This window comes from Panicum virgatum, chromosome 1N (assembly GCF_016808335.1).
Source record: "Panicum virgatum strain AP13 chromosome 1N, P.virgatum_v5, whole genome shotgun sequence".
In the NCBI taxonomy this organism is placed as follows: domain Eukaryota; kingdom Viridiplantae; phylum Streptophyta; class Magnoliopsida; order Poales; family Poaceae; genus Panicum; species Panicum virgatum.
In genome coordinates this window covers 65483587-65549635 of record NC_053145.1, presented here as the reverse complement: position 1 = coordinate 65549635, position 66049 = coordinate 65483587, and the positions used below count along the sequence as shown (strand labels likewise).

The 66049-nt window shown below is 46.9% G+C and overlaps 7 protein-coding genes across 12 annotated transcripts; 2 read left to right on the top strand and 5 right to left on the bottom strand.

Annotated features, from left to right (window-relative positions):
• Positions 1–7643: 7643 nt before the first annotated feature.
• On the top strand, positions 7644–15844 carry LOC120657580 (transcriptional corepressor LEUNIG_HOMOLOG-like). 2 transcript variants are annotated; one of them, XM_039935929.1, is made up of 18 exons: positions 7644–7899; positions 8073–8105; positions 8194–8291; positions 9422–9531; positions 9612–9907; positions 10024–10099; positions 10196–10307; positions 10888–10937; positions 11041–11343; positions 11457–11549; positions 12493–12711; positions 12805–12946; positions 13011–13120; positions 13221–13370; positions 13773–13928; positions 14029–14145; positions 14367–14564; positions 15307–15830. In XM_039935929.1, exons 2-18 carry the CDS (start codon positions 8074–8076, stop codon positions 15448–15450), a joined length of 2406 nt encoding a protein of 801 aa, XP_039791863.1. In that variant the 5' UTR covers positions 7644–7899; position 8073; the 3' UTR covers positions 15451–15830. The 2 variants fall into 2 exon arrangements, with proteins under 2 accessions (XP_039791863.1, XP_039791862.1); XM_039935928.1 differs by having other exon boundaries at positions 7665–7899; positions 11454–11549; positions 15307–15844.
• Positions 15845–33039: 17195 nt separating this feature from the next.
• Positions 33040–34967, top strand: LOC120657578 (3-ketoacyl-CoA synthase 12-like). Its single transcript, XM_039935927.1, has one exon. It carries the CDS (start codon positions 33253–33255, stop codon positions 34642–34644), a length of 1392 nt encoding a protein of 463 aa, XP_039791861.1. The 5' UTR covers positions 33040–33252; the 3' UTR covers positions 34645–34967.
• A 3206-nt stretch (positions 34968–38173) lies between these two features.
• On the bottom strand, positions 38174–43484 carry LOC120657577 (glutathione reductase, cytosolic-like). 2 transcript variants are annotated; one of them, XM_039935925.1, is made up of 17 exons: positions 43336–43484; positions 43052–43213; positions 42455–42519; positions 42260–42329; positions 42036–42107; positions 41733–41936; positions 41341–41414; positions 41167–41250; positions 40568–40655; positions 40408–40489; positions 40013–40086; positions 39756–39863; positions 39595–39659; positions 39011–39124; positions 38711–38810; positions 38551–38622; positions 38174–38468 (listed from the first exon to the last, which is right to left on the bottom strand). In XM_039935925.1, exons 2-17 carry the CDS (start codon positions 43184–43186, stop codon positions 38376–38378), a joined length of 1500 nt encoding a protein of 499 aa, XP_039791859.1. In that variant the 5' UTR covers positions 43187–43213; positions 43336–43484; the 3' UTR covers positions 38174–38375. The 2 variants fall into 2 exon arrangements, with proteins under 2 accessions (XP_039791859.1, XP_039791860.1); XM_039935926.1 differs by having other exon boundaries at positions 38551–38604.
• A 4410-nt stretch (positions 43485–47894) lies between these two features.
• LOC120657575 (F-box protein PP2-B10-like) lies at positions 47895–50326 on the bottom strand. The gene is made up of 3 exons (XM_039935921.1): positions 49912–50326; positions 49698–49816; positions 47895–48666 (listed from the first exon to the last, which is right to left on the bottom strand). The coding sequence occupies exons 1-3, from the start codon at positions 50194–50196 to the stop codon at positions 48177–48179; spliced, it is 894 nt and encodes a 297-aa protein (XP_039791855.1). The 5' UTR covers positions 50197–50326; the 3' UTR covers positions 47895–48176.
• Positions 50327–51024: 698 nt separating this feature from the next.
• Positions 51025–52580, bottom strand: LOC120657576 (F-box protein VBF-like). Of its 3 annotated transcripts, none has more exons than XM_039935924.1 (4): positions 52331–52580; positions 52180–52237; positions 51715–52007; positions 51033–51466 (listed from the first exon to the last, which is right to left on the bottom strand). In XM_039935924.1, exons 2-4 carry the CDS (start codon positions 52227–52229, stop codon positions 51267–51269), a joined length of 543 nt encoding a protein of 180 aa, XP_039791858.1. In that variant the 5' UTR covers positions 52230–52237; positions 52331–52580; the 3' UTR covers positions 51033–51266. The 3 variants fall into 3 exon arrangements, with proteins under 3 accessions (XP_039791856.1, XP_039791858.1, XP_039791857.1); XM_039935923.1 differs by having other exon boundaries at positions 52343–52580; XM_039935922.1 differs by lacking the exon at positions 52331–52580 and having other exon boundaries at positions 51025–51466; positions 51715–52201.
• On the bottom strand, positions 52580–56367 carry LOC120657574 (F-box protein PP2-B1-like). The gene is made up of 5 exons (XM_039935920.1): positions 55994–56367; positions 55749–55870; positions 53907–54576; positions 53688–53806; positions 52580–53184 (listed from the first exon to the last, which is right to left on the bottom strand). The coding sequence occupies exons 1-5, from the start codon at positions 56279–56281 to the stop codon at positions 52698–52700; spliced, it is 1686 nt and encodes a 561-aa protein (XP_039791854.1). The 5' UTR covers positions 56282–56367; the 3' UTR covers positions 52580–52697.
• A 1281-nt stretch (positions 56368–57648) lies between these two features.
• LOC120657573 (translation initiation factor eIF-2B subunit epsilon-like) lies at positions 57649–64913 on the bottom strand. 2 transcript variants are annotated; one of them, XM_039935917.1, is made up of 15 exons: positions 64658–64913; positions 64321–64560; positions 63486–63800; positions 63258–63365; positions 62970–63162; positions 62013–62275; positions 61763–61892; positions 61590–61663; positions 61205–61441; positions 61046–61122; positions 60410–60501; positions 59451–59533; positions 58738–58809; positions 58466–58591; positions 57649–57979 (listed from the first exon to the last, which is right to left on the bottom strand). In XM_039935917.1, the coding sequence occupies exons 1-15, from the start codon at positions 64799–64801 to the stop codon at positions 57935–57937; spliced, it is 2199 nt and encodes a 732-aa protein (XP_039791851.1). In that variant the 5' UTR covers positions 64802–64913; the 3' UTR covers positions 57649–57934. The 2 variants fall into 2 exon arrangements, with proteins under 2 accessions (XP_039791851.1, XP_039791852.1); XM_039935918.1 differs by having other exon boundaries at positions 64316–64560; positions 64658–64905.
• Between the last annotated feature and the right edge of the window lie 1136 nt (positions 64914–66049).

The following is a 66049-nucleotide window of genomic DNA, read 5'->3' as shown; positions in this document are numbered from 1 at the left end:
CCGGTGTGAGCATGGAGCAGAGGATAACAGAGAGGGAGATGGCGTGGGGAGGGAGGAACCCTGACCCCTAGCTGTGTTCGATTCAATTCAGAATTCAAGTCTAAGTTCTCCTGTTACATGGCATGGGTATACATATCCCCCAGAGGCCAGTACTGCCCAGTGGGCCCACATGACTCTCATCTACGCCAACCGACTACACCACACGCTAGTTCAAATACATATTCAAGTGTATGTGGCATCGCACGTGACACCTCCCCCCGCCGGAGAAGCTGCTTGCCCACAAGCAGAACAGCCGGGAAAGCGCTGACACAACACGTAGAGATCTTCCCATGTAGCGGAGTCCTATGGTAGATGCGCCCACTTGACACGCACCTGAGGGATAGCAGAATTGCCCTTCTTCACCAGACGACGCTCCAAGATTGCTTCAGGCGTCAACGTCTCTGTGTCCAAGTTAATGATCTTGGTAAGATCAGAATAGACTGGAGAATAGTCAGCTGTGAAAGGCTTTAACTGAGAAACATGGAACACATCATGAATTTTACTGTCAGAAGGTAAATTCAGACAATAAGCAGCAACCCCTATCTTAGCAAGAATAGAATACGAGCCAAAATACTTGAATGCGAGTTTGGGAAAGGGACGGTTGGCCACTGCATGTTGAGCATAGGGCTGAAGTTTCAGTAACACCTGCTCACCCTCTTGATACTGACGCTCGGTGCGATGGCGATCAGCATAAGTTTTCATGCGATTCTGGGCTTTGGCCAATTGCTCTTTCAATGCCACCAACTGGTCATGTCTGTCTGAAAGTAGCTCAGCGACAGGACTGTTAGTATATGGTGACAGTACTGGAACATTGGGCAGGATAGGTTCATGACCATAAAGTTCCTTGAAGGGTGAACAACCCAGGGCGGAGTGATGAGATGAATTGTACCACAACTCTGCCAAAGGCAACCAGGCCTTCCATTGGCGAGGTTTACCATGAACTGAACATCTCAGATACATTTCGAGGCATTGATTTACTCGCTCCGTTTGGCCGTCCGTTTGGGGATGGTAAGCCGTGCTCATCAGCAAGTGTGTACCATGCAATTTGAATAACTCTTTCCAGAATTGGCTGAGAAAGATCTTGTCCCGGTCACTGACTATGAATTTAGGGAATCCATGGAGCTTAATCACTTGGTCTAACAGTAATTTAGCAATGGACTGAGCAGTATAGGGATGTTTAACCGGTGAGAAGTGTGCATATTTGGTCAACCTGTCCACAACCACCAGAATCACAGAGAAACCCTCGACTACTGGTAGCCCTTCTATAAAGTCCATAGACCAATCCTGCCAAGCACCTTCAGGAATTGGCAGTGGTTGAAGTAATCCGGCTCGGTGATCATGAGAATGCTTAGCATGCTGGCAGATGTCACATTGTTTCACAGAAGTTTCTATATCTTGCTTAAGCCCTTTCCAAAAGAAATGGTTCTTGACTCTGTAATAGGTAGCCTGAATTCCAGAATGGCCTCCAATAGGACTAGCACGAAGTGAAGCAATAATCTTGGTTTGGAGAGCAGAATTGTTGCCAACCCAAATTTTACCTTTGTATCTAATAAGGCCATTGTGTAAAGAGTAACAAGAAGAATCAGGACTGTGCACAGAGAGTTGTGCAAGTAATTGCTGAGACATCAGATCAGTCATGTAAGAATTGTAGACTTCCCGAAGCCACACTGGTTGAGAAGAAGACACAGCTTGCAATGCCATGAAATGACCCACTCGAGATAGAGCATCTGCCACTACATTCTCTTTGCCTTGCCTATAAACCACCTTGAATTTAAGACCCATTAACCGAGTCATTGCTTTTCTCTGCATTTCAGAATGCAAGTTCTGCTCAGTTAGGTATGCCAGGCTTTTGTGATCAGTTCTAATCACAAATTCTTGCAACTGCAGATATGAACACCACTTTTCCACTGCCATTATCAATGCAAGAAATTCCTTTTCATAAATGGATAAGTGCTTATGAGTTGGACCTAAAGCTTTGCTAAGAAAAGCCAAAGGTTTATCATGTTGGATCAGGACTGCTCCTATACCTGTGTCACAAGCATCAGTCTCAACAAGAAAATGTGCAGAGAAATCTAGGAGCCCCAAGATAGGAGTAGTAACCATGGCTTCCTTCAACTGAATAAAAGCCTTTTGAGCATCCTCAGTTCATAAGAATTGTTTCTTCTTCAGCAAATTGGCCAGAGGGCGAGCCAGCACCCCATAATTCTTGACAAATCTTCTGTAATGGCCAGTGAGACCCAAAAAACCACGCAGCTCTGTAATGGTTGTTGGAATAGGCCACTTGTACATTGCACTGGTCTTAGAAGGGTCAGTAGCTACACCCTGATCAGAGATAATATGACCCAAATATTCCACTTGATGTTGTGCAAAAGAGCATTTGCTTCTTTTCAGATATAACTGATGTTCCCTGAACTTCTCCAACACTTGAGTGAGATGAGTGACATGAGATTCCAAAGTGGGACTATAAATCAAGATATCATCCAAGAATACCAATACAAATTGTCTCAAGAAAGGGGACATAATGTCATTCATGAGACATTGAAATGTAGCAGGTGCATTAGTAAGGCCAAAAGGCATCACTATAAACTGATAATGCCCATGATGGGTTTTGAAAACAGTTTTATACTCATCAGCCACCAGCATCCTAATTTGATGATATTCAGCTCTCATATCCAATTTAGTGAAAAATTTGGCTCCAAACAGCTCATCCAATATCTCCTCAATAACAGGCATAGGAAATCTATTCTTAATGGTAAGAGCATTAAGTTTTCTATAATCAACACAAAATCTCCAGCTACCATCTTTTTTTTGTACTAACAACACAGGTGATGCAAAAGGACTAGAGCTATGAGTTATCAATCCTGCTGATAGTAGGGCTTTCACTTGATTCTCAATTTCAGTTTTGTGTGTTGGAGAATATTTGTAGGGCCTAGAATTTACAGGAATAGCATCAGGAAGTAGAGGAATAGTATGATCATGTACCCTTGGTGGAGACAGTGTCTTGGGCTCCTGGAATAAATCCTCATATTGTGCCAGCACTGTCTGAACACAGTCAGGAACAGGAACACAGTCAGGAGAAGGTGCAGCTTCAATAGGAATGTCCACCAAAGCAAAAGCCCATACATCATTGCCCTTGTAGCACTTGAGTGATTGGTCTGATGTCATTGCAGATAACTGCAGAGGTGGGGGGTGAGTACCTTGCAAAGTAATGACCTGACCACTATTATCAAAAGTGAGAGTTTTAGCTGCCCAGTCACAAGTCATAGGACTATGAGCTTGCAGCCAATCATAGCCAAGGATAGCATCATAAACATCCAAATCCAACACTCTCATATATGAAGAAATAGTATGTCACTGGCACCACCAAGTAAATTAGGGTATCATTCTGTCAGACATAAGTACTTCACCATTAGGTAACTTCACTGAGCTGGGAGAAATTGGCACTGAAGAAAGACCCAACTGCTGCACAAAACTGGAGCTCACAAAGCTGTGGGAACTACCACTATCAATCAATATCAACATCACCTTGTTGTGAACCAGAGCTCGAAGCTTGATGAAATTTGAATTCTCAGCAACTGACAATGCTTTGAGAGACAAATGAACAAACTGTTCTGCCATACTGTCCTCAACAGCCAACTGGTGGAGAATCTCATCTGTAAGTTGGACATCTAGATCATTGATAGCCAAAGCATTCAACTGTGCTTTAGGTCTTTTAGCACATTTATCAGCATGACCAGGCTCAAACTTCTCAGCACAGTAGAAACATAACCCATGGGCCTTTCGAAAATCCCTTTCCTGTCTCTCTTTCCACAAGGAACTGGATGCAGTCTGTAAACACAATTTGGGTTTAGATCCCAATTGTTGAGGTTTCCCTTGATTATATGACCAAGGGCCTTGAACTTTCCTCTGTCTAGCATTTTCTGCTAGATTTTGGCCAGTAAGACAGCTTTAGTGACCTTGTCTGGTAATTGAAGCTGAACTGCAGGTTGGATATCCTCTTTCAGTCCCTTGATAAACTAAGTTACAAAGAACAATTCACCATAGCCAGAATTATGCATCGAAATATGAAATTGCAAGGACTCAAATTCAGCAGCATACTCCTCCACTGTTCCTTTCTGTTTCAGCATCAACAATTCATTCAACACAATTTTGTAATCATTTGCACCAAACTGGTCCTCTAGAGTCTGCACAAACTGAAGCCATGTACCTACTCCCCCATTCTGTAATTTGTACATCTAAAACCATTGTGCAACATTATCATCAAGGTGTAGTGAAGCAGTAGTCACCCACATGTATTCAGGCACGTTGCAGATGTGAAAATAATCCATACACTTATCCCTCCAAATCTTAGGGTGATGACCATCAAATCGAGGAAATGAAAGCTTAGAGATATAATTCCGCCCACTAGAATGATCATGATGTGTACGACCAGACTGAAACTGGGTGCGGGGATGGTCGTTCTCACCTGAAGGACCATGCTGTGGAGATGGGGGTGGTCGAGTAGTACCTGAACCCATGAAATCCGAAGTCAATTTGGCGACAACTTGACTTGTAACATCGACCTTGTGCGTGAGAACCTCTTGTGCTTGACCATATCCCTCCAATACCTTCATATGATGGCCCAACTAAGCACAGATCTGCTGTTGGTCGCGACCAATGTCGGTGACGCGCGTGAAGAGGAGATCCAAGCTTTCCATAACCTGATCCCAGTGAGTATCCTCTGCCTGAACGTGTTCCTCCATTCGTCCGAGGATGATTTGGGTCTGCACGGAGGGCTTAGGGGGCACCGTGGTGCCTGCACCGTAAGCAGAGCAACCTCTGCTCGAATTGAGGCACCTCCACGAGGCTCGAGCAGAGTCACTAAGCCGCCGGAGTTCAGCAGGCACGCTGCGGATCCCACACACAGCACCGAATCGTTCGATGCCGCGCCCGTGATGCAAACCACTTCGCTTCGTCGCCGCGGTGCTCGAATCCACTACAGACCTAAGAGGCGCGAAATCGGGTGGTCGACGGCGCCGGAACGGCTAACCGGCGATTTGCGGTGGCCGCTAACGACGGTCGTCGGAGAGCGGGGCGGGGGACGCCGGAATCACTCGATTCGCGGCGGAGCGGGTCAAGCGCCGAAGAGACGGGCTGATCTGAACAGAATCGAGCGGCGGAATGGTAGCGGCGGCGAGGAACGCCCGAATCTGATACCAACTGTCGTGTCCCGTGGTCGTCGGCGAGTCACCGCCGGCGTGAGCACGGAGCAGAGGATAACAAAAAGGGAGATGGCGTGGGGAGGGAGGAACCCTGACCCCAGCTGTGTTCGATTCAATTTAGAATTCAAGTCTAAGTTTTCCTGTTACATGGCATGGGTATACATATCCCCCAGAGGCCGGTACTGCCCAGTGGGCCCACATGACTCTCGTTTACGCCAACCGACTACACCACACGCTAGTTCAAATACGTATTCAAGTGTTCGTGGCATCGCACGTGACAGGTCTGTAGGAGATGAGCGAAAATAGTGATCACGCCCTGAATCCGGCGAGCTACGGCGGTAGGGACTAGCCGTGTGCCCACACACGCAGTCCAAAATTTTTTTGGAACAGGCTGAGCCTGCTGCCGTGGAGGTGGGCAGGAGATGAGCAAAAATAATGATCGCGTGCGTGACGATGAAACATAAGCAACTCCACTGTTAGTAGAATAAAGTAATCAACGGTCCGATGAAGACGGCTAGGATTGTTCCTGAGGGAAAACCTCCAGACAGTTAGGATTGATCGACCGGATTTTTTTTTGAAAAAGTAAAGCAAGCACCTAGGTTATAGCATCTCTTTGAATTTTCCTATTCCTAGTTGATGCCCCTAGATAGTGATGGGATATTGCTAACCTAGGCAAGGCAGGCCGTTAACATCACCAATCAGCAGGGCCATAAAAACTACCGGTACCTACCCGATCAACCGTGACAGCTTGCCTAGAGAAAATTAGTCGCTGACCAGTGTTCAACCAATCACCCACCGAAAAGGAGTGGAAACGGGAACAAGACGGTCGTCATGGAGATTTGCATCATCAATTTTTCTGATACAGTGAGAAGGGAGAAGAAAGGAGTTTCGAGAGAAGTTTTATCTCTATAAAACTCATCCGACATAGTTATCTAATTATCAATTTTGGTAATTGTACCACAAAATTGTGCACCAAGATCGGTCTAAATATATCATACAACCACACATTAACAACAAGAAAGTAAGGACATGTTCTCTATTCGTTGGAAAAAATAAAAAATATGGACCGGTGTGTATCGTTAAAAGTTTCCCCACCCGTGAACTATGCCGCAAGGTAACTGCCGAGGCAACATCGCTAAAGAACGGTATGAATAAATCTAAAGAAATACATTAAATTCTTAATAATGTTAGAATTTCCAAATATGCAATAGTTGTGATATTATTTGCTAGGTTACTCTTTAAACGTATTTTCTTAATTTTTACAAAAATGATAATTAGATCTAATTTTTCACCATATATATACATCTCCATCCATAAAGCTAGTGCACTTCTTTAATTTGCTCTAGCTTCACCACTAACGATATCATGTTATCTGATGTCAAAGTTAAGTTGTATAATTGTATTGTATGCTCGATTAAAAATGCTTACCAGTTTAAGCGCGTACACGGTAATACAAAAGCACACGGTAAAAGTAACAATGCGCTGGGCATAGAGGAGTACAAAACGTGCGAGACATCGTCACTGTGAAAGGTCGCCATCTCACCCTTTTTCTTTCACGAATTCCATGGCAAACAGCAACCGTTCCACCACCCTAGCCACTCGCAGACACGTCATCCCCTTCCTTCACGTGACTGGTCAGACTCCGTGCTTGCTGTTTTGCTTGTGCACCTGCAGTTTCGGTAATCCAAACCTAATCAAACACTCCGATCCCCATGCCTCCGAGCCTACTCCTTCGGCTCCGAACCTCGACATGGCAAATCGCAGTTTGGCCCTTGTGTTTTTAGAGTATCACGAGCACTCATAAATATTTTGTTCCCAACTTACTCCCCTCGTCCCTAAATAAATACACATCTATCAATAAGATAACTTAGCTCTAGTTATCTTTTCTTATTTCACTCCTCCTAAAATACAATGATTACATCATTACAGGAGTATATACATTATTAGCATTAATCTCCACACATAAACTTTAGAAAATATTTATTTTAAAACGGAGTGAGTACTTTTTCCAAAATATTATCACATAAGCAAATCACCCTATAGACGCTGATTGTTACTTATATCTAAGTTCCAAAACTATTACATTTGTTTTAGAGACCTCAACTTTGTAGCAAATAAAATGTTATAAAAGAATAAGAGATAACATGTCTTCTTTTAGGCACCTCCATGCTGGTAGTAAGTAATATTTTTCGGATGCGTCTTTTCCGTAGCGTTGGCAAGTTATTATTCTATGGACTCGAGCACTTTTTTTTGAGTTAGAAAATATATTGATCTTAGCACATTACATCGGCTTTTTCACAAATAAAATCTTAAAGAAAAAAATTAAAAAAAATCCAAAACTCCTGTCCATCTTCGTCGAAGCCTTCAAAATCCCCCAACCCCCATCTACGATCGTCTAGTTCGAGCTTCGTTGCAGGCTCGGCGGGATCGAGCTCGGCTCGAGATGCAATTGTACTCGATCTTGGAGTGACAGGCTCGCTCGAGCTCGGCTCGGTTACGGCCCCTCCTCCCCCTCAGGCTCATCTCTGTTTCTTCCCCCTTTCGGCCTTTCCCTCCCCCCTGTCTCTCGTCTTCCTTTCCGGGCGGCGACGACTGGGCGAGCGGCTGCGCCACTCGTCACGCTTCGCCCGGCCCCTTGCCGGCGACGAGCATCCACCAGGTATGCCCGCCCCTTCTTTTCCCTTCCGCTGTGCGAAACGGAGCCCCCCAAACCCTAACAAAGCTATTTGTATTCGGATCTGACTCAGTTACCGTATATTGCCTACTAACTTGAATTTTTTGCAAAAACTGTCGGGTGTACGCCCATGTCCTATGCTGGATCCAACAATGCAGAATGGCGCAGAGCAACTGGGAAGCGGATAAGATGTGAGCGATTTTGAAGTGTGTTCCCGTTGGTTTATTCGACCTTTTCCCGTCCGATTGTGATTGATCGATTCTCGTGCTTGTGGTGCAGGCTTGACGTGTATATTTATGACTATTTGCTGAAGAGGAACCTGCAGACGACGGCGAAGGCCTTCATGGCAGAGGGGAAGGTTGCTGCTGATCCAGTCGGTAATCATCATCTCCTCCGCTTCTGTTACTTTGCCCTTTCGCATTTTGTTCCGGTTTACGTTTTGATTGCGACAAGAGTTTACTTATTGGCTGGGGTGTGAATTCCATTCGAATTTTGAAGTATAGTGGCAGTTTTTGAGCTTAACTAGGTGCTTCAGTATGGAAGTTTATTTTTTATTTTATTTTTTGGCTGAAGTAGGGCACGTGATACTCTTCTGAACTGATCGGTAGATTGGTTTTCGGCCGAATAGGGTAATATATTGTAAAATTCGAAGGGGGCTGGATAGTTTTGAGACTGAAGAGGAGTTGTTGAAGACTGAGATGGGTGCATAACATCGGGAGAAACCACTTGATTTTATTTTCCTATGTAGGCACATAATGGTTGTAGTTTAGTTGTTGCACATAATGGTCATGCACATGAATTTGATGGATTCAGGAATTGATGCATCTGCTGATGTAATTAACTTTCTATTATGTTGCCAACAGTGCTCTAGTTGAAATTTAATAATTTTAGAATTCCAAATGCAATATAAATTTAGATAATAGCTCACATTTGTACTTGTGAAGTGCATGGGGTTATTGTACGGATGGATCACAGATGCATGCAAAGCAGAAGCTTGCATGAGTAGCGTTCATATATCAAACATGATGCATCTGTATAGTTCCTATTCACCAATAAGCTATTAGTGATGATTTGCTAAATGCTGCTGCTATTTTATCCAGTGCCATACAATCGGATTATCTCAAACATGCTATGTTTTGCTCAAGTGTTTTTTCAGAAGGTTCAAATAGTTCAATAATTACTTTGTCGCTTGCTCTTTGAGTGGATGAAACCTTACATGGTAAGAGGCAATACAGAGAGATCCAAGAGAATGTAATATGATATACCCAAATAACTATCTTTGAAGTTTGGATAAGAGAGCCTGCAAATAAGCAATCCATGTGCCCGAACGATGAGCTATAGGCTATCAGTTATTACTGCTACTCTTTCTGTTACCTATTTTTTATGCTCTTTCATGGCCTTTGTTGGGTTTCATCTCCAGCTTACCTATCTTGCTTTGGGTCTAAAAGACTTTGTAGCCTACTCAAAGTATCATTATGCTATACTTGACTTGTGAAGTGCAATGCAGCAATTGATGCTCCTGGAGGGTTTCTCTTTGAGTGGTGGTCTGTATTTTGGGATATATTCATAGCAAGGACGAATGAGAAGCATTCCGAAGTTGCAGCGGCATACCTAGAGGTAGCTTGGGATCGCTTAAGTTACAATGCATCTGTTATTGTTTTGATCTCACTGATTGTAAATCTCTGTTGGATATATAGGCACAACAAATTAAAGCAAGAGAGCACCAGCAGCAGATGCAGATGCAGCAATTGCAACTTATGCAGCAAAGACATGCTCAACTTCAGCGTACTAATGCAAGGCATCCTTCACTTAATGGTCCAATAAATGCTTTAAACTCTGATGGCATTTTGGGGCCATCAACAGCTAGTGTTTTAGCTGCCAAGATGTATGAGGAGCGCTTGAAGCACCCACATTCAATGGACTCTGAGGGATCACAGCTTCTTGATGCTAGTAGAATGGCTCTTCTGAAGTCAGCTGCAACAAACCATGCAGGGTGATCCACCAACCCCCATTTTTCTCTTATGCACTTGTACTAAAGGGGAAAAAAAAGGATAAGCTAAAACTGATATGTTTACGGTACTCACACAACTTACCATGTTGTGGAATTAGGCAATTAGTTCCGGGGACTCCTGGAAATGTGTCTACAACTCTGCAGCAAATCCAGGCTCGGAATCAGCAAACAATTGTGGGTTATTGGTTACACCTTGTTTATTCAGTTTACAAGTTCTTCCACTAGTTCACTAAATGTATGCGCTGATAACTTGAGTGTTCTTTCTAACAGGATATTAAGAGTGAAGGTAACATGGGAGTTCCTCAGAGATCTTTGCCCATGGATCCATCATCCTTATATGGACAGGGAATAATTCAGCCTAAACCTGGATTGAGTGGTGCAGGTGAGCCCTTTCCCCTGTTTGTTGCGAATTCCATCTTTGTTGCTAAAGCAAGCACTCTGATATACAGGCACCGTATTTAGAACACCTGGCCTTTAACGCTGCAGTCACAAATGATGGAATAAGTGACGTTTTGGACATCAACATGGTCCCCCAAATGTAGCTTTGAGCACTAGTTTCTATTCCCCAAATCAGCAATCTACATGCCCCTCTTACTATCTTACTATCACTGATATATCGTTTTTTTTTTCCTTTTTACCTTTCCTTTATCCTCTCTTCTTGCTTTTGTTGTGTTTCGTCTCTAGCCTACCCCAACTTCCTTGGGAGTTGGGACTGAAAGTTTTTGTTGTTGTGTTATTTACTTTTGACAGCTTAAATTATGTCATACCAGTATAAAGTTGTCACATATGTATATTTTTTGGCAAGTAAGTGGTAGATAACTACAATGTATTTTCTTTTGATTGATTGGGGACTCTCTTGTGTATAGAATTTTTCAGGTTTTTTTAGGGAGTCTTGTGTATATAATGTGAAGCATTCATTTCAAATTATCATAAATTTCTGAGATACCTTCTGTTTTCAACAGGACTGAACCAAGGTGTGAGCGGTTTGCCATTGAAAGGCTGGCCATTAACTGTAAGCTCTGTAGCAGCAGAAACAAAAACAAAAAAAACCTTATGCACCCATGTCTCTATTTGGAATTTGACCACCTATGAATATCCATGCGACCATCTTACAGGGAATTGATCAATTGCGGCCGAATCTAGGAGCTCAAATGCAGAAGCCATTTCTCTCGACACAGTCACAGTTCCAACTTATGTCACCACAGCAGCAGCAGCAATACTTAGCACAAGCCCAAGCACAAGGGAACCTTGGCAGCTCAACTAATTATGGGGATATTGATCCCCGTAGACTTACAGCGCTAACCAGGAGTGGGTTGAGTGGTAAAGATGGACAACCTTCTGGAACTGATGTGTGTATTAGTTCCCCTATGCAATCCAGTTCACCCAAAGTCAGACCAGACCAAGAGTATCTCATGAAGGTCAGATTGCTTTAGATGTGTGCTTTCATGAGTTTGTCTTTTGAATCTATACATTTTCTGGCTCTAGTTTGTCAGGATCTCACAATATCTGAACAAGTACCCACATGCAGCAGACATCTTCACAGCAACCACAGGAACAGCTTCAGCAGCAGCAGCAGCAGAACCAGCAGCAGCAGCAGCAGAGCCAGCAGCAACAAATGCAGCAGGTACTAACCATGACAGTATGCCCAACCTATGTATTTCATGTTCTATTCTTGGTTGTTAATTCACATGTGGTCTTTTCCCCTTGTGCATCTACTGCTGCACTTCTATCAACAAATTCAAACTTATTGTGAAACACTTGGGTATAGAATGCCAGTGGAATTAAGATGTTTATCTGATGGTGCTGTGATGTGCATTTTACTATTCTTCTCAAAAGGGGGTGGTTCCATGAGTGTACTATGGTCTTCTTCGGAAATTCCATGGTTCTTACTCTAACAACTCTGCAAGCTGCATAGCAAAAGGCAAAAAAAAAACGAGGGAACAATAAAACATAAGTAGAAGAAAAGGAGCATTTGTTCTGATTTCCAAAGGCTCCAGATTGGTCGATCCTAATTTAAGGCACCATGCTAGAATGGTATGTCAGGGTCCATGTAGTCATGGGCCTGATTGATTCAATTATCCTTCTGTGCCATTTGCTCCTTCAAGCAATCGCATAATGCATGACAGCCTGCCTAGCTCGAAATTTGTCCCAGCCCCACCAACTAGTATGTGCGAAATATATAGAATGGCGCTCTTTGTCAGCTTCCATTAATTAAGTGGTATATTGTAGAATTATGGGTATAGCAGACAATATCCCTTTGATGTAACAGCATGAACATGCAGGCACCATTGGTTTCTTTTTATACATGAGAGACCAGTTTGGAGAACATGATATGTAAATTTGCATACTGTAACAAAGAATTTGTTTCTTTAACAAGTGCATATACTCTATAATCCTTGGATAAGTATTTCACTTTTGTGATGACTAATACTGAGCACTCAGATATTTGTCAGTTTATTTGTTTCAATTGCGTGAGTTATTGCAATTTAGGTTCATATTAAGAAACAATATGCTTGCCCATTTATCTTATATATGCTGGATATTCTGTAATTATTTGTTATTTCCAGAACAATAGAAAGCGAAAGCAGCCTACATCATCAGGACCAGCAAATAGTACTGGTACAGGAAACACTGTGGGTCCTTCAACCAATTCCCCACCATCTACACCATCCACACATACTCCTGGGGATGGACTTGGGATGGCTAGTAATATGCGCCATGTTCCAAAGAATTTAATGATGTATGGTGCGGATGGAACTGGACTTGCATCCTCTTCAAATCAAATGGTTAGAGCTTTTACTCTTAATTTAAAGCATACCCCCGGATGTAAACAATCTTTAGATGATATGGATTGGTAACCTGATTGCTCCATGTGACAGGATGATCTTGAGCAGTTTGGTGATGTGGGCTCTTTGGATGATAATGTTGAATCCTTCTTATCCAACGACGATGGAGATGCGAGGGATATTTTTGCTGCACTCAAAAGAAGTCCTGCGGAGCCTAACCTGACCACTTCTAAAGGTAATATTTGTCATGCTCTTGATTGCTTTTGCAAACATCAAATGACATGCCCTTTTGTTTCTAGGTTTTACTTTCAGTGAAGTTAACTGTTGGCGCACAAGCAACAGCAAAGTTGTTTGCTGCCACTTCTCTTCAGATGGCAAGATTTTGGCTAGTGCTGGACATGAAAAGAAGGTAAAACTCTCATGCAATTATGATTTTGGTTCCATTAGAAGTTGCACTTTTTTTGAAACCTCTGATGTTCTGAGACTGGTACACTTTATTTTTGCTGTAGGCTGTACTTTGGAACATGGAAAATTTCCAGACACAGTATACATCAGAAGAGCATGGTCTTATTATTACTGATGTCCGTTTCAGGCCAAACTCTAATCACATGGCAACATCATCTTTTGATAGAACTATTAAACTTTGGAATGCTGCAGATGTAAGTTACTTGTCCTTGATAGGGTTTATGGATATTGTGCTGTACTGCTATTATTCCTTCTACAGCAACGTTACAATTATGCTTTTGCTCTCTGTACACTAGTAAAGATGTAGATGTTTGAGTATTAGTGGATCCCGTAATGTGATCACAACTAATCCATATTGTCCCCATGGCACTAAAGGTAACAAGGTGCAACCATGCCATGAATGAATTGGCATACAAATATTTTTCCCTTTTTGTTTCTTGATCTTCCAAATTATGTTCTACTATGAACATCCTAGTTCAATGCACCAATATAATGGGTAAAATGTGCTATCCGTGTTACTTGCTTTGCCTTGAATCTTAAGTTTTTGTTTGCACTTGCATGTGGTACAGTATTGCTTATGCTAAATTGTTTTGCAGCCTGGATTCTCTCTGCACACCTTCAACGGGCATAGCTTCCAGGTCACATCGTTAGACTTCCATCCAAAGAAAACAGATCTTCTGTGTTCTTGTGATGGCAATGGTGAAATCCGATACTGGAATGTGACCCAGCTTACATGTATGCGTGCCATAAAGGTTGACATTCCTTCCACCCTTTGAAGTTTCCTGAATGAGTGTTTGAAAAAAAAGATTATGAATTTAGTAACTCACAGTTTTGTCCAACTGTCTTGTACAGGGTGGTACTGCCCAAGTTCGGTTTCAACCTAATGCTGGACAATTTTTAGCCGCAGCTGCTGAAAACGTGGTTTCCATATTTGATATTGAGACACATGGGAAAAAATACACTCTGCAGGTTTTGTTCTTGAATACCAGCGTATCATCTCTTTCTTTTGTTCAAAAAGTTCCCTTGCTACATTTTCCTTCACTAGAACCTTGCACATGCACATCTCAAAGTCCTCGACATACTGTTGGCATAACTGCATTAAAATATATTTTGTTTCTCTGTTTTGTAGTAGTGAAGCTTCTCTCTTTTTTCTATGATGTGAAACTGAAGTACTGGATTTGTAATCTCAGGGACATAACACCGATGTGCAGTCAGTGTGCTGGGACAACAGCGGGGAATATCTTGCCTCCGTCAGTCAGGACCTAGTTAAGGTTTGGTCAATATCGTCAGGAGAGTGCATTCATGAGCTTAGCTCCAATGGAAACAAGTTCCATTCCTGTGTGTTCCACCCGAGCTATACCAATCTCTTGGTTATTGGAGGCTACCAGGTAATTGTGACTTTATTGAACCTAGCCATCACTACAAAACAACTTTTCTGAGGAAGTGCATGTCATTGTGTGTTTGTACTGCTAAACTTGTGTCTCCTAGCTTTGTTAGTTATTTTATCTCGTCTCTGTTGACAAGAATATATAGTCCAATACTTTGATGCTGGATGTTTATTCCTAATCCCTTTGATCACAAATACGTAAGATGGTTTAGAGTGGGGCACAAGAACTAAGGAATTGAGGTGGACGGACCATGCTGACCTCAATTGATCCTATCTAAAGTGTACTTGGGAGAGACATGGAAAAGAAGTTAGTTAATGATAGACTTGTTGAAGGGTAAAACTGGAACAAATGAGGTAAACTTACCTAGAAATCTTAGAATGATGTACATTTATCAAATTGTGAATAAGTTTAAACAACATATTCAGAGGGAGTATTAATCAATGAGATGCAAGCATAAGCTTGTTAAGGATAGAATTGATGTAGGGTAAAAACTGGAACAAATGAGGTGTGATTGCCAAGAAATCTTAGAATGGCATACACTTGTCAAGTAGTGAAGGTGTTGAAACGACATATTCAGAGGGAGTATTAACAACAAGATGCAATTAGAATCTTGTTAGTGCACCATAGCAATACCACTTTTCCCCTTCTCAAGGGTCAAGGGGCATAGTCTGCAATGTACTCATGTCACATGGCTCTTTAACATGTTTTTGGAAGTTTTCTCACTAAAATTCTGATCATGCAGTCTCTGGAGGTATGGAACATGGTGAAGAACCAGAGCCTGACAGTACAAGCTCATGAAGGTCTAATTGCTGCGCTGGCACAGTCACCAGTCACAGGAATGGTAGCTTCTGCAAGCCATGACCACTCCGTCAAGGTGTGGAAATAACAAAACAACAAAAATAATGAATCTAGGTAGCTTTTTTTCTTAACCTGGTAATTGATTTCTCCGATCGAGGCATAAGACGCGGGTGAGCATGGTGTCGTGGGCCGTTGTGTTTTACTCAGGCAAATAAGAATGAGTAGTAGTAGCAGCAGCAGCAGCTGGTTGCCTGTCACGGTTGAGCTGTTTAAGTACTTTGGCGCAGTGAGTTTGTGGATGTGTTGTATTTATCCTGATAGGTCGTCTGTGTAGCTCAGAAACAAACCAAAAAAAAAAAAGAATAGAACTTTGGCTGAAAGGTGGCCTCCTGTTCTATTTATATTTATGCTGTATCATATGTAACTTTTATATGTTTCAATTGGAACTCGCTGCAATTAGCCTCTTAACGGTTGGTTGGGAATTTGCAGCTTGTTGCTGTTGTGTGTTTGATCTAATTGAATGATACACTGACACTGACTTAACGCTGCTGATGCAATGTGTACCAGCGTAATGCAATATCTTGCCGGAATCACAACAATTATGACGATTTCTTGGGGGGAAAATATGCCTATTACAAATTTATTGCGCGATGAATGGAAAGGATCGATTGTCTTGTTTAAGAAAAAAAAGGAAAAATTGCTGCCATGCTGTATGACGTAAACACGCAATTTAGAACTTGTTTCAGCAGACAAAATGAACGAATTATTATTCTATTATTCTGTGTTTCAGCGGACAAAATGAACGCAATTTAGAACACGCTTAGTATTTATTTATTCATTCATTCATTCAGGTTGCTAAAATCGTGGTGATTAATGAAAAACACCAGACTTTTAATATCGGATAGGACGACACCTCAAAAGTGAGCAAGGAAGATGGAAATGGATAGCGATGATGAGACAAATCTCGGCATTTAATAAAAATGACAGCCAGGTTTCTAATGCTAGCAACAAAACGCTACCATACATACATACATATATTTATAGATAAATAAAGCAGGGTTCACCAGGGAAGAATACCACCAGGGAAGCAGCAAGCAGAGGAGAAGTGCAATGGCAGCGCCGTCGTTGTTTGCTCTGGCAATGGTGGCGCTTCTGGTTTCCTCGTGTGGAGCAAGGGCAACCGCAAGAGGTGTCATGTCAGGCGAGATGGTGGTGCGTGGCGACCCCTTGTGCGAGGTGATGGTGCCCTGCAACGTCCTGGACTGCACGCGGCTCTGCATCAACGCCGGGCTGCGGCAGAAGGGCTTCTGCACCGCCAAGCCCGACCTCCAGTTCTACTGCTGCTGCCCCGTCGTGTCCGCCTGAAGCCTTTTTCTTGGACTAGGCATGGCATTTGCGCGCGAGCACATGCCCACATTCAATACCACAATCTTAGATTTTTTTTTGAAAGAAAGAAGATGAGAAAAAAGAGCAGTGCAGACTGGATGCGAATATGCAAAGTGCCAATAAAATTTTCTTCAATTCGAGTCCTGTTTTCCTCTTTGAGTGGAATTCGAGTCGTGCTGTTCCTGCGCCGCGTCATCGGATTCGCTTCCACAGTCAGGCAGCAGCGCCGTTGGATGGAGTCCACGCAACATATCCAGACCATCGATTTCCTCAGCCTGGGGCTAGATGAAGCTGCCTGGTGGGCAAGCTGCTTGCCAGGCTGCAACCAAACAACAAAACCAAACAGGCTGAAACTAGCCTATAGCCAATTCCGTGGCAGGATCCGAAGAAAGCCAAGTTCCCGCTGATTCCGCTGCTTGTTTTTGACCTCCTCCTGTAGCTGCCTCGGCAGAGTGCCTGCCTGCAGTGATTCAGAGCCTTTTGACTTTCTGGTCCCCTGTTTCCGAGGTCTGCCTACAACGTACTAGCTGTGATTCAGAGCCTCGGCACTCGGCAGAGTGCCTGCCCTGCTTGCTACCGACCGACCCCTACCCTCTTCTCCCTCGTATCGGTGGGGTGCCAGGGTGGTATCGCCTTGGGCCTTGGCATTTGGCATCGTCCCGTCAGTAGTAAATGGAAGCGCATCCGATCCCGATCCGGGTGCTTGCTCTGCCGTAGCACTAGCTACCATTGCCGCTGCCGCTGCCGCCGCTGCACGCTGATTTCATTCAGGCGCACGCGGTTTCGTTTCCAAAAATACTACTCATGCAGTAGCTTGGTGATGACTTTTACTACGGGTGTGTTTAGATGCCCAAAAACCACCTCAAAATCCAAAATTTCCATTACATCTCCATTACATCGAAAATATTAAATATAGCAAATGACCCATGCATAGAGTACTAAATGTAGATAAATAAAAAAATTAATTGCATATTTTTTATGTACGTTGCAAGACGAATCTTTTGAGCCTAGTACAAAAAAATACTACAGTACACTACAGTATCTAATGTGGCTTTTTCTCTCCAAATTTCGTGGATCTAAACACAACCTACAACGTCCGCCTCGCGCCTGCATGCTCCATCTCCCTTTCAGCCTGCTGTAGTACTACCTAGAGGGTAGAGGCGGCGGCTAGGCTAGACATGAGGCCGGCTAGCTGGATCCCACAAGGATTATTCCTATTTCTGGTAATGCAGATCCACATTTTAATTCCCAAAAAAAATTCTACAGTACCTATTACATCAAATTTTCGGACACATGGAATATTAAATACTGTTGAAAAAATAATTAATTACACAGTTCAACTGTAAATGACGAGACAAATCTTTTGAGACTAATTAGTTTATTATTGGATATTAATTGATAAATAACTACGAAAAAACTACAGTATCCAAATCCAAAAAATTTCGCAAACTAAACACACTCTCGCTGATTTGAGAAGGCAAAGCCGCCCAGCTTCAGGCCTTGTTCAGGTAACGTTATTTGCTAGCCTGAAAGCTATGGACTGTACTCGGCATGATACACTGTGGTTCACAGTGCTACAATTAAGGCCGGCCCAGCTTGCATTGCATTGGCTGATTGGCATTGCGTTGCGTTGAGTTGATGTATATATGCTCCTTGAGAGCTCAGAATTATTGAAAAGAACGCGCTTTTCTGGAGTACTAACTTCGTTCCAAATTATTGCTATGCATCTAGAATATATCATATTTAGGTGCATAATAAAAATAATATATCTAGAGAAGCTAAAACAACTAATAATTAGAGATGGAGAATTACATGTACGTTTCAGCAGCGACCTTGCATTTGTCTAATCCATGATTAATTTTTGTGTGGATCTTGTGGGTGAGATTTTGATGTGAGAGGGCCGGATACGCAACGCACGCGTCGGTAGTTGCATTTATCATGGCGCGCGTCACACGCGCAAAGTCAGAGTAAAACCAACAGCAAGGACGTGGTGGTGCGGAAGCAGCAATCGCCAATTAATAGTCGAGCATGCATGCAGTGCAACTTGAATACGTACTACTTGATCGATCGTGCGGCCGATAAGCAAGGGCGACCGGAAAATGACACAAGTAACTTGTCCACATGCATGCAGTGGCCCAGATCGAGAGGTACTCCTGCCTCAGATTGATGAGCTCGTACAGGTACAAGCTCTGCTCGAGGTCGACTCTTTGGCACCGGCACGCCAGTCGATCCAGATCGAGGCTTCTTCGCCCTCCTAGCCGCGAGGTAAGATATGATTAATTTCCGTCTGTCGATACCTATACCTTGATGGATGCTTTATTGCGATTTCCTGGGGCTGGTGTTGCTGCAAGTGTCATGATCAGATGGTCGATCAATTGGCAACCGGCTATCTGCTAACTGTCACCCCAAATTAAGTAAAGTCAATGAACATTAAAGGTTTCATGCAGGATGGAAATAATAAATACCGATTCAACTCATTCTACATTACTGTAGTTGAATACTGTAGGATGCATGGCTTAATTATTACTCCCTCCTTCCCAGTTTATAAGGCATACACGTATATCAAGATTCAAACCTTCTCATCTTTGACCAATAATTTGACTATTAAATTTTTGTTTTTATAATGCAAATTTCATATGATTGGATTCATAATCAAATATAGTTTACAATGATTATAAGCTTATAATCAAAAGTGATATAATATATGATAAATAAATGGTCAAAGTGTTGTTTAGAAAACCGTGTCATGTTCCACCATGCCTTATAAACGGGGAAGGAGGGAGTAGCTAGCTACCTACAATTGCATTATACTGTAGGATAGCTACCTACAATGGCTATATTTAGAGAATCTCTTGGAGGCTATTTTTCCATCAAAATCTCTATTTCTAACAATTATGATAAATATAGAGAGTCTCTTGGAGTTGCTATTTGGATATCATGGCTAATGTTTAGCCTGCTAGGGGTGTGCACAAGACTCCTTTGCCCCTAACTAATGCTAGGGAGAGTAGAGAGAGTCTTGGGTAAGAATGGTGGTAGAGAGAGTCTTTTGGACATCCAGGATCACATGGAAAAAGTTACTTGTTTGCGTGTGGAGTAGTTACTTGTGTCATTTTAGCCGATAAGCAAGGGCGACCGGAAACTGCTTGGTTCGCCAAGAGCTAAAATGAGGCTAAAATTGAATCGAAGGTTTAAAATTTAGCCCTATGAAACCAAACAAACAAGTGAAGACTTGTGATCCGCCACTTGTGATATCTATCCATCCGACCCAGCAGCAAGCACGGACGACGACACAAAGGCCCAACCACTGCCAAATTATATAAAATCGCCTGGCTCGAGGGACGGAGCCCTCGAATAATGCGAAAGCTAGCTAACGGCTACCGATATCAACGAGCTGCTTCCATCCATTTAATTATCCTTTATTAGCATGGAGAACGATATCATATGTAGATGTATGTATCATACTAGCTGTACATCATGTTTGAATATATATGGAGGACAGCAGCAAGCTAAGCATAGGTCCCGTCGAGGACAAAATGAGGAACGAGAGTACTCTATTCTGCTTGTGATGAGTGAATTGTCAACCGTGCGGTGTGATCGTGCGCTTGGTCTTTAGATTGCAAGTACACGGGCGTCGAGTGTCGACGGGGAGCTGCCGTGGAGGTGCTGTGGCCGATGGACCGTGCGGTGGACGGCGGTGAAGGGCAGCCGGGACCGGAGCTCGGACCGGGCGGCAGCTGTGGCGTCCACTCCTGGATCGAGGGCGCAAGCGGCGACGGAACGCGGGTTTCTTGGTTTGCGCCATAAAACCAAGGAGGCGGACGGCGGTTGAAGACGCCAAGTCATGGAGGCACGGGCGTCGGTCTCAGGACTGGCGGAGGCGACGGGCGTCGACGGCGTCTAGGGCCTCGCTGCGGGCGAGGAGGTGACGGGCGTCGGACGGCGTCTAGGGCCGTCAGAAGGCCGAGGCGGTAACGGCATCTAGGGCCACGGCGCGGAGGCGGGAATCTCCCCGCGCGTGAGGTTTTGGCGGTTTTCTCAAAACCGGCCACCTACCCGGGTTTCGCGGACCCTCCAAAATCGCGGACTGGATCTTCATCAAGACGGCGGCATCGCGGAGAAGACTTCGTTTCGAAGAAAGAACCTCGGCCGTCGGATGAGATCGTGTACAGGGGGTGCTGCAGGCCAACCGGTCTGACCGGTCCCTGGCACCGGTCTGACCGGTCTAACCAACCGGTCTGACCGGTCCAGCATACCGGTCTGACCGGTCCCGCGGGTATAAATACCCCTTCACTTGTGTTAGGTTATGAGCGGCTTTTAGAACTTGTCCGTGAATTCTCTGTTTCCCCAGGCCGCCGCCCCTGCGTCTCCCTCCCCCTGTTCCTCTCGTTTGAGTTGATTTTGTCCACGGATTGTTGAAACCTTGTAAGGGATTTGATTGGGAAAGGAGGCCCTATCCTCCTCGTGCCCTCTGGGCTTTTGATTTGATTCAATCCCCTGGTTTTGTGCCTTGTGCAATGGATTTTCGATATCGTTTTTGGCACACTTGATTGAGAGGAGGCTACGAGTTCTTTGCTGTGTTTTCCGTGCTCCCAACTCTGACATAAACCCTCTGGAATCACTGTCGTGTTCGAATTCGAGTTCTTGAGTATTTGAGAAAACCCCAATCCCTTTTGATCTCCCCCATAATTCTCACGATTCGTTGATCTTTGGGACGAGATATTTTGGGGATATGTTCACGGGGTAGGGGCGAAGCAATCCCCCAAGTTTCATCGATTTTCGTGGTCGTTTGCTCGGGATTCACCGTTTGAATCCAATTTCTCGGGGGTTTTCTGGGTGCTACCGGTCAGACCGGTCCAGCGCACCGGTTAGACCGGTCCAGTGCACCGGTCAGACCGGTCCTGGCAGATCAGTGCTGCAGATTTTCCAATTCGCTTCCGATTTGCTTCGTGGTTTCGCTCGCTCGTTCGAGGCCTTTTGTGTTGGGTTAGCTTTTCAATAGCTACTCCAAACTTTGGTCAGAACGCTTGAGGGTTTGGGTAATTTTGGGATATGTGCCGACGATTCGAATTTCGAAGAAATTTTGATCGGCTCCCATTCACCCCCCCCCCTCTAGTCGCCGGCTTCGGTCCCACAATTGGTATCAGAGCTCGGTTGAGGTTTTCAATACCTTAACCAGTTCGAAAACCACTCGGCGACCATGGCGAGTCTTGGTAAGATCCCGGTGTTTTCCGGCGAGGATTATGCCTACTGGAAGGTTCGCATGAGAGCCTTCCTGCAGAGCATGGGAGCCGAGATCTGGGAGATTACCAAGAACCAGCTTTACGAGGTGCAGGCTGTTCGGACCACGCCTCTTCAGGTGATCCAACACGAGGCTAACGCCAAGGCCGTCAATGCCTTGTTCGCTGGCGTTTCTCGTGCGGAGTTCTCACGCCTCCAGGGTTTTCAGGAAGCCCACAAGATTTGGACGTGCCTTGAGAACTACCACGAGGGTACACCTCAGGTGAAGGCCAGACTGTTCGAGACTCACCGGCATGAGTACGAGAACTTCACATAGGAGCCGGGTGAGAGCATTGACATGATGTTCAGTCGTTTTCAGTCGATTGTGAACAAGGTCAATGCGAACAGATCTGCTGGTGCCCTTGAGTACACAGAGCACGAGAAGGCCCTCAAGTTGCTTTACGCACTTGATCGCTCTGTGTGGGATCTCAAGGTGAACACCATCATTGAGTCTGCTGGCTATTAGACTCTGACGGTGAATGAGCTTTTCAGCAAGCTCAAGGCCACGGAGGTGGATAACCAGACACGAGCCAAGCTTAATGGTGCCCCTCCTTCCAAGAGCGTTGCTCTTGTGACTGGCCCAGGTGGATCGAGCTCTAACGCTAACTCTGCTCTTGGCTTTTCTCTTGCCTCTTTGCCTTCTGTTTCAGATGAGCAGCTGGAGACGCTGGGCGACGACGACTTGTGCCTCCTCATCAGCAAGTTCCAGCGCGTCTACCACAACAGGCAGAGGAAGAAGAACCCCGGGTGCTACAACTGCGGCGATCTGAACCACTTCATCGCCGATTGCCCCAAGAAGTCCGGCGGTGGCCAGAACAACTCCTTCGACTACTACCGCCACCGTGACCGCGACGAGGGAGGCTCCAACAAGGAGCGTCGGCGCCACAAGCACCGCAGTTGTGACCGGGGAGGACGCTTCGACAAGGAGTCGCTCAAGAAGCGCTTCCAGTACCAGGCCAAGAAGCGGGAGAAGGCCTTCCTGGCGCAGCTTAGCGACCTCGACAAGAGCTCCGACACCGACCGCTCTTCTTCACCGACCTCCGACGACGACGACAAGAAGAAGAAGAAGCGGGACAAGGAAGCCACCGGCTTCATCGGTCTTTGCTTGGCGGCCGGTCGGCGCAAGAGCTTCTGCACCATGGCGGGCGAAGCTGATGGTGCTCGTGCGTCTTCAGGTGGACACGCTACACCGACGCACTCCGGCTCTTCTCCTGGATCCGAGAGCGATTCAGAGGTAAACTCCACGATCGACCTGCTTGATACATAGGTTAGGGAGTTGTACGCCGCTCTCGACAACCAGAAGAGGCTGCTTAAGGAAGCAGCTAGAGATGTAGAAAGCTTAGGGCTGAGCTGGCTTGTGCTAGGGAGAAATCTAGTGAGGATGAGTGCGCTGGCTGCATATCTCACATGAACAATCTTGTTGCTCTCCGTGCCAAGCATGATGAGAACGTCGCGAACCTAGATGTTGCTAAGACTTCGCTTTCTGACGTGTCTCACGAGCTAGCCAAGGCCAAGCATGAGCTTGAACTTGTCAAGGACGCTCCCATTGTTAGTGATGTGCTTGAATGCGATGAGTGTCCTATTTTCAAGTCTGATCTAGCTTCTTTGCAGTCCAAGTTTGCTACTGTTATTTGTGAACTAGAGGAGCTTAGATCTAGGCCTATTTTGCTTGGCGCTTGTAAGCTTTGTCCCACGCTTAGGTCGGAGCTAGAGGAGAAGAACGCTTTGATCAAGTCTTTTGGAAAGACTAAGGTCATAGAGTCTAGCCCACCTATCGACTGCTCTGTTTGCCCTGGTTTGATCTCTGATTTGGATAGTCTTGCGGTAGAGAAAGCCAACCTGGAGAATGAGAATACCTATCTTAGGGCGATTCTGAGTTGGGTTTCTAGCAGTGAGCCGCAATTGGGCATGATGATTAAGCAGTTCAAGCGTGGTGATGGGTTTGGGGTCAGTTACACATACATGAAGTCAGACTTTGACAGGTTGTATGGTAAGATTGGCAAGGCTGCTGAAAACACTGCTAGCACAAGCACGCAGCCTTCGCTTGTTGACCCCTCGGATGGTGTGCTTAAAGAACCACCGAAAGCACCTCCGCAGAAGCAGGTTTGGGTTCCAAAGCCCAATGCGCTGAGGAACCCCCTCGACACGCTCCCTGCTGCCACAGCCCAGGTTGCCCAGAAGAAGAGGGCTGCTCCTCCCCGTCCGCAGGCTAGGCCTCCACCTCCCAAGCGTGAGGTGAGGTACCACTGCGAGTTCTGTGACAGGGAAGGTCACCTGGAGGAGTTTTGCTTCAGGAGGAAGCGGGCTGTGAGGAGAGAGCAGGTGAGACGGAACGCGGACATGTACTCTGCTCGGGTGCATGGTCCTTCTCGGCGTGGTGATAGGCGAGATGCTAGGGCGCGCCGTGTAGGTGGAGGTCAGGGAGACGGTGGTGGTTACCGTGCTCCAGCAGGTGGTCGCTTTGCCGGCCGTGCTCCTGGTCGTTTTCAGTACGGCTATGGACCACGAGACCGAGGCTTTGGAGGAGGTTTTGAGGCTCCACGCTTTCCTCGCGGTGGTGTTCGTCAGCCTCGCGGTAGGCGGGACAGGGGATACGCTTTGCCTGACTTTGCTTACCCTTCTGTAGAGCAAATGGCTCGTCACTGGTTTGCTTCTCACTTTGCTAACCCCAGTGTCGAGACGTTTGCTCCTCCTTTGTCTCGATGGTGATGCAGGTTGGAGGCCTGGAGAATAAGTGCTCCATGGATCTTGGTCTTATGCTAGTTTGATCAAGACTTGATGGTTCTCCAAGGCTGATGGATAGCCCATGGTGGCTGTTGTATCCTATGTACATTTGAGTTTGCTCTTTGAGTTCTTTGTACACTTTTTGCTTGTGACTTGTTGTAGATTCTTTATCTCTACTTGCTCTGCTTGCTAGGTCTGTACTTGTGCTTGGTGGACTAGCCACTCTGTATGCTAGTTTTTGTGGTTTTCATATTGTCATGACTCTTGCTAGCTCAGGGTGTGTGCTTTGTTCAATTCCTCTCATGCTTGTGTAGCTTGTGCTCCTTAGGTCTGGTTGCTAGCTCAAGTATCTTCTTCATATAGTCTTGTTGCCTTGGCTCATGTTGTTGAGTGCCTTTAGACTTTTCTAGGAATATCTTTTGTCTTGATATATTCTAGAGTGTCTTTTGGTATACTTTTGCATGTAGCTTGACTAACACCTAATCGTTTGCTTGAGTTTTGCTCTGGATTTTTGGTGTTTGCTATTTTCTTGTGTCCTAGCTTCTCTTGTGCTAGGTATCACTTGTTGAAGGGGAGCTCTACCTCAGGTGTCGATGATGATCCGGAGTTATTGCGCTGGCTGCAGGCTCCGGCCCCTTCTGTTTCAACTACCTCAGCTCAGGAGGACTATCCAGTACCACTACTTCCACTTCGATCGTTCACCTCTACAAGAACCTGTTCGAGCAGAAGGTGGACCCGCTGAGGACGCAGGGGAGGTGACCTCGAGCTTGCTGTGCTCTAGGTCCAGCGGGATCTTCATCGAGGTATGTGAGCGTTCGGCTTGTTCGTTTTCCTCTCAGGATGGACTTGTGGTTTTTTGATTGTTGCCTTTTCTATGGTACTCAGTTGGATCCATTTGGTCAAGTCCTGTGTGTATTTGAGCCGTTGTATTTGGTGAGTGCTTTATTTGCTTAGCTATTGGCTTGTCTTTGTCTTTCTTTTTGTTTTCTAGGTTTGGTAGTTGTATTGTGCATTTGCATTGTACATGTTTGCATTTTGCATTGTCTCACTTGCACTAGCATTTTTGTATACATTGTTATGATCTTCTAGTGCCTGCTAGTGTGAGTTGATAAACTAGATCATGTATAGCTTGCTCCATTGTGTATATGACATCATCTGAGTTAAGCTATTTTGATTTGAAAATCTAAAAACATGATCACCCTGTCTTGGCTACTAGCATGTTAGGGCGTGTTGATGTGCTTTGCTATCTTATTCATGCTAGTGTGCCTTTATCGTTCAGCAATTCATACTTGAAATGATCTAAATCTGATAAAATTGCTTGAACTGTTCTTGAAATGGATTGAAAAGATCCAGGTGGGATTGCTTGTCGCACTGATCGAGCTTTCGGGACGGCTCACTTTGCACTTGTGAGAACCCGGGCAAGGCTGTGCATGACTGAAATGAGTGCTTTAAGCTTCTGATTGTCTTTGACATAGGCTTGGCCTCGTTGCTAAGTAAAGCATTACAAGCTTTCAACCCCTGGCATTAAGAATTGATTGCTATAAAATTGATTGAAAAATGAATGTTAACAACTTGTTCTTGGCTGAGTTTGGATCACCTGTATGAGTATGATTAGCACTGCTTTCCATTCCCTACTTGTTAGTGCTAGATCATGGGTGATGCTTTTATTTCTCCTAAACTGAACTTGCCTAGCTCTAGACTGATTTGATATACCCTGTTGAGCTAGATGCAGGTCTTGTTTATGGATGCACACGTGCTTGTGACTAGATGTTGTTCATATCTTTGTATCCATGAATGCTTTCACTTACACCTCCTGCATTACATTCATTGCATAGCATCTGTTCAGGGGGAGTCTCAGCTTCCGAGGGAGCTTTAGGTCTTTATAGCCTTGATGTGTGCATGTGCCAACAAGGGGGAGAATTTTAAGAGAAGTGATCGAACAAGGGGGAGACTTGTTTGATTTTTGAAAAACTTGTTGAGCACAGGGCTTTGTGAGTGCATCATTTTGGGAGAGTTGCACTTGTGAGAGGGAAAAATTTTGCTTGGGGAGTTTCTGCTTTGGTTTTGGCTTCTGGTTTTCTCATTTTCCCTCTGCTTCTTGCATGACTGCGTCGAGCATTACCTCTGTCCTTGAGGAGTCATGTTTTGTCTTTTGATCGATTGCGTCGAGCCGTTGCCCTTGTCTTAAGGGATCGATCTTTGCTTGAGTAAGTGACTGTTCTTGCCTTTCTGAGTTTTTTGTCACTTGCTTAAGTTCTTCTCTTTCGTGCTTCTTTGTTCTTCTTTGGTTTCACTTCTCTTGGTTCGTTTGTGGTGTGTTGACAATGCACTCATCAAGGGGGAGATTGAGGAACGAGAGTACTCTATCCTGCTTGTGATGAGTGAATTGTCAACCGTGCGGTGTGATCGTGCGCTTGGTCTTTGGATTGCAGGTACACGGGCGTCGAGTGTCGGCGGGGAGCTGCCGTGGAGGTGCTGTGGCCAATGGACCGTGCGGTGGACGGCGGTGAAGGGCAGCCGGGACCGGAGCTCGGACCGGGCGGCAGCTGTGGCGTCCACTCCTGAATCGAGGGCGCAAGCGGCGATGGAAGGCGGGTTTCTTGGTTTGCGCCATAAAACCAAGGAGGCAGACGGCGGTTGAAGACGCCAAGTCGTGGAGGCACAGGCGTCGGTCTCGGGACTGACGGAGGCGACGGGCGTCGACGGCGTCGAGGGCCTCGCTGCGGGCGAGGAGGTGACGGGCGTCGAACGGCGTCTAGGGCCGTCAGAAGGCCGAGGCGGGAACGGCGTCTAGGGCCACGGCGCGGAGGCGGGAATCTTCCCGCGCGTGAGGTTTTGGCGGTTTTCTCAAAACCGGCCACCTACCCGGGTTTCGCGGACCCTCCAAAACCGCGGACTGGATCTTCATCAAGACGGCGTCATCGCGGAGAAGACTTCGTTTCGAAGAAAGAACCTCGGCCGTCGGATGAGATCGTGTACAGGGGGTGCTGCAGGGCAACCGGTCTGACCGGTCCCTGGCACCGGTCTGACCGGTCTAACCAACCGGTCTGACCGGTCCAGCATACCGGTCTGACCGGTCCCGCGGGTATAAATACCCCTTCACTTGTGTTAGGTTATGAGCGGCTTTTAGAACTTGTCCGTGAATTCTCTGTTTCCCCAGGCCGCCGCCCCTGCGTCTCTCTCCCTCTGTTCCTCTCGTTTGAGTTGATTTTGTCCATGGATTGTTGAAACCTTGTAAGGGATTTGATTGGGAAAGGAGGCCCTATCCTCCTCGTGCCCTCTGGGCTTTTGATTTGATTCAATCCCCTGGTTTTGTGCCTTGTGCAATGGATTTTCGATTTCGTTTTTGGCACACTTGATTGAGAGGAGGCTACGAGTTCTTTGCTGTGTTTTCCGTGCTCCCAACTCTGACCTAAACCCTCTGGAATCACTGGCGTGTTCGAATTCGAGTTTTTGAGTGTTTGAGAAAACCCCAATCCCTTTTGATCTCCCCCATAATTCTCACGATTCGTTGATCTTTGGGACGAGATATTTTGGGGATATGTTCACGGAGTAGGGGCGAAGCAATCCCCCAAGTTTCATCGATTTCCGTGGTCGTTTGCTCGGGATTCACCGTTTGAATCCAATTTCTCGGGGGTTTTCTGGGTGCTACCGGTCAAACCGGTAGGCACGACCGGTCCAGTGCACCGGTCAGACCGGTCCTAGCAGATCAGTTCTGCAGATTTTCCAATTCGCTTCCGATTTGCTTCGTGGTTTCGCTCGCTCGTTCGAGGCCTTTTGTGTTGGGTTAGCTTTTCAATAGCTACTCCAAACTTTGGTCAGAACGCTTGAGGGATTGGACAATTTTGAGATATATGCCGACGATTCGAATTTCGAAGAAATTTTGATCGGCTCCCATTCACCCCCTCTGGTCGCCGGCTTCGGTCCCACACAAAATAAAATTGCCATGAGCGGGCGAGAGTGGTCCTATTAAGGCTGACCACAGCGGAGGGAGCAAGAGCAAATTTGCTCCCTCCTCGTTTCCCACGCCCTCTCTGTCTGCAGTGCCAAACAGTGCATCTACATATTGTATTTGCTCCTTCATTTGCTCCTTCATTTGCTCCTTCCACTGTGGACGGTCTAATAACGCGCGCGGTAACCGATCGATCGCAGGCGGGCGCCCAATGCAATGCATGCAGCACAGTACAGCAGCAGTGCAGAAGGACCGGCCGGACCGACGAGCGAGCTACGAAAGGAAACGCGCGCAAGATCGAGAAGAAAAAGCAAGTACTACCTTCCATCGGCCGCCGACAGGTCGGTTTACCTACTGCTACAGTGCTACTGGCAGCGGCGGCAGCCAGAGGCATGCATAGTAACAGTGCTTGTTGGCAGCAGCGAGCGAGCGAGAGGGGTAGAGGACGGACGGAGACGATAGATGAATGCGAGTGCAAATTGCTTCTGATCGATGGCCGGCCGGCGGCGGCGTTTTCTATCTGGAGGACCTACTGGGTTAATTTCCTCGTGAGGTGAGTGGCCAGAGGGGCGCTTTCTGGTGGTACGCGACGCGACGATAGATGGGAGAAGGGACGGATTTCCGGCGGCCAAACTTGCACGTCGGCCGGGACTGGGACTCTCTACCGGCCAACCATGCACGCACGCACGCAACTCAACTCCCCATGCTGGCCATGCATGGTTTATTTGGTTGATACATGGACCATGGGGAGTCAAACCACCTTAACCTTCCTTTGACTTCCAAGTCCGTCCGATCCCATGCATCATCCATGCATGGACTCTGGCGATCGACTTCGTCGTCATAGTCATAGTCATCGTCATAGCTTAGCTAGCTAGTCCATGGCTGTATTATTAGCAGAATAGCAGTACAACATACCTAACCTGTACGTACGGCCATACGCACATCTATCTCTGGAGTCTGGATGCTGAAATATAATGGCAGCCGGGCCGGACATTTCTTTTTCTTCAAAAATCGCCTGATGACACAGACCATATATATATGATTCTGCATCTGCGTGCAGTCGTTGCATTGCAGTTATATATGGAAATGATGCAGCATGCCGGGCCGCCAAAACTGCACACATTGCATTATTGGTATTGCTGCTGCAAGCTAAGGGAGGGTATTGAGCACGTTACATATTAAATATATAGTACTATATAGTGGTTAGTAATACATATTTTATTCTAAAAAAATAAAATGTATATTTATTCAGTCCAGAAGGTTGGTCGGCTCGCGAGCCAGAGCGAAACTTTGCAAATTAATTATTTCTTCTTTTTTTCCTTTATATTTCTATCGATTGGCCTGAGATGCACCAAGCATAGCAACAACCACTATTGCTGGCACGGGGTGGATCGATCCACCAGCTGGAATCCAGCTGATGATGTACGTCACCGGCCGCGGCCAATATACCGTGACTCTGTTAAAAGCTGAAATTGATTCACAAAAGAGGTGGTACAAAAGCACACAGCTAGCCTTGATCAAGTACATACATGTAGATCCATCCATCGGCCACGGCTATATACGTTCCATGTTCGTCTTATCGATCACGGAGAGCATGTGCGCGGGAGCCAACGCCGCCGGAGGCATCTATTCATCGCAACAGAACATATCTATAAACATGTTCATGCAGTCCGCAGCCCGTTAGCCCGGCCCAAGCGCGGTCAATTTGGCTCGGCCCAAGCACGGCCCAGCCCGCTCTCCATCGTGCCCAGGCTGGCCCGGCCCGTCAACAGCGCACGGGCTTGGGCCGTCACCCCAGCCTGTGGGTTGGCACGGCCCGGCACGGAGTTAGCAGGCCAGCCCGATGTGGCCCGCTAACCACGGTCTGTCCACCCAGCACAGCGGCCAACACCCTCCTCCCCCGACCCCCCCAACCCTACCTCCCGACCCCGTTCGCACTCGCACAGCACCGTCCGCGCAGGCGCAATGCCCCCCGCCTCCCCCGAACCCGCCTCATCCGCCCACCGCTCCTCTCTCCCCCCCTCTTAGCGGCTCAGCCTGAGCGGAAGCGGCGGCGGAGCGGCCCGAAGGCGCGCCGAGGCGGACGCGGCGGCTGCCGAGCTGCCCGGAGCCGCGCCGAGGCGGACCGCGGATGCGGCGGCGGCCGAGCGGCCCAGAGCCGCGCCGAGGCCTCCTCCAGCGACGGCGGCAACGGATGGTGGCCGCGCATGGACCTCCCAGTAACGGATCAGGCGGCGACGCAGCGGCTCCGACCTCCCCGGCGGCGGCGCATGGTGGCGGGCCCAGATCGGACCTCCCCGACAGCGGATCCGGCGACGGCGCATGGTGGCGGGCTGGCGGCGCATGACGGCAGCCTCCTCCCGCGGCGCGGCGCCCCATCGTGGGCCGCGGGGGGCCCGAGCCCGACAAGCAGACCGGGCTCCGCGGGCTAGCCCGACACGAAACAGGCCTGTGGGCCCGTGCCTGGGCTGTCACCCCAGCCCATGTGGGCTGACCCGGCACGGCCCGCTAAGGAATAGGGCCGGGCCAGGCACGGTCCGGATGTGACCAGGCCCGGGCGGGGCCGGGCCGGGCGGCCCAAATGGACATCTATACATATCTATGGTTGGCCATTTGGCCCGACATGAGCACGGCCCTGGCCCGAGGATTATTAGGCTCTGGGCGGCACGGGCCCGATTGCCGGGCCATGTCTGGGCCTCTTTGTTGGCCTGCTAGACGCGATCAGGCACGGTGGGCCGGCACGGCCCAAGCCCGCTCTATTCTCTCCTCAACTCTAATTTTCACCAATCTCTCTCGATCTCTCCCTTATCCAACCGCCCCTCTCACTTTCTCAGCGCCGCCCCCTCCTCAGCGCCTTCGCCACCTCGATGCCTCCTTAGCGCCGCCCCCTCCTCAGTTGCGTAGCACAACAGCCGGCGCCTCCCCTTTCTTCAAGGTCGCGCGCGCAAAAGGATGATGGCGAGGCGCGGCTACGCGGGTAGCTATGTGAGTTGCGGCCGGGCTTTGCAGGACGACGGCGAGATGCGGCTGCGCGGGGCAAGGACGGCAATAAGGCGAGGCGGAGCCAGATGAGGGCGGGTGGACGGCGGCGGCGAGGTGAGCTTGGGCGGGAGGAGGACGACGGCAAGGCGAGGCGGAGCTGGCTGAGGACGGCGGCAAGGCGATGCCCGGGTGTGCGGATGGTGGCGGCGAGGTGAGCCCGGGCGGGAGGAGGACAGCAGGGAGACGAGCTCGAGCAGATGGGGGACGGTGGCGAGGCGAGCTCGGGCGGACGGAGGACGGCGGCGAGGCGAGGCCGGGTGGATGGGGGACAGCGGCGAGGTGCGGCGCCGAGGTGTGACCAGCGGCGGCAGTGGGACGGGCCGCGGCACGAATGGGCTTTTGGGCCAAACGGGCCAGCACGGCACGATCAAAAATACATAAGTGCCGTGCCTGGGCCAGTAATTCAGTCCATGGACGGGCACGGCACGGCCCGTTTATTAACCGTGCCTAAACGGGTCGTGCTTTAGCGGGCCCGTGTCGAGCTGTCCATTTGGTATAAACATATCCAATCGTACCAGCGCCCCAGCCCCCGCCTGCCAATCATGTCTGGATGCGCGTCGACGCCTCCTGTTGCCTCTTGCACCCATCCTCGCAACCCACCTCTTCTGTCGGGCTTCCCTAGCCCCTTTAAGGTAGCCGGTGGTAACCAGATCTCGGCAACCTTCACCCTGAACTCCGGCCGCTGCTACCCTTAGTCCTTGTTTAGATGCCTTCAAAATTTCAAAATTTTACAAGATTTCTCATCACATCGAATCTTTGAACGTATGCATGAAGTATTAAATGTAGTTAAACAAAATAACTAATTACACAGTTTGTCTATAATTTGTGAGATGAATCTTTTGAGCCTAGTTAACTCATGGTGGAACAATAATTACTAAATAAAAAACAAAAGTGCTACAGTATTTTACATCCAAGAGTTTATGCATGTAAACAAGGTCTTAATGAAGAAGATGAATATATAGGAGCGGCGGCAGCCTTCCGCGACACGGTGTGCTTCCCACCCGTGTGCGCGATGATAGCCTCCCTGTCCAGCCCCGACAGGTTGGAAGGGTGGAAAGACCACAATCTGTACCTGGTCCTGGCCAAAAACGGGTAGAAAAAGACCTCATGGCCATGGCCTGAACGATCGATGAGACGAGGAGCCAGCTGTTGGTTGGCCGTTGGTCGCTACGTCCACCGCATTAACCTCCTCCAAAAACTCATGCTGGTCTGGTCCTAGTACGTGCTTGTTGTGGTGTGTGTATGTACATATAGATACGCAGCCCAGGCAAGTGTACACCAACCGCAAGCCAAGCCAGCAACGCAAGCACATACACGATCGACCCACGGCATACTATCCCTGTCCCAGGCCCAGCACTGCCTCCGATCCGGCCAGCTTCGTCTATATAACTAACGACGCCACACGCATTTCCTGCCAGGCCAGCCACCACTAGGCACTAGCTAGTGTCACTTTACTGTGACCGACCGACCCACCCACCCACCGTCGTCACCGTACCTTCGTTCCCATCCATGGAGCTGCTCGCTCTGCTCACGGTGCTGCTGCTGGCGCACGCCGCCGCGTACCTGGCGTGGCAGGCCGTGTCGCGCCGCCGCCGCGCGTGCTGCTACCTGCTGGACTACGCCTGCCACAAGCCCTCCGACGACCGCAAGGTCACCACCGAGACGGCCGGCGCTGTCATCGAGCGCAACAAGCGCCTCGGCCTCTCCGAGTACCGCTTCCTCCTCAAGGTCATCGTCAACTCCGGCATCGGCGAGCACACCTACTGCCCGCGCAACGTCCTCGAGGGCCGCGAGGAGCGCCCCACCCTCGGCGACGCGCTCGAGGAGATGGACGACCTGTTCGCCGACGCCGTCGCCGCCGTCCTCGCCAAGACGGGCGTCGCAGCGCGCGACGTCGACCTGGTCGTCCTCAACGTCGGCTCCTTCGCCCCGGCGCCGTCGCTGGTGTCCAGGGTCGTGCGCCGCTTCGGCATGCGGGAGGACGTGATGGCCTACAACCTCTCCGGGATGGGCTGCAGCGCGGGCCTCATCGCCGTCGACCTCGCCCGGAACGTCATGCTCACGCGCCCGCGCACCATGGCGCTCCTCGTCACCTCCGAGTCGTGCGCGCCCAACTGGTACGTCGGCACCGACAAGTCCATGATGCTCGGCAACTGCCTCTTCCGCTGCGGCGGCGCCGCCGCGCTGCTCACCAACGACCCGGCGTTCCGGGCGCGCGCCAAGATGGAGCTCCGCTGCCTCGTGCGCGCCAACATCGCCGCGCACGACGACGCGCACGCCGCCGCCGTGCACCGCGAGGACGCCGACGGCCGCCTCGGCGTCAGCCTCAGCAAGGCGCTCCCCAAGGCCGCCGTGCGCGCCTTCACGGAGAACCTCCAGCGCCTGGCGCCGCGCATCCTCCCGGCCCGCGAGCTTGCGCGGTTCGCGTGCCGCCTCCTGGCCCGCAAGCTCCTCCGGCGCAAGGCGGCGGCGGCGGCCAAGGGGGAGGGCCCCAAGATCGACTTCAAGAGCGGCGTGGACCACTTCTGCCTCCACCCCGGCGGGACGGCGGTGATCGAGGCGGTGCGGAAGAGCCTGGTGCTGAGCGCCCACGACGTGGAGCCGGCGAGGATGACGCTGCACCGGTGGGGCAACACGTCGGCGAGCAGCCTCTGGTACGTGCTCTCCTACATGGAGGCCAAGCGGCGGCTGAAGCGCGGGGACAGGGTGCTCATGCTCACCTTCGGCTCCGGCTTCAAGTGCAACAGCTGCTACTGGGAGGTGAGCAGGGACCTCGCCGACGCCGGCGCCTGGGAGGACTGCATCGGCGAGTACCCGCCGGAGACCCTGGTGAACCCCTACATGGACAAGTTCGGCTGGGTCAACGACGTCCAGGGGCAGGGAGGCGGCTTCGTCTTTTAATAATGGGATTTGTTTTTTCTTAATTTGCGCGTGAGTTGTTAAATATTTATTAAATTTGTCACTCGGCTATCCTTCTGCGCGGTGGTGGGCCAAGCAAAATTAAGGTTAATAATTTGTTACTGTATTGTTTAATTAATTGGAAGGTCAACAAGGTGTACGTAGGTATACGGATACAAATGGGTTGGGGGCTAGCTGTTGTAATTCTTTTTCTTTCTTTTTCTTTCGTTCTTTGTCTCGTACTATTTCTATATTCACACCTGTAAATGTTTAGGGGTTGCATGCATATGCCATATGTGCTGTAGCTTGTGAACACTGTTCTTGTATGCCCTGTGATTCTGTGAAGAAGGATAGCAGGGGTGGTGCATGAAAAAGATACAAACAAGGTGGTGTAGCCAGGCAGGGAACATCTGTATTGTCAGTGTAATTTACAGGAACATATACATTTCATTATCAACCCCCTGCACAGGAACTGTAATTATTTGCTTAATTAATTAATTAATTCCTCAACTGATACTGCTTCAGGTCAGATGCCTGTACGCAGAGCAGCTTTTGTTGAACGGAGAAGAAGAAACCTTCAGTGCCTATTATACCATTCATTAATTCAGTCGCCGAAATAGGTTGTTTTCGCATGCATGCCATCCTGCATGTCCTGTTCCATGCATCCAACGAAATGATTGCTTGATCGCTGCTGGCTAGGGTTGGCGATTACGCTTGTGATGCCAGATACTAGATCGGACATGCGTTGAATTTCATCGGCGCTGGCCATTAATATTGCCGCGCTGGCCGGCGTTCGTGCAAGCGCAATCGGAGAAAGGTATGTCAACATGGGGCCGCTGGTCCTGGACAGGGATAAGAGGAGGCGCCCAACGTCGACGGGCAAGGCAGCAAGCCATTGAATACACAGGAACAGGGGCGGTTCAACTTGGACACGAGCGGCAACTAGGCCATGCCATGCGCAGAGGCAGGCTTCCAAGCACACGGTACATGATCCATCCACCTGTTGGATGGATCAATAGATATATCGGGCTCGCCGCACCAACAGCCACCCGTAGGTTGCACACATATACTTGGCACTGTGCTATCTACTACTTATGGTGTGTGTGTGAGGCTGGCTGGACCAGTCATCAGGGCTAAGGGGGTGTTTAGTTGATGAAAAAGTTTGGGTTTGAGTACTGTAGCACGTTTCGTTGTTACTTGACAATTAATGTCCAATCATAGATTAATTAATATCATTAGATTCATCTCGTATAAATCAGTTAAACTGTGTAATCATTTATTTTTTTCAACTGCATTTAATGTTCCATGCATGTGTTTGAAAGTTTGATTTGACAGCTACTGTGCAAACAAAATTAAGAACTAAACGGTGCCTAAGCTGGATTGTTGGTGCTTTGCGCTGGAACAACGCACAGACAGGTGCCCCACCCAGGACAAATGCATGCATGAAGTACTAAACGAAGTTTATTTGCAAAATCTTTTTAGGAATGAGTATAACTTTTCGAGACGAATCTAATGAGCCAAGTTTCATCATGATTGGCTACAGTGATGCTACAGTAACCGCACTCAATCATCCTCTAATCGTATGGTCAAAGGCCTCATTAGCTAGAGCAACTGCTACAGTGCCACAGTTGTAGAGGTAATTTTGTAATTAGATTTTATTTAATACCACTAATGAGTGGTCAAAGCTTCATTTCTCTCTCATCAAAACTTTTCTACCCTCTAACCAAACATGGCCATAGTCACCAATAGGCAATAGGTAGTCAATGCTGCCAGCGGCGGACACACGCAGGGCCCGGGACAGTGTCGCTGCTGGCTTCTAGAACGTACGAAGCTGCCCGTCCACCGCTGCGCCGGGGCCGCGTCGGGCCAGAGCCTATTCCAAACGTACGAGAACAAGCGGGCGTGGGGTGGCGCCGCAGACGTGAGGGAATGCATTGCACGCACGCCCCAGGCATCCCTGGGTGGGAACAATGCATGGGATGCCCGGCGCCGGAACGCGCGCGGCGCGCCGTCTCCCGGCCGGCGTCCAGCGCCGTCGCTGCCGGCTTCGCCACGGTGCGCTCGTCTCGACCACTGGGGCTTCTTCTTCTTTCCCTTTCGTAGTTGAAGCTGTACTTCACGTGAACACGGCCCCGCGCGTTGCTTGTTTGACTCTCCGTCCGTGCGTCGCCTCACCATTAAATCGCCCGTTTCGTTGAAAGACATTATATTGTTGTCCATCAAATCTGACGACGCGACACGATGAAATTATCCTGCGTCCGCAAATATTTTTCTCCCACACTACTCCAGCCACCAGCTCCGTTCGGCAGCCAGCTCCAGCTCCAGCCCAACAGTATTTTTCTCCCACACTACTCCAGCCACCAGCTCCAGCTCCAATCAGCCTAATAGTATTTTTCTCTCACACCACTCCAGCTCCAGTGTACAGCTCCAGCCTGCCGAACGCAGTGATTCATCGCGCATGCGCACTGAATTGGACAGCGACCCGATGCTGGTTGCGGCTGACCTTTCTCCCTCAGAGACAAGTACATGCAGATACACCTCCATGGAAATTGCACATCGATCGTGTTAATTAGCTCAGGTAAACTACTGCCCCTTGTGGTATTCATGGCATGCTCATGCACAACCAGCTCATCATTTCAAGTTGCACGCGTCTGTCCTGGGTATGATGGATCTCATCTGCTCGAATTGATTGCAGTCGGAGGCTATCCTGACTTAACTACAGCTGTTTCACGGCTACCAACGATTACTGCTGTTTCGACTTGCAAAGCCTTCAACATTGCCTTCGCAATTACGGCCAATATACACAATATAGTAAGGAAAGTGTGACATCAAGGACATTAGCAACCGGCATCCATGGACTCTCATACTAACTTATTAAAAAAATAAAGGTGCTAAAGACCGTCATAATAAGAATTTGAAGACATTTACAGCCCACACTCGGTTTGGGCCACACAAGTACCTAAAGTTCAATCCATTTCAACCCACCAAAACGAATGACCTCTTGGGCTTGGTCAGGCCTTATTGGCCCATAGCGGTTGAATGAACCCAGCCACAGCCGCCGCATCGCGGCGCGCCCTTCTTCCCCAGTTCAGACAGCTTAGTTACGGGTGTAAAGTTTATACGGACATATATTTAAAATATTAAATGTAGACTAATAATAAAATAAATTATAGATTCTGTCTGTAAACTGCAAATGTTTCCAATTAATTAATTTATCGTTAGCAAATGTTTATCATAGCACTACACATGACACGACGCAATTAAGCTTAAAAAATTTATCTCGCAATTTACACGCGAACTGTGTATTTTGGCCAAAAATTTTTGGAAACTAAACAGGTCCGGGCCGACCGTTGCCGTTGCCATGCCCGTGACAATCCAACAACACACATCTGTGCCAAGTGCGCAGGTTCTATCAATATTTGTTTTAGATGATCCAAACGGGATCTAGCTCAGCGTTACATCACGTAATTTGAGCACCTATATACCATACAAACAACGACATAGGGTCAAGAGAACAGGGCCGAGGTGCCAATTTCAAACTTTACCAATGAAGCTTCACGACCTCATTATTTTGTGGGCACCACAAGAGTTAAAAGGCCGAGAAAAATATGGCTGTTACGCAAAAATCTTATTCCTTTATAATATAGTGCTCCAGTTCGAATGATGTAAAATCACAAAAATGGAAACAGTCTGCGTACAAACAACATGTGTAGTCCCCAAAACACCGATGTTGCTTACAAATTCGTCTTTGGCTTGGACGGGCTCACGCGCCTGGTCAAGGTCCGCATGGTCACAAACTCTTCGGCAGCCGAAGGGTGAATTCCGACCTGAAAAGCCAGCGGAGACACCATTAACCGCTAGATATGGAAAGCTGCTTTTACTGCAAGGTGCCTCTTTAAACAAACATACCGTGCTGTCGAAGCTTGCTTTGGTGGCTCCACATTTAAGTGCAACAGCAATGCCCTGGGGATCACACCGAAGCTGAGTCACCAGAAACCAAAAATGAAGAATTTGGGAGAAGGAACCCAGACTTTGAAAAAAGTAACAACGGAATTGTGAATGTGCTTACCTGGATAATTTCAGGTGCATCTGATCCACACATGGACGCACCAAGTACTCTATCAGTTTCAGCATCAACTACCAGTTTCATCACAGTCTTCTCCTGCCGCCTGGAAAAACATAAAAATAGTTACAAACAGTGCCGCAGGAGATAAAATGTACAGAGCAGAGCCCATGAGAACCAAATGAAAACAGAGGAACAACCCATCTCAAATGGGAGATAAAATACATGTCAGAGTGCAGTGTGAAGCCAGTAAAGTCGTGCGAAGAAGAAAATCACTGGTGACTTCATGTTATTCACAATACTTACTTGGATATGCTGTTCTTCATTGGGTTGAATGATGAAGTGAAAACAAGAATATCACCCTTGGCTTCCTCCAAGGCCTGCTGTTCGCTGAGGCCCACTACAGAGAGCGGTGGAATGCTATTGAACATAATAGAGTCCCATGTGATTATAGGAGGGATGGTAAAGGAGATAAAGCATAAACTCTAAAGAAAGCAGCAGCAACAGCCAAAATTTGCATCAATTATAACATAAAAAGCATCTTTGAACAATAAGTTCATCAACTAGATGTAAACTTGCATAGCTCAGAGACATCCTAGACAATTCAGAATTCAAGACCTTTTTATTCACTCCCGTAATTTGTGCATATCATTAGTACTGTCTAGCATTTCAGCAACATGGATGGTGGATTTAGAAGAGGAAGCATAACAAATAAAACACCCACATCTATGGGGGCAGGTAACATACACCACAGGTGTTTTGAAAAACACAAGACTACAAAGACTGCAACATTGAGTTGCAAAACATAGCAGCTATGCAGCATTGCAACTTAGATTTAAGAAAATCAAAACAGCACCATCCAACAATGAGCAATCAGAATTGTGACTTACGAGAAAACAGCACAAGGAACATCTCTGTAATCAGGCTTAACTTGCTGGCCACCAAACACAGTTTTCTGCAGTTGAACACATGAAAACGTAAACAGTTGCTGGTTACAGACAGAACTTAGTCGATTTCTGGTGGAGCATTATAAACTACCACAGCCACTTACGGAAAAGCAAGTAGCCTCCATCAATGCGACAGGTGTTAGATTGATCCGGTTTGTTACATCACCTACAGCCCATACACTAGGAGCAGATGTACGAGAATATTCGTCAACCTAAACAGAGAAAGCATCAAAATAACCAAATTAAATTACTCAAAATATAAGACCCACTCATCAAAGAAATATCAGAAGTAAATTCCAGGTGTAAATATATCCAACAAGCAAAGAAGAAAGAAACAGCTAGCAAAGAAAGAAAAATCAACCTTGATGGCTCCAATCTGGTCAACCTCGACACCTGCAGCTTGCAAGTTCAGCCTATCGGAGTTGGGTGTGCGCCCTGCATAAATTAAATGCCATGCATGGGTTATAGTATTCAACCCCAGAATAGTGGCTTCCATATAAGGTAAGAAAATCTGAAATCACTGACTCATTAGCAAATAAGAAGACTGCCAGTTTTTTGTCTTATTTAGCTACAGATATTTCCTTTTATTTTTTGTTGATATGGTACTAAATCGTTAGAGGTATTGTAAAATACATCCAAATTTCTGCATGGAATAAATATGCCACCAAGGAAGATCATAAAGTCTCAAGATGGATCTATAAAGGAATGCAGTGCAACAAAGGAGATAGGTTTTAACTAAGGGGATCTCCTAAATACCTGTAGCAAATAGAACAACATCTGCAATAAGCTCCTCTCCTTTATCAGTTACAACTTTTATGCCATCAGCCGTTTTGCTCAACTGGTTGAAACGAAATGAAATTGATCAAACTTAGAAATGAGAAACCAAAATGCACTATAGGGCTTAAGTTCAAAGCACCTCGGACAGATTTGTCCCAGGATGCAATTTGATTCCCCTTCCCTCAAGGTTCCTTGCAACAACTTCTCTCATCTCATCATCAAAACCTCTGCAAGTAGTCAGTTTGATAATGTATTGTTATGGTTATGCCCATGTTTCCTGTCCACATTAATCTCACAACAATCTTCCTGTTTCTTTACTTGAAAGAATCATACAACTCGAAACCCTAGATAATAAATGCATGCTATGCGTCGTATTGTAAACAGATAGCTGATTCGTACGTCCAAGTTCCGGAAAAAGACTAATAATTTACATAGTTAGTAGTTACAATCTACAAACACACATCATCCACATAAATATACTATTCGTGGTGGTTTTTTCATGTGCATGTGCAGCATAATTTTTGTATGGTTGTACCATAAGATTCTGTGTACTGTCACAGCAGCAGAATACATAATAGAGCAGCAATATGACTATTACTAGGAATGTTCAGATTGACATAGAAAATAATCAAATTGTATTCGCTAGTTCGCTACAATGATTGATAATAGACTACCTAAGTTCAAAAGTATTGCTTGAACAAGAAGCTATGCTAGCCATTACAAGATTAAACTACATACCTTAGAGGAAGTTCCCTTCGATAAAACAAATCTACTTCTGCACCCATCCCTCTCCAGATAGAAGCAAATTCAACAGCAATATATCTGTGTTTTCCGGCCACATAGACAGCGGTATGTCAGAGAATTGATATCAAGAGCAAAATATACTTTTAAAATAGCAGCATAACACTCTACCCTCCACCAAGGATTACAGCACGCTTTGGTAGCTCCTCCAAACTCAAGGCCTCATCTGAAGTAATAGCCAGCTCCTGCAAAAGATTATTTTCACTGGAGTTAGAATAATCCACCAGATGAATTTAAAACAAACTGAAAATGAACAAACAATACAAAACATAACAAGTATGGCAAACTATGCTGTCTAAAAAAAAGGTAATGTTTGCTTCGCTCAAAATATTTCAAAGAAAGAAACACAGTGCAAGACCCTTTTCAAACATGCTGTGGCAAATCTAGCATATTGGAATCCAACACTCCTTGATGTTCAGCATCAAGGAGCTAACAAACAAGTATCAGTATAATCAATCAGGACGAGAAAGAAAGTTAAAAAATAGTTGGGGGATCTTACAAACCTTTCCAGGTATGTTGACACGTTGAGCTCGGCTACCAGTCGCAATCAAGATGTGCTTTGCTGTATACCTTTGCTTTGAACCATCAGGCTGACTAACTTCAACGGTATGAGCATCAACTAAACTGCCTGCCCCTTCAATCATTGTCACACCAGAATTGCCAAGGATCCTCTGGTATACTCCATTTAATCTAACAATTTCATTAGTCTGGAAAGAAGAAAAAATTTAAGACCTTGGGCAGTATGGCACTCCTATCATGCTTGGCAGCTGTGGAGAATGTGATTTTAGTTGAGGTTAAGACCTGACCTTATTTTCCAATAGCTTTTTCCAATTGAAGTTAATATCTCCATTAATCTCCCACCCAAAATTCTTCGAATCCTGTATTTGCAATAAAATTACAATTCAAATACAATCTAACATCACATTTTACACCAAAAATAAGCATGTTCTTAGATTCCAAATCATCAAGCTTCTGAACTATTTTGAGTACAATAGTTCTCCCATGAGGGTAAGACAGTAAAATGACTAACCTCAAATTCTCCGCGGAAAGATGCGCCATACACCAATATCTTTTTAGGAACACAACCACGTATCACACACCTAGGGCAGCAATCAGATCATCATGAGCATGCATAATTAGAGTGCATCAGTATACCCAGCAGAATTAGCTGTATGTATAAAGCAAACACAAAAAAAATGCACAGAAACAATTAGGTGATACTTACGTCCCACCATGTCCTCCTTGCCAATCCGAGCTGATGGGGTGAAACGGGAGCTCACAAATCGCAACCTGACACAAATCTCACAACCAATCAAATTCCAGGAGCAATAAAACTGAAACTATACACTGATGATGCTTCAGACACAATACAATAAAGAGAGATTTTCAGTTAAAGGTGGCTACAATTATTCCAAGGGGAATACAGAAGGGTAAAACCCCTACTGTGGTAATATCTCAATATGAGGGGAAAAATAAAGCGGGCGGCGGTGTGATTAGATAGCCAAACAGAAGTGAAGGAATTTGTACAAGCCTAACAACATTTCAAAACTTCGAATAAAAAAACATTTCAATCTTGGCCTCGGGGAAAACAAAGGGAGGATCAAAACAACTCAGCTGGGTGGATCAGTGGTCGGGCAGCAGCGGCCAGCGGGTGCCACAGCCGCCTCCTGCCGCCCATGGGAGTAGCGACCGATGGGGAACGGAACGGGAACAAATGGTGTCGATCACGCGGCGAGGGGGCGAGGGAGCAGTGCGGGGGTATCTAGGCGTCACGGCGAAGAGGAGGCACAGATTGGACAACAGATGGGTGGATATAACCAACCTTAGCTCCGAAAGAGGCGGCGGTGCGAGAACCGCGTACGCCGCCGCTGCCCGCCCCGATGACGAAGAGATCGTAGTCGTACTGCTCGCCGTCGGCGACAGGCGCCTCCCCGTCGGCGAGCATCTTCCTCGCCATGGGTTCTCAACGCCGCGGAATAAAACCCTGGGGGGGGGGGGGGGGGGGGGGGGGGCGCAATTGAATTTTGAGGAAAAAATCCGTCTCCAAAACTGAAGTGGGAGGAAACAACGGCGGTAGAACAAACTTGTATCATACAAAATACACACCTGCGACGCGATTGGACTGGATGGATCTCAAGTTCTGAACAGATGGCAGCAGAATCGTGAGCTTCCCTTCTCGCCTTCGTTCCCGGAGCTTCGCGGCGCTCGCGTATGTGGCCTTGCGGGATTCCACGGGTTCCGTTTATGCTCGACTTGACTCTATTTGTATCGCAATTCGCAACTACTACTGTGTTGGGTTTTACTCCCAGAGGTCCCTCTAGTTTATCTATTTGATCATCAGATCCGTTCTTTTCAAAAGAAGATTATTAAAATCTGCTTCATCTGGTGTTAAGTGCCACTTAAAAAATATGAGTTAACTACTTTTTTAACGAACGGGCATAAAAATGCGCACCGTTTCTACCGATAAAAGCAGATAACTATAATTAATTAGCGTTGGGAAGCTTACTACCACGTGACAAAGAGGAACAACACCAACAACTAACAACTATATAATCTATGCTTCTTTGGTTATTGCAACTCGTAAGTATGTCTAATTTAACGGCTCGTTCCTTCAAGCCAAAAGACAAGGTGTAGTGCAAGACGCCCGTGGTCTGGCTGCTAATCTACTTTTCTTTGTTCGAGTGGCTGCTAATCTAATCAATAATTAAGTCAAAGGGGGGACTATGAATTAGTGAAAACAGAGGGGGCTTATTTGTCAGAACAAAAGAACCCCTCTGAATTTGTTAATCTTGTTGACCCGCCTATGTGCAACCCCATCCGTCAGACCATCGATCACACACGGTGGCGACCGGCGATCATCAGACAGCTAGGGTGCGAGCTTACATCACCGATGACGTCCCCCTGGTCTCCTGCGGGTGGCACGCATCAGCTCCTGTGCTGCTCCTGCTCGTCGTGTAATTGGTTTCTCCATCTCAAGGTATCAGCTTTCGTCAGAATTCAGTTACTCAGGACCACAAAATTCAGAAAAAAAATCAAGACAACGATTCAGGGGCGTATAGTACAATTCGAATTTGAAACAACTCAGATTCTATGATGGATGCCCGAGAGAAACGCACTGAAATTTCTCAGCAAAGTGTGACAGATCTGAAATGGGATGCAGCCGCGCGTGTGCTCCTGATGCGAGCTCATGTTCAATGGACCTAGACGGTATTTAGGAGAGGAGCATTCATGGCTGCTAGCTAGACTGTAGCACTCGAATAGTCGAGTCCGTGTCAAACACTTCAAGGCATGCTTACTTCCGAACAATGGGTTTGGTTACAATTCCGAATACGCTATTACATGTTTGCGCTAGTTTTTGTTGTTTTTGATGTGGAAACGGTCAGGTTATGTCAACTTTGAGCAGACTACTACAAAAATTATTTTCCGAGACGGTCTAAAAGTATTTTCCGAGGCGGGCAGACCAAACCGCCTCGGAGTGATCATCACGGTAAATGGGGATTTTCTGAGGCGGTCAACCGCCCGCCTCTGTTAATGGAGTAAAAAAATAAAAAGAAAAGAAAAGCCCGGCCCGCCGAGCCCCCCTGGCCCGCCGCCACCGCCGCCGAGGCTGCCGCGCAGCTCCGCGCCCCGGCCTGCCCGTCCCTCCGCCGTTGCACCATCGGAGCCGCCGTCCCCGCCCGAAGCCGCCTGTCCCGACCGGATCCGGACGCGCCGCCTCCGAATCTGCCGTCCCCTGGCCGGATTCGCCGCACCCCCACCCGGATCCGCCGCGCCGCCACCAGATCTGCCACCTCCCGCCGTGGATCCGGTAGCCCCGCACCTCCGCGCGACCTCCGCACCGCTCGCCGCGCCTGGGACAGCCGCCGCGCTGGGCAAGGCCGGCGCGCCTCGCAGAGCGCACCGCCGAGCCTGCCGCCGCGCCGGCCGGCTGGTCGGATCCGCCGCCGCCAGTGCGTTCGGGAGAGAGAGAGGGAGGAAGAGAGTGTGTGAGAGGTGCGGCTGGAATATGGGAGATGGAGTGTTAGGGTTTGCTTCTTTATATATTTTCTTATTTGCAAATGGGCTGAAATGGGCTTTCTTTGGACTTCGTCTATTAACCGAGGCGGACCGCTGAGGCGGTTATTTTAAATGCGACCGCCTCGGTTAATCGAAGGCATTAATAGAGGCGATTTTTTAGTGTGCCCGCCTCCGAGGCAATTTTAAAGCGCCTCGGTTAATGAGATTTTGTAGTAGCGGATCCAAAATTTAACTTTGGTAACTTTATTTCTTTTTTTCTTCCTGTTTTCTCTCATTTTCTTCTACCTCCTCTTTTTCTTCATCCTTCTCATCCATGGGTACAAATTTAAAATTGTTAGAGAGGGAGGCTCCATGGTATACATTGGGTTGGGGGGCTCCAACCCCCTACCCCACGCTGGATCCTCTCCTAATCTAGAGCTTTAATATATGAAATATTAATATTGACAAAATGATATATAGTAGTTATTTTGCCACAGTCGCATGTCATCCAATATGGGCTAACGATGCGACAGTAGAAATTGACACCAATTCATACTCGTAATTGTAGCCCATCGCCTATTTATCAGCTGTGTCTGCACTCTGTCGCGCATGTGGCATACAGCTAATACCCACTTTTGAGCTAAACACCTGTCAATGTCATTGAGATACAGATACTCATACTTCCCCTTTCGTTCCTTGAGTCCCTTGTCAAGGCGTCTGAAAAAAAGCGAAAGGCAAAAGTTATTATGCTAGCAACCTCAAAACTGTTATTTTTCTTTTTGAAAAAGAACACGACATGAAATTGAAAAATGTTTTAGTGTACAAAGAACATAGGCGTCTGAAACATTTCACGTTCCTTCTTGTAGCAGCGTCTGACATTTCGATTAGCTTAAACTTGGAAACCAGGCATGGGTGCCGAGCTCGTCGTTTTACCTTCATCCAAACTCTGAATCCTGAATATATATAAAGAGATATGGAATGGAGGGAAGTTTTGTTTACCTCGTGGCAAGTCCTTTTCAGATGCGCCAACGCGGCGGCCGAACCGGAGGCGAGGGCGTGTGCAGAGGGACTTCGACTCGCTTCACAATGGTGTTAGGGCTTGCTTGATCATCGTCGAGTCAGATTTCGCAAGGGTGGTGAAAGCCATAACGCAGGGCAAAGATAAATACGAGACCAACTTCATCATCGCCGAAGTCATGGAGCATGCTCAACTTTTGGAGCAATGGAAAATTGTCCAAGTGAATAGAGAGTGTGATCAAGTAGCAAATGAGTTAGCTTAGCAAGGAAAACAGCACGCACCGCGGTCTGGCTAAGAAAGACACCTGCATGCGTCCTTGACCAGGCTGGCCAACGATTGTAATCCTCTGCTTTCTTAGTTAACAAAGCTCTCTTTCACCCTGTATATATATTTTATATATGTGTGTGCGTGCGTGCAAAGAGAGATGGATGGAGTGATGGCACAGAACTTCAGATAATTCGTTCAAGTGCAGATCGTCGTCACTAACAAGAAATAAAGATGGTCACCGTTAGACCGTGACAACAACGGGGTGGTGGCGCAGTTGGCTAGCGCGTAGGTCTCATAGCTAATTTGAGTTACCCTGAGGGCGAGAGCTCCAGCCTCTCTCGCCCCAACTCTTTTTATCGCTCTTTCTTCTCTTCACTCGAATTAGGCTCTATATCTCAGCATATATTTGACAATTGTATTTTGCGAAAATAGTAGCGCTTTTGTTAGCCAGGTCCTTTCTTGAATCCAATAGAGCATGTCGCAATCTGCACAATTCGATTCAAATCTTTCAATACTGAACCCTGGTCGCGCTCGCGGCTACGGAGATAGGCCACGTCAGCTCCGAAAATATTGGCCGTCGGATCGCGATCTGACGGTTAGGAATAGATACGGATGTAAATTTTGTAAAAAAATCCCGAGCTTTGTTAAAATGAACACGGAGTCCATCAATTTAATGGAAAATCCCTCGGACTTCGTGGAGCCTTACTTTAAAAAAAACCCTGAAATTTTAGTAATCGTGCCGTACTCCGTGAATTTTATAAAAAAAACCCTGGACTTTGTTAAAATGATTCTGAAGTCCATCAATTTTATGAAAAACCCCTTGAACTTTTCAGTAATCGACCGGTACTCCGTCGACGCCAAATTTACCAAATAACCCCCGCAGTCTACCAATTTTACGAAAATCCCCCCGGACTTTTTGTAGTTCAATTTTTTAAAATAAAACTGAACTGGAGGGTATATTTCTGTGCGGCAACGCCGCGCAATGTTCTAGTATGATGATGACATTGGATCCAAATTTTTCATTTCCAAAAGCAGCTTGCAACTTACAAACAAGGTCTAGTGTCCCTGGAGTCGGAACACAATTAACAGCAAATACGATGATGATATTGGATCCAACTCTTTCATTTCCAAAAGCAGCTCGCAACTTACAAACAAGGTCCAGGGTCCCGGGAGTCGGAACACCAATTAACAGCAATATCTAGGCCCTTCGCGAAAATATTTGGGTTTCGACACTACAATACTTTCGTTGTTTTTTGACAACTAATGCCCAATCATTGACTAATTAGACTTAAAAGATCCATTCTGTACTAATTAGTTAAACTATGTAATTAGTAATTTTTTTAATTACATTTAATGCTCCGTGCATGTGTCCGAACATTTGATGTGACGGGTACTATAGAAAATTTGTTGGGAACTAAACAGGGCAGTTACATTTTCTGAACCAAACGTTGCCAGTTATCATGCAGACAAGCACTAACTGATCTGGGACACCATAATTTGTACAAAACTGCAGTACTTTGTTTTCCCTAAAGAACCTGGACACACCTTTAGAGTGTAGTTTGCAGCTCGTTGCTAAACACAGCACATCGCACACCAATGCAAGATGCTGCAGAACACCTTATTTATTTACTTTGATGTGCAAAGACTATATCCCACCCTCCCAGTCTTATTTCTTTGCTCTAATTTCAATGCCCTGCAAAATAAGACCTTTCTTCCAGTTGCCTCCTCTTGTCTCCATGAGACTGATAGACACCTCACCATCTTCACCTTCTTCATTCTTGAATTCACCCATCTCCATCTCCATCCAGCCGTCAGCCCTTTTCTTAGGCACAATCACTCCAGGAGGCATACGACGGTTTCTTCTCCTTAACCTTCGTCGGATGGCTGGAACCATAAGAGATCGGTAATTCTGAGGCACCTCTTCTTCATCCTCACCCTCATTCTCATGACCTTGGAGGCAAACCTGACGAGTTAATTTGTTTTCCCCAATGATAACTGCAGCCTCCTGGAGTGGAGAATCCAGCCCATAGGATTCATCAGAAATCTTGAACAACATGTAAGCGGTATAAGTTGAGTTTTGCGAGAGCATCTTGCAGTCTATCTTGCCACGTATTTCCAACCAGCAAACAGCCCGGAGCTCAGCACCTTCTGAGAACCTGTCACAAAAAAAGCTTAAATTTCGCAACAGACCAGAATTCTAAAATCATCATCATCATGGCAAGTTACATGAAAAGAGTGCACTCCGTTATGTAAAGTGCAGTTCGTATGCTACATCTTTTTTCTTTGACGAGTTATGCTGCATTCATTCATTCATATTATAGAATCAAAAGTTAAAAAGGCCATGTAACTTTGCTCTCAAAAGCAAGGATAAGATAACACCATTTGGTCATGTGCACGTGGAATGCAATATGGGCTGAGGTACGATTCTGATATCTAAATTAAATTGATGCAAGCTTAGGGCTGTTTAATGTCATCAGATTGCTGCAATTGTTCTCAAAATAATTTCATGTACCAACTGAACATTACACAATTAGCAAGCCCTAATAGACTTCTATCTAGTGGTACTGCCAACAATGTTTTACAGTCATCTAGTCGAACCTAGTCGCCATGGCACCGATAAGGTGATTAGTCAAGATTAGTCATCGATCAGGCCGATTAGTCGAGCCTAGTTGTCTATATAGTCGTCCTATCATACCAGGACCGATATGATATGTATACTATACATTACATAGTATATAGCAAGCATGAACACCACAAGGATCAAGCCAGAACCCAAATTTCTATCCAGGGTTAGAAGATCTTACTTTCCTCTTAGGATCTCGAACCATCTCTGCAAGATCTGGTGGCAGTTCAGCAATGGCATTCTCTACGCATATGAAAATATACCTAAAACCTAATGGGCCTACTGCCAGCCTAATAGCCCAACGCTCAGTGGCCGTGGCCCATTAATGCAAATCTGATCATTTTCCTATCTAGTCGGACGACTAATTGCGTTTAATCGATGGCTAATCAGATGACTAGAATTCTAGCCGCCCAGACCTAGTCGCTGCTCCTTATCGGTGCCGAGGGAATGATAAGCCCGACTAATCGCGAAACATTGACTGCCAATGGATGTTGACAATTACATCAAATAAACACAGGTGATAGTACTTCAGTTGACAATCACATCAAAGTTAATTTGGCGAACCTGGAGTCAGTGAGAGGGATCCAGCGCCAGTACTGCGGCGTATCGCCCCAAATGATGCACAGCGCCCTCGCCGAGATCATGTAGCACTTGGCGCCGGTCTCCCTGTCCAACCACGTGCTCTGCACGCCAACACAACAGATGAATCAATCCATCGATCGATTGAGAACCTTGACCGCACAGGACCACTGGATTAAACAGAAGCGGATCCCCGTACTATGAGGCCGTCGGCGAGGAGGACGCCGGGGCTGTCGGTGAGGCGCATGAACAGCGCCTTCTTGGACGGCGGCGCGGGGGAGAGCTCCCCGTCGGCGAGCGGCGGGAGGTCACGCGGCAGGAAGCGGGCCCAGACGACGTCGGAGTCGGCCGCGTCGCGGAAGGCCGGCGAGACTGCGGCGGCGCGGCAAGCGTCCCGCGGCGTGGTGCGGGCGATCGACGCCGCGAGGAGGTCTTCCGGGAGGCGCGCGATCTCGCAGGAGGGGGGTGCCGTCGTCGCCGCCATAGATTCCTCCGCCCCCTTTCGATGGATTCGATTCGGGGGGATGCGGTCTAGAAACGGGTAGAGGAAGAATGCATTCAAGAGTATAGTAGACAAGGGGTGGCGGATTTATAGGTGGGAGAGGCGGAAACGCGGAGGCTTAGGGGCTAAGCGTTGCTGATTTGGGGCTCCATTTCATTGGAGGCTAAGGAAATACAGTAAAGACGAGAAAGCGAGACGAGGTCTCTGAGCCTGAGTGGATGGCATGTGGGTCCCGGAGGTCGGTGGATGACGTAATGACGTAGAGAGGGTGGTCAGTTTCGGTTGGTTCGCCAGCTGTGGGTCGGTGGATGACGTAATGACGTTTAGGCGCACGCGTGGTCGCCGAGTCATCATCGCTGTGGGATTTTTGTGATTCTCGCTGGACACGCGGTCTTCCGCCCGGAGACGTCGTCGGATGAGCTTTAAGGCTCTGGTTGGAACCGCGGCGCGATGCGTTTAAACGAAACGCGGCCCTTCCCTCGCTTCTCGCTTCTCGCTTCTCGCGGCGCGCAGTTCATTTTTCCGTTTTTTCTGCCGAGCGCGACTGCTAAACGCGCGTCGGCCGCAACTTGTTCGACGGGATTTTTCTGCTTCTTCCGCTCAAAAGCATCGCGGAAGCCGAACCAAACAAAGCCTAAGCACCAAGGCGGGCCGTTCATAAGGCTCAATCCCCCCGGGATTTCGGCCCACTTCCGCTCTGCTGGCGGAAGCAAGGGCCAGCAGCAGCAGCCGCCGTAAGAAATGATAGGCAATGCGACAGTACGCTAACAAGTTACTGGAGCAATAACAAATTGTTGTGAAAAGCATCACTGACAAAAGGCTAATTGCTAGGTCAGTATGATACAGATTCATAGATTTCGATCATGGGTTTATAAGGTCAGGCAAGAGAACTACAGCCTTTTTACATTAAATAAATATACAAACCATACTCACTCCGTAACAGCGCCAGCCTGCAGGTGCAAACTCGGGCACATTGTTATGCAATGAGGACAACTCAAGCCGTTGTGTGATTAGCGTTCAGGATACAGATCACAAAGTCGCTGTCTATTTATTTACTCGCACAACGTTCTCAATCCTGCAAGCTCAATGCTCTTTTTTTCCCCTTTCTTAGGCCTGATCTCGATGACCTGCACGACTAGGCCAATCTTTATGGTGGCTGACGTCTCCATAAGGCTGATGGAAACCTCGCCGTCTTCACCTTCGTAGTTCTGGAACTCACCCATCTCCAACTCCATCCAGCCATCAGCTCTTTCTTGAGGAAGCAGTACAGGGGTGTTTAGTTGGTGAAAAAGTTTGGGTTTGACTACTGTAGCACATTTCGTTGTTATTTGATAATTAATGTCCAATCATAGATTAATTAGCATCATTAGATTCATCTCGTAGGAATCAGTTAGACTATGTAATTAGTTATTTTGTTCAACTGTATTTAATGCTCTATGTATGTGTCCAAAAATTCGATGTGACGGATACTGCGCAAACTTTTTTGGGAACTAAACGCACCTACATTTGGAGGAGGAATTTCAAGATAGCTTCGCCTGCTACTTGGCCTCGGTGTCAGCCATGAATCCTCAGCGTCCCTGTCAGAGACATCGAAGCAAACGTGGCATGCTGATTTGCTTCCTCCAAGGCTGACGGACGTCTCCGGGCATGGAGAATCAAGCCCGTAGGCTCCGGGAGCTACTTTGAACACAATGTAAGCAGCATATGTTGAGTTCGGGGAGAGCATCTTGCTATCTATCTTGCCACGTATTTCCAACCACCAAACTTGCAGTAGTTCGGCAGCTTCCGAGAAGCTGTTACAAATTAACAAAGCTTGAAATTCGCAAATTAAACTAATTAAGCGCTTTGCCTCCCATCCAAAAACTCTGCTCTCAAGTGAGTAATACATGCTGGTTGCTGGATCTGCTTGTATCCATCTTCAGCACATAAGAAAGAGAAATGCAAGCACCATGTGAAGTTACAAACCTGGAGCCGGCGATGGGGATCCAGCGCCCTGTGTCCCTGTCCAGCCACATGCTCTGCACTGCACACACACCAGCAGCGATCAACCGGATCATCCCAGAAGGCAGAAGCCTGTACTGCACGAAACTACAGTGGACGCGAACAGAAGAGAAACCGTTTGCGGTACCGTGAGGCCTCCCTTTTTCACTTCTTCCTCCAAAGTCCAAAGATGGATTCGATTCGGGTGAGTGATCGGCCGTGTGGGTGTAAACGATACGACGAGCTTGCGAGTGGTAGGCGGATTTATAGACGGAGGCGGGGCGGTCTATGCCGAGGCTTAGGGGCGAAGGCGCCTAGGTAATCAAACGCAAAGTAACTTTATATATAAAAAAATAGACTATTAGCAGATCCAATAGACGTGTGCTATTCGAAATAACTTCTCTTATTATCAAAAGTTCCCTTATAAAAATCCAGGGATAATGTCACAGCACTTTGCACCCAAGTGAAGTTCCCTGTAATTTGTAGGCTGATCAACTGGTTCATTAGCCTCCTATTTTAGAACAAGCGTGCTGATCAAGACCTCTCTTAGGTCTAATCTCAATGCCCAGCACAATAAGACCTGTCTTCACATGGCCTTTTTCTGTCTCCATGAGGCAGATGCCCACCTCACCATCGTCACCATCCTTGTTGTAGAACTGGCCCATCTCCAGCTCCATCCACGCATCGTCGGTCCTTTTGTTAGGGAACGATGCATGCCGGTGGCTCCTATCGTATCGGGGCTCCGAGGCTCTACCATCCTCTTGCTCGTTACCACGCCTTTGGAGACAGACTTTGCGAGTTGATTTGCTTCCTGCACTAGAGGTGATTGATGCCTCCTGGGGTGGATAATCCAACCCACCATCGCGATAAGTTTTGAACACAATGTAAGCTGCATAAGTAGAGTCTTGAGAGAGCATTTTGCTGTGTATCCTGCCCCGTATTTCGAGCCACCAAACATTCCGAAGGTTAGCAATTTCGGTGAACCTCAACCTGTGACAGATTAATAAAGAATTGAATGTATCTGGAACCAATAGAGTACGTGCTCCAGGGAAGATAATTATCAATCAAATTTGGCAACAATCCTGACCCTGGGTACAAGAGCACTAAACCCCTTACAGTTGACTACTGGAGGATGGCTAGCTGCCGCTGGGAACAGGCAGAGACAGTGCATACCACAGCGGTTATCCAGAGGATACATGCATGCACAAACTCTGAACCCAACTCGATCAGTTTGTCAGGGAGTAGCTCAACGCCTAGGACTAGCACAACTTTAGGTATTCCAACCTTGGGAATTATTACAGAATTAATTCATTATCATGCGTACGTTCTAAAATAACACGGAGCCACACAAGTCCCTACTGCAACACAGGCACACAGCAATAGGGTGAGATTGTACTAACGTAGTGCCATTCATCACAGAATGCATCATGCTCGAGTAATTTGCATGAGAGTTGGAAACGAGGTAGGGAAAAGTTCGGTTGAGCAATGCAAACCTGGATTCGGGGAGACGGGTCCAACGCCAGTACTCCGGCGTGCCTCCACAGGAGATGTGCAGCGCCCTCGCCGAGATCATGTAGCACTTGGCGCCGGTCTCCCTGTCCAACCACATGCTCTGAACACAACCACACGGCTTAGCCGATCGATCAGAAAGCAAGAGAATTCAACTCATCGGCGTGCAGCGCTTGTGTGATTCGTCGCGTTGGGGACCGTACCATGAGGTCATCGGCGAGCAGAACGCGACGATTGCAGAGGCGGAGGAATTGGCCTTTCTCGGACGGCGGCGCGGGGCCGGAGAGCTCCCCATCGGCGAGCGGCGGGAGATCGCGGGGCTGGAAGCGGGACCAGACGGCGTCAGAGTCGGGAATTGGCCTTATCTCAATGCCTTGCACGATGAGTCCCCTCTTCCACCGCCGGCTATCCACCTCCTCCAGCCTCACCTCCACCACCCCATCGTCCTCGCCGTCGCCGGCCACGGCGAACTCGCCCAGCTCGACCTCCGCCCACCCGTCGCCCCTCCGCCGCGGGCACCTGATGTCCGGGTCGGCCTCCCTCGTCACCATCTTGCGGCCGTAGCCCTTGCGGAGGCGCATGTACTGCTGCTTCCGCCGGTGCATGGCGGCCTCCTCCTCGCCCTGCATGTGCTGCAGGCAGATGGCGTGCTCGGTAGAGGTCGTCGGCTTCTTGCTGCTGCTCCCGGAGACGACCGTGACTGTGGCCTTGGGTGGCAGCATGGCGACGTGGCACTCAAGGCCGTAGGAGTCGTCGGCGATGGCGAAGACGAGGTAGGCCGCGTAGGTTGTCCCCGGGGAGAGCAGCGAGAGGCTCAGCTTCCCGCTGATCTCCAGCCAGCACACGTCGACGAGCTCGGCGACCTCCGGAAACCTGGCCACAGCAAGCATGCACACGGTAAGTTAGTCCATCTAGCCCGTGATGGTCAGTAGTGGTGATGCAAGCTAAGCATGTAGGGAATGGGAGCGTATGTAACCTATCCTCTCATTGCTTGCCGAACGAGCTACCTAGGCTTTTGCGACGCCAACGACGTGTGGCATCCATGCATGAACCGGTATGTGCCAAGTGCCATGGTGACACGTGCGTGTGGTATGTGGAAAACCGCATGTGACAAATTAGACGCCACACATCGATGGCTCGATCTTATAATTAACAACTAAGGGAACATATATCATTAGCTATCTTATCTGATTAAACGACCAGAATAAGCCGTCTAGAACTAACTGGAATTGAAGAAGGATTCTCTCAAGATTATTCTGTCAACATAATGCTTATTTGAAAAGAAAACTACTCGGTCTCTATATTTGTAGTAGTTGCCATATTGAGATTTTGACAGAGTCTTTATTAGATGTATACTAGCTAGCTATAGCTTCGATCATAATTTTTTTTATCATCACATTAATTTTTTTTTAAAACCTAATAAATCTTACAACCAACAATGTACATCATCAAGCATACATATACTTTGATTAATTAATAATTTACATTCTATAAAGTTGACTTTTAAAAATACGCTTATTAGCACACTGTATATATGCAGGGCTAGATGAGATTCAATTCTATGTGTACGTTGTTCGTAGGTGCGACGACGCCGTGTAAGCAACTTAGGCTGTTTCCATCGGCTCTCCTATGCAACCTCGCATGCGTAAAATAGGGAGGCGGGAGTCACTATTCCTTCTTCCAGCAGGTGCCGCATGCGAACGCGGAGAACCCGCAATGAGGAGAGAGAATGTGTATTTCTACGATTTCTCTCTCCAACCCGCAAAGCGTTCGCAAGTCTCTTCTGCCGGATGCACAGGCTCCTGTGCATGTAAATTTTGTAAGTGTCGCAGCCGATGAGTCTCTAGTGGTGGGGCCCAGGAACCTTTTGCGCATGCGTCTTCGCATCCAGCTGGAACATAGCGATGTTTTACGAGATGCTAGCTCACAGCGCCCTGTGCGCAAAGAGGCTTTTTTGCGTATCCGCACTCGCACACTGCTGGAAACAGCCTAACACAAGTGGCAACTGCGCCAATGGAAAAAGGAAGCATGCATGTGGCACCCACCTGGATCCCGGAAGGCTAGCGCTCCATACCCAGCACGTCGGGTCATCTCCCCACACAATGCTCAGCGCCCTCGCCGACATCATGAAGCATTTCGCCCCGCTCCGTCTCTCCAGCCCAAAGCTCTGCATGCATGTGTCATCCACTAGCTTCATTCTTCGGTACATGATCGATCGCTCGATCGAGACAGCAATGTGACTGCCGGAACAAAATAGATAGATTAAATTCTTAAAGCAATGTGTACGTACCATGGTGGCGCCGTCGAGGAGGACGGGGCTGTCGCAGAGCCGCGAGAAGAGCTCCTTCTTGGACTCACACTCGGCTGGCTCGTCGGCGCGCGCCAGCACGGCGGCGTTGTCGGGCGGCAGGAACCGGTCCCAGACGGCGTCGGAGTCCGCGGCGGCCCGGAACGCCGGCGACACCGCGGACGAGTGGCACGCGTCGCCGGGCGTCGTCAGCGAGATGGCGGACGCCACGCACTCCTCCGGCAGCCGGTAGATCTCCGCGCCACCCGTCGCCGCCGCCGGCGCGTCCATATGATATATCCAAGTACGTAGTAGGTGATCGCGTCGGAGACCGGGGGCGTGGCGATATCGATCAAGTACGTCGATCGGGGTTGACGGCTGCGCGGGTAGCTACGACTTTTATAGCAGGGTGGAGGGGGCCGGCCGGCGAGAAGCTTAAGGGCTAAGGCTCACCAGCCGCAGCAGCGGAACCTGGCTTCCGCCGTGCTGTGCTGACTCGGACGGCCGTTTCTTAAAACGTAAATGCGACCTTCTTTTTCAGCGTGAGTGTGTGCGCGCGTTCTCCGGCTCGAGATCTCGTCTGCCCCACGCCGGTGTTCTGGGGTGGGGACTTTTTGGTGCATGGGTTGGTGACACGTGGTAATCCGGTCGCCTGCTCGTTCATTAACATTATCCCGATATATAGTATGATGCTACCACGTACGTATAACGAAATGCAATGCGATGAGAATGGCCTCTACATGCGTGTTCCAAAAAAAAAAGAGAGAGATCATCGATTGTTCAGGGGGAAAAATGGACATTCTATTCGCCAAAAAAAAAAGGAAAATGGAAGCTCTGCTTTATGCTGTAACAAATAGCTCTCTGACCCCAGAGGACGACGGTGGGGACGAAACAGCACAAGTGGTCATCCGTGCGTCCAATCTTTTCCGGCGATGATCTCGGCTAGCGTGGTGTTCCGTCAGAACGAAAGCTGGATTCATCTTATCCGGAAATAATATGTTGTGCTCCCAAGTCCAAATGCCCGCAAAACAAAATAAAAAAAAGTCCAAAATGCGATTTGTGTCCGGTTAGGTTAACTCTATGACCACAGGAACGGAAAAAGGGTCAAACAAATATTATGCCCGGCGATAAAACCTAACAAAGACGGCTAGCGTATCGTTCCAACTTTTCTCACGGTCAAAATAAAAATCATCTGAAACATTAAACAATGCATACTATATGATGCTCCCAGTCAGGCACATGCTGAAGAACGAGCATGGGCGAAGGCACGGAGAGATTGCTTAGTCCTGCAGTTCAACCCCCGTCATTCCTTACCGGCTTTTCCTCTTCTGGCCCCAAGGCCCTTCTGATTTTTTTCACTCTTTCTATCGGCCTTTGAATTTGCTGCCCCTCATTCGGTTGTTTCACAAAGCAGAGAAGGCTATCAGGGATCTAGGGAAAAAAACATGAAAGGTTTCGAGGGGAAAAGAGCGTACTTTAGGCAAACTGTGCCCCTTTTGAGGTAAGATTAGTGCCGGATCTACGCAACCCACATGATCCACTGGGGCCTTTTGGGCAAGAAGCCTCCATTGCTTTCTTCCCCACTACATTTGCGAACAGAAAGAGAAAAGGAACCATATCTAACCAAGCTTTTATTAAAGATTTGTGCGAGTGCTGACTGGGTGCAAAGAAACAGATGATGGACAGTTAAACAAATATGTCAAAAACTTCACACAAGAATCGACCGAGCAAAGATGATAAAATTCTAGTAGGTTATTGACAATGGAATCATTTTGATTCATGCCTCATACGCAAATTGTTCCTCTTCTTCTCCGGTCAGTTAGAAACAAAACTGTGTTGTGTTGATGTACAAACAATTACATGTTCCAAAACTTGCCGGTTTCAAACTCACCGGGTGACCACTCAAATCGGATTCTGCATTCACCATGTGTACTATCTCCAGGGTCATTCCTCTTCTTCATCGTCCTCCTCTTCAGCTTCCTTGAGCCACTGAGTAGAGTAACAACAAATTACGGAAAATCAGTTACATCAAGGTGATCACGACAAAGCATCGACATGTTTGGATTTTGGTGAAGTCTGAACCAAGGAAGACAAACCCAACAGACATAAATATGCGTGCCACTAATACCAAGTTAGACGATTCCATGAACTTGAGCTAAAACTAAATCTGTAACACATACATGTCTCTGCCATGGATGAGAAAAGTTCGGCAGAGAAATTACTAATGCAACCAAGACCAGACGATTCCATAAACACAAGTAAGAATTATTTGAATCAATTGCACGCACATGGTCAGGTGAAATTATTCTAGACTGACAGGATAATCGTCCCTAGGACTGAGGTTGTGCAACAAGTGATAAATAACTAAGGCACTGATCAAAAGGGACTATAAGTGAATATCTGAGATTCAGCTGGTTCTGTGAAACCATGTGCTTTCCGTGGGAGAACCAACATAAATGCAGGGCATATATATACCTGTATAAAAGCCTCTGACTGTTTAACAAATACTTTATCAGACTCATCAGCATGTTCTTTCTCTTCCGCCCATCTCATAATTGCATCTTCACTTACCACATCTTCATTATAGAGATATGGCAAGATCTGTGTCCAATAGCATATTATAAAAGGAATTAAAAAATAATTACAAGATTCAAGTACAGTGTTTGCTCAGCACTCTAAACAAAACGATTTCTATTCATGGTGTATGAAAATGTTAAGGAACCGGCCTGCGGTGAGATAGGTGTTACCTTTGAAAACAGTGGAGAAAATTCTTTTGTGGTCTCTTGACACATTTCCTCAAACTTCAATAGTATCTCCATCTATAGCAGTACACATGAAATGAAACATTTAGCCCACACCAAGAATCAAAAGAAGAAACATACCCCCAATAAGTTACACATTAAATTAGACAGGAATTTCTTAAACAGGCCCATGGGATTTTACAATCACAGAAGAGGCCTTTCCAAGAGTCAACATGCAACGTCACAGTTGGGGATCCTAATGACAACGGCCAAGACACAAACTATGCAAATCAACAAAGGTCACAGATCAAGCAGGGGCAAATGGTCAGATCAAAGTTGTGAGTTCTTAAAATGGATGATTAAGCGAGCCTGCATTGACTCTAGTCCTCTAAAAGCTCATTTATCGACAATATTAAAGCTAAGAACTGCATACATAATTAAAAATCCATGTGCGAGATGTGAGCCAGGCAACTCTAGCAGCAATGCAAGGCAAAATGATTGGAAAATATGATAGTGGAGTTATTTTTCATGTTCTATGACAATCTCACAATTCAAAGAATGAACAGAAACATTGCATGAGCTTATTACTACCATGTTAATAAATACATCATTAAATTATTAATAGTGTTAGTCTTTCGGCATAACAGTGCAGAAAATGTTCGGTAAATCTTACTCAATTATAGCTCAAGGTATTTAGTCAGTAATAAACTGGATCATACCTCTTCATCAACTGTTTTAGTATAATTGCGCAAAAGATCCTTCCATTTGCCAAGTGCTTCGGCTGTTGTCTTTAGAAGAGTATCTGAAAAAGGAGTGGGAAAGCAGGGAAAAATAAGCCTTGGATAATCACCATCAGATATCTAAAGTACTATAACACAAAAGAAACATATATAAGACCACCACAGAAAATTCATCGAGCAGAACCATTAAAGTATTCTCGTGAGTGGATATTGACTGAATAAAAAAACACAGGTATGAAGAAAAAATTACTAGGAATAGGGTTTAAACTAGCTAAAAGTTTAAAAGATTGGATTTCTTCACCCAACAAAGCACTTTGAGCTCAGCTTCAATTCAACACAGAAAGTAATAACATAACATGGATGACCTAATGGTGCGAGTTTGCAAAATGGGCTGCACTGGACAAGGAACATGCCTCAAAGAACTAAAAAGTTTGACATGGATCATGCAAATATGGACCTGTAATCTGGAGTCCTGGGTGGGCATACTTATGGAGTAGTTGGTTTAGGTCATGAGGAACCAAGTTACAATTTGTGCACTTGTGAGTGGTGTTGCACACTTGTATATGCATGAAAGGGGACAGATAGTTTAGCTCATGAGGAACCAAGTTACAATTTGTGCACTTGTGAGTGGTGTTCCACATTTGTATATGCACGAAAGAGGACAGATAGGATATATGTTGTGATTTGTTGCCTTTAATGTGTGCATGAAGCACAGCCTGCTCAGAATGCCATAAGAATAAGTGAAAGAGCCGAAACAAATTGGCTTCTGCTTGGTAATCAAAGCATCCGAATAATACATAATTTTCCTATGAAGATTTTGCAGTGGATAAGAGGAGAATATCTTTTGTAAGCTGCACCTATTCTCCTAGATTCACACCATTCCCAACTTTACACTCATCACGGATTCATAATATTCCTAACAGCTATAAAAAGCTTACCATTAGTAGATTGTGCAGCCACTAATGCACTCTTCATGACAGAATAGAACACAGCTCCAGCACAATCTGCATGTTGAAGGCTATAAGCCAACCTGAAAATAAGCATGGTATCAAAGCAACATATCGTTAATTGGTAATTAACGAAAATTGCAAAAGATTTGGATGACAAAACTGCATCTATCAATGTAAGTATGTAACGATTACAGAATAATTGTAAAGTCATCTGAAATGAAATTAAAGAGAACCTGTACGCCATAAATAAACAAAACTAGTTTGTTCCAAAAAAAAAGTGGAGCTTAAAATTTCAAAGGCAACAAGAGCAAGCTCCCAGGTGGGCTACAGATTGTTAATCTACCATTGTAAGTTCAAATAAACTAAATTAGTTTCTGCTATTAAAGCCCCTTTTCCTCTTCTTACATAGCCAGCAAGCTAAATTAACTACCAGGACAAAGCATATTGAAGGGACTTCTCGGCCATGTTCATATAATTTTCAATACTTAAGGCCTGGACAGGGAAGATTGTTCAAGGCATACATACATTAGACTAAGTTCAAACCAGACTTGTAATGGCACCTATCCAGACAGGTCATTAGCATATGACAGTTTTGTGTCTGGTAGGAGAGAAAAGATCTTGCACCTGAGTCCATTAATCTCTAGTATCAAATTATCTCGATTAACACCACCACCCAGAGCTCGTTGGAATGTCTCTTCCACCTAAACAGGGCAAACCACTCAGTAAAATGGGAAACAAGAAAAGTAAGTATATATATTTCATAATCATGTATTCATAAATAACCTCTTTCTCAAACTTAGAAAAAGGATCATCATCCTCAACCGCAATGTCTGAAAAATCATCTTTATCTGGTAGAGTCGGATTGTTGGATTCATCTTCTGACCCATCATCTTCAGAAACAGCATGCTGCAACTCTTCAAGTTTTTCTTTAGGTATCGGGGCAATTGATTGTCTCCAATCTTCTAGGATCCCAGTATCACCACTTGCCCATATGTAACCAACAACACCACAGGTCCCAATCTAGTTGATGATGTCATGAAAAACAACCCAAGTGATTATAAAGATCATGGCAAAACATTGACCTAGATAGTTCCCTACGATAAACACCATAATAATTTCATGAATGTTCAAAACTAAATCACTGAGCTAGATAAGTATATTGGGATACCTTGGATGTTTCGGACTCATCTTCTTCAGAAGGAACAGTTGCTTGGTCGCCGTTACTCCTCATGCTGGAAAAGGCTGCAAAGAAGAAACCCAGTACACCAAGTAGAACATGTAGGTTAAGGTCCAAGAAAACAAAATGAATAGCAAATACAGTTTTAGGGTCTGCAGACTAACGTGGACTCTCTGTAACTCCAGAATTGGTGTCAGCGTACTCAAGTTCTTCATCACTATCTTCATTTGAAGGCTGAGGAAGTAATGAAACTTTAGAGTGGGCAGGAACAACAACATTCTTTCCAACTTCAACCTGAAAGATAAAAAAAAACAAGTTCAGGACGTACTCAACATAGCACAAATAAAAAAGGATTGCATCTCGTTACTGGAGGAAAGCATCTGGAATGGTAATGTCAATACTATAGCAACTTACATTAAATGACAGTACACAACCAGGTTCAACAATAGCACCTGCTTTCAAATGGACACCATCACAGACTAAGGAGTTACTAACTTTGCATCCATCTTCAATTATGACATTGTCCCATATATATGAGCCATTAATCAAAACATTTTTCCCAATCTTGCAGTCCTCCCCAATAACTGAATTTAATATTTTGCAGTGGTCTCCAATGCTTGTCGCACTGCCAACAACAGAATTTGCACCAATTTGTGCAGAATGTGACAATGTTACATCTGTTAAAAAAACATGCACAGTTAAGATGTACAGAGAATACTGAAATTAATTACCAGAAGAATAGGGGGAATAAATTCCTTTATTTGAATGTATAAAAAATTGGGAACTCAGCATGACTGGAAGCATGGGAGGTAGCCCAAAATATAGGCAAAAAGATTGCTCAAAAAAATATAGAATACATTATAACAACATAATGCAAAATCCTGTATAAAGCTAGCTATATCTCTATTAGCTCAACTTACAAGACATTGAACAGTGTGTCCATATCTGATATCTCTATCTATCATTGCTAAACGACTCATCTAAAAAGAATTAGCATGCATACTGCCTACACTAACTAAGCAAATATATAGCGGACACTTGGACAACAAACATATGTACCTAGAAGTAAACTTTCTACAGTTTCCAGGAGTGCACGCAAACTAATTTGACCTATTCTGTAATTGTTTAGTAAAATGTCTCAAAGGATAAACTATTTCTCAAGGTCAGATATCAAACTAAACATTTAGATTATAAAATATGTTGAAGCAAGCAACTAGTTACTTAAAAGATGGAAAATAAAAAAAATCCATAACAAAGGAAAACCCTTCAGGGTTTTTAGATATATTGCTTTTCAGGAAGCAAAGGAACTGTAGTCTATATAGAAACCATCTAGAAATAAACCTATTATAAAAAATTATAAGCACCACATACCTGATGCCTTGTATATTCCCTGCCTATGAAGTCTACTTTCTGAGCAGTCACGATTGGATATTACATCAGGCACCATAGGGTATGTCCACCTTTGAATTACATCTTTGCTCACAGTATCATAGCTCCTAAAATTATCAATCCTTGCAGCATATCCGGAGCGTAATTCATGAGTATAAATTTTGTACCCCATAATCTGAAAGAATTGGTCTGTCATTAGTTTGTTGCAAAAGAAGCAAACACCATCTGCGTTTTCTCTTACTGTGCCCTAATAGTTGTGAATCAACTTACATCATCAACTAGTAACCCCTTCACGAAATGGCGCCGAAGATGTTGATAATCAAAGTTATCAGTGAAAAGACTTAGTACTTCTGGAGAGCAGATATCAATATAGCAGTCCTGCCAGGTAAGAAGTGAAGATGATCAAAATTAAAAACAAGATATGCATAGGCCAACAATATTAGCAGAAACAAATAAAGAAAAAATATAACTATTGACTTGTAGAGTTTCAAAGCAAACCTCCATGTCATTATGCAGCTGGAGAGTAGAATTATTGGTCAGTATATCCTTATCAATTGTAACATACAAGTGAGAGTTATCTGCCCTGTCCTCGTAATAAAGTAATTCCTTTGTCTCTGGATCTATCGCCATGACAATTTCATCATTACCCAGACGTGTTTGGTGTGTCAGGATAGAAGGTTTCGAATGCTTTAAAATCATAGTCATAACAGCAAGTGGGTCCTTTTTCTTCCTGTCCATATGTTCCTGGAGAGCATCCTTCAAGCTCATATTGCTGATTGTATCGCCACTGATTAGAACAAAATCTCCAAGTATCTACAATAAAAGTATGGGTTCATGAAACAACTGAAACTGCAAAAGGGGAGTTAAATCATAAGCATGGTAGTGCACTGAGTCTCACGAAATCCACGTAGTATTACTACGTAACCATTGTATGTAATCACATAGTTTAGTGCTAGGCTTCCTAAGTTGAGCAGGACTAGTCTGAAGTTTTTCACAGATGTTAACAAATTAGCAAAATAAACTGAAACGAAACAAATGATTTTAGTTTCTTGAGTCCCCTCTAATGAGGCAACAAACACACAAGATCATTCACTGTATTCGACAATGGAGCAGTCCTTTGTTGCTTAATTTACTTAAATGAACTAAAATAGCACCCCGATATATGCGTAGGGTTCAGTCTCAGACCTCCTATCAATCAGTTGGAGTCAATACTAAACTCAACGAAACGATCCAATGTGACATCCATGCAAAACACTAAAATTTAAATCCACAATCACCCCTGAACACTAAAAAAACTTGAAAATCCGCAATTAGGAAGCAGAATAAACCTCACCCCGCCGCGTTCGTAGATGACGCGGAGAGCGTCGCCTGCGCTAATGGCGTCGTGCGACTCGACGGCCGTGACGGCCATGCTCCCGGCCCCAGCCTTCCCAGCCCAGCCGGACTTGTCCAGGTATTCCTTGACCTGGTGGGAGTGCGCGCAGCAGAAGACGAAGGCCTCGTCCACGCCCGCCGACTCCAGCCATGTGAGCGTGTACTCGATCATCGGCATGTGCACCAGCGGCAGCAACACCTGCGAAGGGGCAGCAGCAGAGCTTGCTGAGGGACCCTCGAAGCGAGCACAGGGTCTCGAGGCGGCCCTGACGCAGGATTCGGGAGGCCGGTAGTACCTTGGGGCGCTCGAGGGTGATGGGGCGGAATTTGAGCGTGAAGCTGTCGGCGAGAAGGACGGCCTGCAGGGGAGGCGGGCGCGCGAGGTCCTCATGGTCGTCGCCGGAGGCGGCGGCGCCTCGGCTGCGGGATTTCTTCGACATGATTACTGCGGATGCGGCGGCGGAGAGGGTTCGGAGGTTTAGGTCTGCTCGCTCGCTTGCGTCGTCGGCGTCGCCGTGCTCGGCGAGTCTGGACTCTGGATGGTAGATGGGCTCTCTTGCTCTTTGGGCCTTTTGGTGGCACTTTTACTTGCATATTTCATCAGGCCCATTGAAATCGCCTCCATTTACCACCGGCCCAATTACACGAGCGCTGGGCCACTCCAATCGCGGCCCTCCCTCCCTATTCGCTTTTTTTTTTGACAAACATACTTGTATTACCAATTAAACATCGTACAAGACCAGTATAGACCAGTACAGTACGGGCACCAGTACAAATACAAGTACGTTCACATAGGATACAGAAGTCAGCTGTTCCACCACACTTACACAAAGGCCCCTATTCAAGAAAGAAAATACATCCAAGACCCTGGAACCTTCGTGTACCGGAATCCGCCGCCGCCGCTAGACATCGCCGGAGGCCACCAGAACCGGATGCCATCTTCCCAAGAGCCAGAGAAGCTCCATCGCCAACAGGCTTTGACACGAGCCGCAGAACACACTCGCCTTCACTGACGAGATAAGCCCCCGTTGAACGTCCATCGGCCTGGGACGCACCCCAAGCTTCGCCGGCTCTGGATCCGAGCTCGCCGGCGACAACTGAAGCCGCCGCGGAACAACTGAGCCGGGTCCACTCTCCAAGCTTCCACCAGACCCAGAGCTGCTCCACCATCCTCAAAAGAAGAAGCAAGCGCACTCGCCTCCCTACTGGTCCGGCGAGCCGCCGCCGATCGACTCCTGCACAGAAGCTTCACGCTGGAAGCACCACCTCCACAAGCTCGCCGAAGGTGCCGGAGTGAAGCACCGCCGGGGCAAGTAAGAACCCGAGAGGGCTTATTCCCCAGCGCCGTTGCCGCCTCCGCCTCGACATCAATGCTCGGAAACCTAGCCGTAGATCTACTAGGACCTAACCTAGCACCTACGCCCGCCGGCCAGAGACCAGCAGCCTCCGCCACCTCCGGATGACTCTCAGGCCATCGGTGGCGGAGGAGACCGCCATCTCCGTCGGCGGCGACGTAATCGCCTTTTCTCCTCTCTCTCTCTCTCAACTGTAGAAGACCGAGAGGGTTCCGCGCGATGGAGGGCGCAGTCGTACGCCGGAGGCTACCGCGTTCTGCGAACGGAGGGTCTTGTTTGGTTTTCCAGAACACGCCTCCTGAGAAAGGAATCTCACATACATACATAGAGAGT

Bases quoted from the DNA above. Each gene is read 5' to 3' on its own strand.
- LOC120657580 (XM_039935928.1), top strand. From the start codon at position 8,074: ATGGCGCAGAGCAACTGGGAAGCGGATAAGAT. The intron at 12,947-13,010 runs GTAATATTTGTC...TTTTGTTTCTAG, and splicing joins TAACCTGACCACTTCTAAAG to GTTTTACTTTCAGTGAAGTT. The intron at 13,121-13,220 runs GTAAAACTCTCA...TTTTTGCTGTAG, and splicing joins GTGCTGGACATGAAAAGAAG to GCTGTACTTTGGAACATGGA.
- LOC120657578 (XM_039935927.1), top strand. From the start codon at position 33,253: ATGGAGCTGCTCGCTCTGCTCACGGTGCTGCTGCTGGCGCACGCCGCC.
- LOC120657577 (XM_039935925.1), bottom strand. From the start codon at position 43,186: ATGGCGAGGAAGATGCTCGCCGACGGGGAGGCGCCTGTCGCCGACGGC. The intron at 39,125-39,594 runs GTAAGTCACAAT...TATGTTCAATAG, and splicing joins GTTCCTTGTGCTGTTTTCTC to CATTCCACCGCTCTCTGTAG. The intron at 38,623-38,710 runs GTAAGCACATTC...CTGGTGACTCAG, and splicing joins ATGCACCTGAAATTATCCAG to CTTCGGTGTGATCCCCAGGG.
- LOC120657575 (XM_039935921.1), bottom strand. From the start codon at position 50,196: ATGGCGGCGACGACGGCACCCCCCTCCTGCGAGATCGCGCGCCTCCCG. The intron at 49,817-49,911 runs GTACGGGGATCC...GTTGGCGTGCAG, and splicing joins TCCTCGCCGACGGCCTCATA to AGCACGTGGTTGGACAGGGA. The intron at 48,667-49,697 runs GTTCGCCAAATT...TTTTTGTGACAG, and splicing joins ATCCCTCTCACTGACTCCAG to GTTCTCAGAAGGTGCTGAGC.
- LOC120657576 (XM_039935922.1), bottom strand. From the start codon at position 52,102: ATGTATTACTCACTTGAGAGCAGAGTTTTTGGATGGGAGGCAAAGCGC. The intron at 51,467-51,714 runs GTGCGTTTAGTT...TGCTTCCTCAAG, and splicing joins AATTCCTCCTCCAAATGTAG to AAAGAGCTGATGGCTGGATG.
- LOC120657574 (XM_039935920.1), bottom strand. From the start codon at position 56,281: ATGGACGCGCCGGCGGCGGCGACGGGTGGCGCGGAGATCTACCGGCTG. The intron at 54,577-55,748 runs GTGGGTGCCACA...TGCTGTGGCCAG, and splicing joins GCTAGCCTTCCGGGATCCAG to GTTTCCGGAGGTCGCCGAGC. The intron at 53,807-53,906 runs GTACGGTCCCCA...GGTTGTGTTCAG, and splicing joins TGCTCGCCGATGACCTCATG to AGCATGTGGTTGGACAGGGA.
- LOC120657573 (XM_039935917.1), bottom strand. From the start codon at position 64,801: ATGTCGAAGAAATCCCGCAGCCGAGGCGCCGCCGCCTCCGGCGACGAC. The intron at 63,801-64,320 runs GTGAGGTTTATT...CTTTTATTGTAG, and splicing joins TCATCTACGAACGCGGCGGG to ATACTTGGAGATTTTGTTCT. The intron at 61,893-62,012 runs GTAAGTTGCTAT...TTTATCTTTCAG, and splicing joins GTTGTGTACTGTCATTTAAT to GTTGAAGTTGGAAAGAATGT.